The 71,412-nt window shown below is 48.3% G+C and overlaps 2 protein-coding genes across 2 annotated transcripts; both read left to right on the forward strand.

Annotated features, from left to right (window-relative positions):
- Positions 1-7,074: 7,074 nt before the first annotated feature.
- On the forward strand, positions 7,075-19,528 carry LOC308640482 (1-acylglycerol-3-phosphate O-acyltransferase PNPLA3-like; the record flags this gene model as incomplete). The annotated part of the gene is made up of 9 exons (XM_081312373.1): positions 7,075-7,261; positions 7,420-7,557; positions 10,102-10,334; positions 11,188-11,253; positions 14,230-14,441; positions 15,491-15,557; positions 16,356-16,416; positions 17,974-18,177; positions 19,229-19,528. 9 exons carry the CDS (start codon positions 7,075-7,077, stop codon positions 19,351-19,353), a joined length of 1,293 nt encoding a protein of 430 aa, XP_081168499.1. The 3' UTR covers positions 19,354-19,528.
- A 1,230-nt stretch (positions 19,529-20,758) lies between these two features.
- Positions 20,759-47,810, forward strand: LOC308640483 (beta-parvin-like; the record flags this gene model as incomplete). The annotated part of the gene is made up of 7 exons (XM_081312374.1): positions 20,759-21,086; positions 26,858-26,998; positions 31,990-32,043; positions 32,762-32,877; positions 35,107-35,165; positions 38,803-38,822; positions 47,674-47,810. Exons 1-7 carry the CDS (start codon positions 20,945-20,947, stop codon positions 47,808-47,810), a joined length of 669 nt encoding a protein of 222 aa, XP_081168500.1. The 5' UTR covers positions 20,759-20,944.
- Positions 47,811-71,412: the final 23,602 nt, after the last annotated feature.

Consider the following 71,412-nt stretch of genomic DNA (forward strand, 5'->3'; position numbering starts at 1 on the left):
TCAACTACAGTGACAAAAGACAATAACATGTACACAGGAGAAATTTTGCAAGTGTTTTTGAAGAACTGGAATATAAACAGAATGAAATAAAGCAAGTGTGCATATTTTTAGACCAAAAATAAAAATAGAGACATAAAATACTGCGTTATTTCACAGCCTTGAAGGTAAACAGAAGTCAAGGAATGTTGGCATTATACTGTTTACCAAAGTATTGTTGACTTCTGCATTTTTTTTGCAAAACACTAGAATTCATAACAGTTAGGAAACATGCTCACAAATCTACTGCTACTTTTATATCAAATGTAAAAATCTCTCAGTCAAACATCCACGTTTCTTCCCCAACTTGCACACTGTTTCTCATACATCTTAAACCACTTTCATCCCTTGGCTTCCGTAACAATTCATTTTCTCTGCACACTCCTTGGCTCTTTGATCTCCTACTTACTCTTTTGTATATATCCTGTCATTTAAACACCTAATCATCTATTTTTATTCTTTATCCTCATATCATTTTTTACATAACATGACATTTTAACATATCTGTTTCTTTGTATGAACATAGCTCAGCTTTCACTGTTTTATAAAATTTTGTTCTCACTAAATCAATGCTATAGAATTACATTAAGTTTCACTGTTCTCTTACTATATCACCACTCCTACAATAACAGGAAAAATACCTCATTTATGATTTTGAAATTGTATTCTTCAGTTCTGGCCCCATATCATAGAATTCACAATCTTCAGGTTTAACTATTTATACCAAAGCAATAAATATTGTTCCTTTCATAATACACTTTATATATAGCATACCTTTATAGGGAATAGTACTATTTATGAAGACATTGAGTTATTATCTCAGAATGTAAACATACAAAATGGCCATTGAATAAAATTGTTTTGTTACAGAAAGAGTTTTCTGAACCATGGGTACAATGGAGCTACTTGTTAGCAGGTTAGAAAGTATCTTTGTAGTGGAAATCACTGCGCATCTGGTTTCTCCCAGCACCCAGCTTCAAAACACATTGAAATAGAACACGTTGCTTTTTTTTTCCTTTGTGAAATCTTTAAATAAATTTGGAGAAGATATTATCTCATCATGCTTTCTTTTAGAATAATGTTTCAGGACTTCAATTACAAACAAGAACAACAGAAACTATTTCACAAACATGTTCTATTTTTATCCTCATTGGTATTAACAATCATGCAGCATTCATTTTTTAGAAGTGATTTTTTTTTGTGGAAAATAAAAGTATGTTTATGGTACAGTAAATGTACCTCAGATGCATAATGACACTTGACAGATTTTAGCCTCTAATGCATAAATCCTACTTCAACATCACTGATGTAATCTCTGAAAATCTAAGTATTAATTTGAGAGTATCATTTTGTTTACATCATCTGACAAGAGGATTCAGAGCGCATCTTATGTAAATTGCAATTATACCTAGAACACTTTTTAGAGCCATCTTCATATTACACTTTACATAATTTAATTGTATTCACTTGCTTTTTCTTTTGAATGGGAATGAAGGATACAGTCTAAACACAAGACACTAAAATTAAAATAACACTACTTGAATTCTAAATAGTAATATGATATTGTAAGAGCTATCGGGCAAAGGTATTTCTCCACTGAAGACTGAAAATGAGAATTTTTCCAAAAAATACATAATTAGAATTTTAAAGCACATAATTATCTGTCATTCTAAAATGTGTTTTATTTGAAATAACTTTAGATGTGCAAAGAAAGGTGAGAAAATATACATGATACCATATACTTTTCATCCAGTTTCTCCTAAATTTAACTTCTCATGTAATGATATTAATTATATATTCTTGGAATACAGGTGATATAAAATGATGCATTTAGTTGCCATATTTCCTTAGTTTCTTTCAAATTGCAATTCCTTGTCCCATATTATAATATATAATGTGTATATATTATATCAAATGTAAAAATCTCACATTATATAAATGTGAGTATATATTGTTATTAATTCTGTATAAAGTAGAATGCCCCTAGATTTGGGTTTGTCTGATGTTTCTATTACACTGGTCTATCAACTGTCGGGAAGAATACCGCAAAAGAGAAATGACTTTCTCATTATAACATTTATCATATCATGGGATTCAATGCCACGTGACCTTACTGGTTAACTGAGATGATTGAGTTAAGAGAGCATCTGCCAGTCTCTCATCTGTAAGGGTATTTACCTTTTTCTTTCCAGACTTTACTAGAAATGTGTCACCAAATGCAGCGCTCACTGAAAAGGGGAGGAATTAAACTCCTTCTTCTGGAGGATAAGTAGCAAAGAATTGTGGATGTTTAGTAAAGCACTGAATAATTAATAAGATTTTTAAGAAGATAGGTAAAATTATACAAATATACTGTTTTTCTTGATAGATTTACTACAAATTTGCATTTAATTTACCACTTTTAATTTACCTATTATGTTCCAGGAATATTAATATGTATCTGTAAATTATTATGTAAGATGTATATGATTTGGGGGCTGGGGATGTGGCTCAAGCAGTAGTGCACTTGCCTGGCATGCATGCGGCCCGGGTTCTATCCTCAGCACCACATACAAACAAAGATGTTGTGTCCGCCGAAAACTAAAAAATAATTATTAAAAAAACCTCTCTCTCTCTCTCTCTCTCTCTCTCTCTTTAAAAAAATATGTATGTGTTTAATGTTACATTCTTAAATTTATGACAAAATTTAATGTAAATAACATTAAAGGTGTATATGTACATATGTGTATATTTTTTTTAAATTCTTCTCTTAGTCCTATTGATTTATATTACCTCATTGCCATATGTCTTACTGAATTCTTATTTGTTAATCAAGGACAATATTTTATACATATATCTGTACAGTAAATGCTCTGAAAATGTTTGTGAGACTATACAAATGAATAAAATTGTGAAAAAAATCTCAAATGAATGAGGCTGGTCTTAAAAAAAATTATCAAATTAACATTCTGTGTATAAATATGAAATGTCAGTACTAGAATAGCTAGTTAGTTATTTTACAGTCAAAATAAAAAAAATTCATGTGTATTATATATACATATCTTCCTACCATATGTACCAATTTGTAAGCGCACATAGAAAAAATCTACCCAAAAGCAATCTTCTAAAGATTTCATTATATAGACTTAAAAAGATAACCATTTAAATATTTCCTACAACTCAAAATTTATTAAAAGAAACTATCCTGTTGTACAATTTTAGAAGTTGTATATTCATAAAAGTTAAAAGAGAGACTAGTGTGAAAAAGTTTTTGTATTATCATTATATTTGTGTTGAAAAAGTAACTCATATATTCCAAATACAAAATAGAAACTGAAAACAATTCTCACAGATTTGTACATCTGTGTTCCCTGTTTATTCCTTGGAAGCACCATTCAGGATGGCAAGAATGTGATATAAACCATCTCATTTACTGCAGCATTTAGGATCATCTGAAAAGCAGCCAATCACAGGGGAAAACTGCAAAGAACAAAGGTGAGCATTCAACAGTCTTTGAAATGTCTAGAGAAGGCCTCCACACACCTATGCGGCTTCCTGCTATACTGTTTTCAAATAGTACACATAACATTAGGAAGAACGAGAGAATAATCAGGGGAAGTAAAACCATATTGATTTACTTTTATATAGTCATGGATGAATTTAGTATATTTGATGTGTCAAAATTAGTAAAATCTATTTTTTTCAAAAGTATGCTTTTATGTTCCATTTTTATTAGTCAAGAGAAAAATTCCCAATATGAAAAGTAAAATAGCTGCTAGGTTTCTTTTGTGGAAGTAAAGTTATTGCAGTTTTTATTATTCATAGGCAACTTGTGGAAGTAAATTGGTTATCTAATGATTAAGTAGACTCATGGATTTTCAGTTTTTTCATCACTTATGAATGATTTAACATAAAAATATGATTCATTTAAATATTCAAAACTACTAAATATTGCAAATTTGTCTGTTTCAATAATAGTCTATTGAAAAAGACACTGTAGTACATTTGAATTTCTGAGATTAAGCATATGCAAAATAAATATTTTTTTTTCAGATTTCTAGAATACTTTTATCCAATGACTCAGGAGTTATAAAAGTGTGCAGTATGTGGGGCTATATTGTCAGTACTTCTAAATTTATCTAATTTCTCAATTTGTAAAATAATTATAGCATAATGCTGTGCATTAGGGATTTAATGGGTTAAAAATGTTCCAAAAATATAAATAACAGAATTCACAAAATATTTTAATAGAATCAAGATCATTCCCAAATAAGTAAATGTTTAAATTCCTTATTACCTAAATCTCAAAAATAATCAATTATGGAAATTCAAGAAAATCCATAAGTATTTTTCAAGTCACATTTGGTTGGGCATTCTAAGCAAAGAGTTTAATTTAAACCCTGAAATATTAATTAGCCAAAGTACATACATCTACTGTTTAATCGGTATATATGGAAAAAAATGCTCTCCCTATTTATTTATGAAAGTAATTTACTAGCATATAGGTCCATGAGAAAAAGTATTTTGATTATTTCACACCAACATTCTCTTAAAGGATTTTGAAACCATACATTCAAAGACACTCTGAGAATCCATACCAATGGGAGCTTCATTTCCAGATATCTTTGGTTTCCTACCATGTGGGATTCTCAAGTACCTCCTTGTTTTGTTACCATTTCTCCTTTATCAGAGTCAGAACAAAGAGGTTTGCACCAAGTTTCCTATTTCTTAGCTCCGCACTGGCTTTATCTAGACTTAAATCCAAAAGCACCTCCCTGCTCCAACATCATTTGCCACAACTTCATCATGAAATGGAAGAGAAAAGAAGGCACTTAGGGAAGAAAGATAAAGGCAGGCAGTGTTCTCATTCATTTCTAATCCCTTTATTCCTTCCTCTAAAATTCTACTCCTGAATAATATATAGGGACCACTAAGAACTCCATCTGTCTTTGAGCCTCTTTCTTATACTCTTAGCATGTGTCAGGCACCATGCTAATCAAATGGTGTGTGATGGTGGGCAAGGCAGCAGAGGTCATGTCCTCATTGACCAGAGCAGCTTCATGGTGGGGGGTAAGAAAAGCTTAAAAGCCACAGAGTTCTTTTATACTTATGCATATCCTCCTTAATAGTTTGAAAAGTAAGACTGTTATGTGTCCAAGTCAGATGGTAGCTGGCATGCACTTTAAAAATCTAAAATAAGCAACAGAATAAACTTGGTTAAAAGCACATTCAAGTATTTCTTTCCACTCAACATATCATTATGGTGACCCTCCCAGAACTGTCATTTTTACTGTGCATATAGCAATGAACAAGTCTGGAAAAAACTCTGCCCTCAAACAGCCTATACTCTGGTGAAAAGTGATAGATAATGTGAAAGTATGAGGTTAGCATTACCCTATCATCAAACCAGAGGAGAACATTATAAGAAAACTGCAGACCAGTATCTATAGATACAAATGTCCTTAATAAAATATTTGCACATCAAATACAACAGTGTATGAAAAGAATTATACTATACCCAAGTGGAATTTATCCCAGATATGCAACATCTGGGAAAATCAACTAGTGTAATCATTAAATCAAAAGGATAAAAGAGAGAAACCACGTGATCATATCCATAGATTCAGAAAAAGCATTTGACAACATAACACTCATTTATAGAAACTAAAAATAGAAGGGAACTTCTTCAACTTGAAAAAAATATATCTTTAAAAACCCAATAACTAGGGATGGAGTTGTGGCTCAGGGGTAGAGCACTTTCCTAGCATGTGTGAGGCACTAATTTATACATAATAAGGGAATTCTCACCTTTTCTTTGGTGGTAATAGGTCAAGAGATATAGATAAGTTTCCCTAGGGCCTGAATGGTGAGCTCATGATTGGAGATGTTTATAATTTAGGGAAACAAGATCTGGATCTTGATTGCAGAAGAGGCCAAGGTGTGGGATCATGAGAGAGAGAGAGAGAGAGAGAGAGAGAGAGAGAGAGAGAGAGAAATATAGACAGAGATACAGGGACCCAGGGCTAAGGGGTATGCTGCCAGGCACTGTTGCTGGGTACTCTGTCCAGCACATTGAACTTCACAATGACTCTTTTCTCCTCCAGGATACAGAGAACTTAAGCTCTCAGAGATTAAGCCATACCCACTAGGTCTATGGCAGAGCTCTGCCTTGCACCTTCTGTGGGGATGCATCAAGAAAGTGACCTCTACAAGGAACACACCTTCATCAGACATGTAATCTGCCAACACTTTGAACTTGGACTTGTCAGCCCACAGAATGGTGAGAAGTAAGTGATTGTGTATAAGCCACCTTGCTGGTGGTATTTTGTCACACCAGCCTGAATGGGGCACAGACAGGGCACCAGAAAGCATCTAGGCTTCAGCTTCCCAAACTCCGCCCCCCACCCTACACTGTCCTCTACTTACCCCCCTCAGCACCTGTCAATCACTATTTTTATTTATAAGTGATACTTTTGAAATGGAAACTTCATGTCATTTTCATTAAGTGAAAAATCCCTACCACTTGCCATGAGTCAAAGACAATCACACCAAAACGAACGAACCACCAACACAAACCCAAATCCAAACCCAACCAAAACCAAACCCGCAAGGAAACAAGCACACTAAATTCTATTCAGATGGTGGTGCCTACTTTAGGCTGGCTCTCCCTGCGATAAAGGCAAATGAGAAAGAGTCACAGGGATGTTAAGAACCCCAGTGGGCACCACCTGCGACTTTCTTCCGGACTCTGGAAAGGTGGTCCCCTCGGTGCAGAGCGCTGGACGCGTTGGAGTTCTGGACCACTCTGGAGTTGGGCGCGCCCCTGCTCCGCCCCCCGCCGGGCTGGAGAGCGAGGGGGCGTCCTGCCGGTCCATTGGGTCTGCCGCGGGCTCATTTGCATGGTCCGAGGGGGCGGGACTGGAGGGTGACGTCACGCAGGGAATGCCTAGGGGGCTGCACCCGCTCCGGGCTGGGAGCGCCGGCCGGTGGAGTGGAGTGGCCGTGGCCTCCTCCCGACTCGCACCCAGATCCTGCCCAGCACTGTGCCCCGCCGCCGCCATGTACGACCCCGAGTGTGGCTGGAGCCTGTCCTTCGGGGGCAGCGGCTTCTTGGGCTTGTATTACGTTGGGGTGACCCACTGCCTGAGCGAGCGCGCTCCGTATCTCCTCCACAACGCGCGCATGATCTTGGGCTCCTCGGCCGGGGCGCTGCATGCCGCCACCTTCCTGTCCGGGATCCCGCTGGGTGCGTCCCGGGCCGCCGGCACTCCGCGCTGGGAGGGAGCGTCTGCTAGGCTCGGATGCCGCGATCCCCCGGGGCCCTCGGAGGAGCCGGGAAGGGTCACTGGACACTGCGAGTGCATCTTGTAGGTCCCCTACCCAGACCGATTGCCTCCTTCGCAGCGTCCTTTGGAGTACTGCAGTGTCGCTGGAGCTTGAGGGAGCTGTCACTGGACCCGGGAAGGGGGAGCACCCCAGAGAGGCTTTTCGGGCCAGCGCGGAGGTTCCAAGAGACGTTTGCGCCTTCGCACCTGAGGCCCTGTATGGTGCCCGGGCTTGAAGGGAGCTCCCCGCCCCAGAACTGAAAGTGAAGTATTTCGGAGGAGAGGGAGGGACGTGGGGTGTGGGGTGAGGCTGGTCCCTGAGGTCTGAGTTGCCGAGGGGCTGATTGGCCCTGGATGTGACCAAGTACAGAGTTTGACTCCCAAGGTGGGCGTGGATTGGAGGGACTGGAGACATCCGGACCTCTGCCCAGCTCTCCCGGGCAACCTTTGGGTGGACTCCGAGGCAGACCAGCTGGTTTGGAGTCCTGATCACCCCAGGGGCAGAGGGTGGAATAGGAAAGTTGTGAACTCTCCCTCCTTCTCCAGTGTTTGGGACCCTTCCTAGAGGAGTTGGAATGGATTCTTGGATATTCCCCATCCCATCCTCTTTCCAACCCCCCACCCCACCCCAGCTCACTGTCACTGTCAATGAAATCCCAGACATTTGGATTTTGGCCTGCTGAAACATTTATCCACGTGGTTGCTGTGGGAAGGGAGGAGCTGGGTTTGTTTCTCCCCAGGCCAAACTGCTGGTCTTGGCATCCTTCCCAGGACCCACATGCCATCGCTCAGGGATTTTGAGCCAATAGGCAGGGTGTGGGGCAAGTGGAAGCATGGAACTGATGATACCCAAAAGTGCCCAGGAAAATAATGCCCCTTATCAGTTTATCTGGGCTCTTTAACAATTTACTCTTTGGGGAGTGACTTGGCTCATTGGGGAAGCCCTTGCTGGTAAGCAAAGCTGTGCCATTGGGCAGGATTAGTGAGCAGACCCTGTGCTGACCGGGATTTGGGGATTAGAGAGAGGCTGCCCTGGCTGTCCGCCTGCTGGCTGTCTCCCTTGTGAGGGAGAAGGGAGCAAAGGGCAGACAGTTTGGCCTCTAGGAGGATTAGACCGGCCACGTGACCATCTGCACACCCTGGGCTTTAGCAATGATAAGAGCCACCTCTTGTATTCTGGAGTGATCTCTGTGCCTCTGCTTGAACAGATGTTTGATTGGGACAAGGTTTGTTTGATTAATTGTTCATTGGCACTGGGGATTGAACCCAGGGATACTCTACCACTGAGCTTCATCCCTAGCCCTATCTATCTATCTATTTATTTATTTATTTATTTATTTTTATTTTGGGACAGGGTCTCCCTAAACTGTCCAGCCAGGCCTCCAACTTGTGATCATTCTGCCGTAACCTCCTGTGTAGCTAGAGTTACATGCATGTGCCACCATACCAGGCTTTGGACGAAGTTTAAATGCACTGACCCAGGGGGCCTGAATGATACTAACTCCTTTACAGAGGGGGTTCCTAACTAGGCAGAGGACAGCACAGCCTGGGGCTATGGCTGTCAGGGCACATGGAGGCGCAGGGACCATCAAGTTCTGCAAAGTGGATCTCAGGTTTTGTTAGGAGCTACTCCCTGGAGACTCTGGTTCCTGTTCTAATCCCCTGTCCTACAGGAGGAAGCTGCCGAGGAGCATTTCCCAGGCCTGTCGCTTGGCACAGGTCCTCAGAGCATCTGAGTGGAGGCTGGGTTTGGCAGGAAAGATAGACAGACTGCCAGCAGTGGCAAATTCACCACGCTGGCCAGGCTCAGAGCTCGTGGTCGGGAGAGGGTGTGGGTTGTGAGTCTGTGAGTTGAGGTCAGGGTTGGATCGAACAGGCTGCCTGTCCTTGGGCAACCCTGAATTTATGGCTGGCCAGGTCTGAGGCTGGACGAGATGGTCCATGTACAGAACAGAGGGGGCCAGACCAGATAGAGCATGACCGTGCTCTACATCTGCATTCGGTCTGGTATTTCTGGCATTAGAAACTTAAGGTTGAGACTAATTATTTATTAGTGGTCTCTTCTGAGTGGAACATCTTGCCGATCATATTTTACCTAATCTCTGTCTCTAAAAGTTGGATAGATTTTGTCCTACATGGGGAAGGTGGTGTGACATTTGGGCAGGTGGTAAAGCACCTTGCTGAGGTCACTCCATTACCAAGACCTGGAAGCGGGATTCTAACTTGTGTGCAAGGCTACATTCTTTCTCCTGCACCCTCCAAAGTGGAGACCATCGGCGTGGAGGCTGAGATGCTGCTGTGTTCTGGCTCGGGCTTTGTGGGCATTGCATTGGGGTGCTGTCAGACCCACAGGCTGCTGCAAGGGGGAGGCTTTTCCTGTGGCTGAAGCAGTAGAAATGCACCATAAACCCCGTGAACCGTTTCATGTTTCCTGGTGGCCATGTTGACTAAAGTCAAAGACTCAGAGAAATGTCACTGAGTCCACTAAGCTCAACATAGTATCATTTTACATCTAGTCAGTATAAATCATTATTAATGAGGTATTTCCTACTAAGCCTTTGAAATCCAGAGTATATTTTACGGGTCTTGATTTGGACCAACCACGTTCAAGGGCTGAGTGGCCACGTGGGGCTACCGTATGTGTAGGGTTGCAGCTTCTTTGTGAATGCTTTCTGAGTGGCAGACAGTCTTCTGGTCTTGACAAAAGGTCTCTATCTCCAGGGTGGTAATCTTTTTCTATGCATTTGTCTCCTGTCCCCAGACCGGGTCCTGCAGGTCATCATGGACCTCACCTGGAAGGCCAGGAGACAGAACCTTGGTGTCCTGCACCCGTCCTTCAACATGGGCAAGTACCTCCGAGATGGTCTGCAGGAGAACCTCCCAGACAACGTCCACCAGCTCATCTCAGGCAAAATCGGCATATCGCTCACCAGGGTGTCTGACAGGAGGAACGTGCTGGTGTCAGACTTCCAGTCCAAAGCTGAAGTGGTGGACATGAGTGCTTTGCTTATCTGGGTGTCCTCACGTGAGAAAGCCACACCCAGGGCTGACGTGGGCCCTGCACAGGGCGACATACATTCTGTGCACACTGGGTGATTTGGTCTGCCCTGGCCGCATGGCCACACTGTCTAGGGACCTCTCCTGGCTCAGTTCCAGAGCTCCGCTGGCTCTCTGCAGATTTTATAATGAGGCGGGCTTCTCAAGCCAAGCCCCCCAAGGTGGGAGTGGCTTCTTTGTCTCCACTCTCAGGGTCTAGCATAGACTAGATATTTGCCATGAGACATTTGCTGATGTCTTTCCTAAGAGTTCCTTGAGGGAATGGCAGGGCAGTACAAAGGCACCCCCTGGCATGTACAGTCAGCACCCTGGCAGGCAAGTTCCTCCCGTTTCACTTTGCTTCTGGAAGCTTTATCTAAACAACCCGCACCTGCCAGTTCCTTCATGTATCCATCCTTGTCCCCCACTCTCCCCTGACCAGTGTGGCCTCCATCTCACACTGCAGCCCCAGGGTCTCCTGGAAGCTTGTCAGAACTACAGAATCTCTGGCCCTACCTGTGACCTGCTGCAGAACTACCTGGGGGCACAGAGCTGTGGTCCCACCAGCTTCCTGGGGACTCTCATGTGCATCAGCATTTGTGAAGCACTGTTCTAGCTACCCAGTCCACTACTGTGTCCCACCAGTGATGACCCAGTGTGGCTGTCCGGGAGGTCAAGCCCCAGGACAATTGTGTTGGCCAATTGTTCATGCCCCGTGTAGTAAGGCACCTACTCTTGCAGAGAGCATTCAAGGTTGGCGCCATGTTTGGAGAAGGCTGGAGAGGCCGGGCTCTCACTCTTGTCTCTGCAGGCCCTGCTCTGTTCCTGCTTCATCCCCTTCTACTCTGGCCTGATCCCTCCTACCTTCCGAGGAGTGGTAAGTGTGTGGGGGCGGCAGAGAGGGCTGCAACCTGGAGACCTCCTTTGAAATGCTCACTGCTCCCACCTACAAGGTTCGAGGCCCAGGTGCCCCCGGACCACGTCCCCATGCGGGTCCCTGGGCCTCTCAGTCTTGCAGACAGAATCCTTAGCAGCACCAGCTTCCAGGCACTGGGCAGCAAAACCTCCTCAATGTGTAATTAATGACCTTGCTGTGGGTAAGGTACACTGCAGGCTCACTTAACCCGCTCGTGAGCAGCGCAGGTAGGTTCCCACTGGCCTAGTTAAGGCGTCAGAGGCTTAAGAATCTACTGCTCCTAGGGAAGAGCTTTGTTTTCCAGAGAAGGCAGAACTGTCGTGTTTTCTAGCAGCAGCAACAAAAATCTGTACGTCTGGTCTGACACCCGTCTCTGCTCTGTTGTGTTTGCTCTTTTGTGAAGCTCAGGAGAAAGTTGGGGCTGTGGAATGCTCCCTTTTAGGGTCATTTTTAAACTCATGAGGAAGTAGCAGAATGATAAGACCCTGCCAGCCCCTCAGGCAGAGTGAGCTGGAGGTGGTGGTGGATCAACCCTCCTGAGGCAGGAGGTGCATGGCCACTGTGTCAGGGCTCTGCTGTCCCCCACCACAGGGCTTGTCTCATTCACTGCAAGGCAACTCTTGTCCCCACAGGTCAGTACCCAGGACAGGTGTCCACAGGGTCAATTGGGGACCTGGCCATTGAGTGACCAAAGCACATTTTGGATTCTGATGTTGGCCCCTTGTCCTGTTAGTGGCTTCAATATGTATTTCATCTTCTCAGAACTAAGCAGAGGGCCCCTGGGGCACTGTGGTGGTGACCCCAGATTCCCCAGTGCCCATTTCTGGCTTTTCCTCCTGGTAGGAAAAGCAGCCCAGAGCCCCCTTGGGGCATGCTTCCAGGTGGTGCCCCAGAGCCCTGCTCATCCCCCCACTTCAGGAGTTCCGTGCCAGACACATGTCCATCCTGATTTACAGATGAGAAAACTGAGGCCCCGGCTACAGTGTGGTCACTCCAAGCTCTGTGTGGCAGACACCTGGAATCAAGTTCTCACTCTCCCTCAGCATAGCTGTGACACTTTGGACATATTTCTGAACCTCTCTGAGACTGACATTGCAAAACGGGGTTCTTCACGCGGCATCAGGGTAGATGGAGAAGAGCTTGAGGTCAATAGTGCAGGTCCAGCTTAGACCAGAGCCTGCCAGGGGCGTGGCCAAGGTGGGCTACTTTATCATCATTGTCATCGTTCTTCTGCCCCGGGCCAGAGGCCACACCTAGAGATTGTCCCATCATTAGATCAGCTGGACACAGTGACCACCCAGTCAGCATGCTCAGGGGAGTCCTGCCAGAAACAGGGACAGACTTTCCTGAGAGTCAGCCAGAGCATTGCCCTGGCAGAGCGCTAAGCACCTGGAGAGGTTCCACATAGCAGAGGAATGTCCTTGAAGGAAAGATGGTCGCCCCTCCACAGCCTTCACCAAAGGTTCACATGCTAGGTCCGTGCTCCTTCATGCCCACGAGGCTCCCGATGCCCGGTTCCATCTGCCACTAAGCTGTGCAGCTGCACTGGGTGTGGGGCTGCTCAGTAGTCCTGTGCTCAAGGATGGAAGGAAGGAGGGACAGAAGGAGGGAAGGAAAGAGGGAAGGAAGGAGGGAAGGAGGGAAGGAAGGAGAGAGGGAAGGAAGGAGAGAGGGAGGGAAGGAAGGAGAGAGGGAAGGAGGGAGGGAGGGAAGGAGAGAGGGAGGAAGGAGGGAAGGAGGGAAGGAAAGAGGGAAGGAAGGAAGGAGGGAAGGAGGGAAGGAAAGAAAGAGGGAAAGAAGGCCGGACAAACATATCTACAATTGTGAACAAGTTGCAGGCTCACATCGGGTCAGTTTTGGACTCGAGGTGACAGTCTGTTGCTGGCCAAGGTGTGGCCAGCACTTCCATGCTTCGCTGGACCTGTTTTGGGCTGAGCTCTGCTCCCAAGGCTGGCTGGAAAGTCCTCCCTCTGTGGGCCCTGGTGGCTCTGCTGTGGTGGCTGTGACTGGGGATCATCCCAGACACTGATGCAGCTGTTCAAATGGTTGGAAAACCTCCCTACCTGGCTTAGCTATGGGCAATAAGGGTTTATGTCACACTGTGTCCCCAGTGCACAGAGCATCTCTAGTTTATGTGGCCCCTTTGTATGTGTTCTTTGGAAACACCGGTGGGGATCCCTCCAGCCTTGGCCAGCACAACAGGGTCTGGACCCCACCCTCCGCCCGCCTCGTTGCCAGGTGCCATCATGCAGTACAAACACCCCCTTACGACAGTATATAGCAACCCCGAGAGCCAGTGTAGAGCCTGGCCTTCCTACAAGGAACACAGAGGCGCCCAGTGAGCAAGAGTGGCTCTCGAAGCCCGTCTCCTGCTCTGTCCACCTGCAGTGGCTCCCAGAATTCCCCGCCAGCATCCTGAAGACACAGTAAAGGTAGCTGGTCCACCATGCGGCCAGCGCAATGGTTTCATTAATGAGGTTCTTGGCATAAAAGTTAGCTAGCAGAGATCGAAATAAAACACACAGACTCAGTTACCTTATTTCTATGGCCAGGTCCCAGACGGCTCCCCTCTCTGGTTCCCACCTCTAGCCGCCCAGCAGGGCAGCAAGGATTACTCAGGGCTAGCAGGAGAGAGAGAGTGAACACGCCGGGGAGTAGCCTTTTATTGGGGAACAAGAAATTCAGGGGAGAATTCCATCCAATGAAGGTTGAGGGGGGACCGCACTCCAAGGTCAGGGTCAGTGATTGGGCCCCCGGGGTCAGTGGTCAGTCACACCCCCACACGGACGGGTTCTCTCATCAGGAGAGGGCCGGGAACGCTCCGACACAGCCAGAGCGCCTCAGACCCAAACCGGGAGTCGCCCAGTCTCGTGTGAGGATGGCTCCCCACAAGCTGGAGCTGCAGACGGCTTCAGTCCCTTTCTCCTTCCTTAAAAGCGTTACATAGATGGCGCATTCAGTGACAACCTACCCCTTGCGGATGTCAAGACCACCATCACTGTGTGCCCCTTCTACGGGGAGTTTGACATCTGCCCTAAAATCAAGTCTACAAACTTCCTTCACGTGCACGTCACCAACTTCAGCTTCCACCTCTGCCTGAGGAACTTCCACCTCCTGCCAGATCGATTTTCTTCCCCCCAGGCTTCAAGGTGAGTGGTGCTCGGGTGCTGGTCTTCTCTGTGATGGGGTGGCCAGCACCCTGGCAGAGCGAGAAGTGTGAAATAATCAGTAAGAAATAAGACAAAGCCAAAGACTGGATTTAAAAGTGGGCTCCTGATGGGTCTTTCAGCCCTGATGGGAACTGGAACTGAGCAAATTTAAAAGGCCCCATTCTTTATTTAAGGGGAAGTACATCAAAATCAGGGGTAAGGTTTCAGTGTGGGAGGGGTCTTGCTTAGGTGCCTGTTTCTCGGTGTGGCAGGGGCTCTTTGACCCTCAGGTTGTGAGCTCAGATGGCACCAGCATGATCTGGGCTCTCTCGAATGGGGGAGGTTTCACCAGTCGTTCCCAGAGAAGCAGCTTCTCTGTCTTAACGGCTTGAACAGACCCATAGTTCCTGTGTGGCCTGTGACATCTTTCCCCTGCTTTTTAAATTCAAACGATGGTCAGTTACTTGGGGTTCTTGGATCTTGGACCTAAGGATACGGCAACCTATTATCACGACACAAGAAAGAATTCGTAGCACACATATTATCCCAACAATAAACCAGGTAGAGTGTTTAACATATTTCCAGGGTTACAGCCGTTTAATTTATGAAGTATTGTTCAGCTAGAAACGCAGGGTCTGTGCGCCTGATCTTGCTTTTCTGCATACCCTGGGTGTGATCATGTGACTCCGTAGGTTCCAGCTATTATCATGGCTATGCCCAATGCCCCTCAGATGATTTTTAACCTTTCCCCAATCCCATTGGGAAGTGTGATATTTGGCTGTAGTAACACAGACACACTTAGAGTCAGCCTGGCATTTAAGCTTTTGTTCAAATTTGAGGGTAGAAAGCTGCTTACTGATATTTATGACAGTAGCTTTCAAAACACTGAATTTAGTCTCAATCTTTTCATCAATATTCACCTCATTGTATGGGCTTTGGAATTATTTTGAGCCAAATTATTAAGAAAATGAGCTTTAGCTTTAACATTTCTTAAAGTTACATGACATTTATCACCTTTTCTCCCTATTCTTACATTTCAGTAATTAAAGCATAAGGAGATTGAGCACAGGCATGCTGGCCGGAGCAGGGACCTTCCCTGTGCTTCCTGTCCATAAGGTTAGGGGAGCTGCTTCTCTGCTTTAGTGGCTCAACAAACCCATAATTTATACACGGCCTCCAACACTTCTCTGCCTCCCTGATGGGATTGTCTCTCGCTCAAGCAAACAAGAACAGCTCCAGGAAAAGCTGCTTGTCTCACGAGTTTGGTGATGGCCACCCTGACCAGGGGCATCCCCAGGCCACATGGACATCCACATGGACAGGGCCAAGTGCTCCAAGTAGTGGGGGCTGTGGCTCAGGCATTAGGATTTCTCTTCCTTCTTTTTGCAGCGCTGGGTGGAACCCAGGGCCTTGCTGACACGCAGCCCAGGATTTTTTTACTTTTTTTTACCACCCTGGTTCTGACTGAGTCCCCCCAGGTGAGCAGGTGTGCCCTCTCCTGGTGGAGGTCTTAGAATCCTTGCACATTCACACAGTAAGGAAGGGTGTAGGGTGTGTGCTCACCAGCACTCACCTGCACCCGGGCTCCACGGACAGGAGGCTGTGCAGCTCAATGGACTCTCATGTCCTGCTGTCCCAGTCACAGCTAGGACGGGCCCTGAAATTTGTTGGTGGAGGCTTGTCCTACAGCCAGCAGAGCCCAGAGACACAGCACCTGGCAGCGAGGTCTCTGTGGAGAGGTGACATTCAGGCCAAGGCAGCAGGAAGGGCTCTCTTGGGAGCACCAAGACCTGTATCTGGGTACAGGCTAAGCAGCTCAGCCTGGAAGGTTCTGGGGGGATGTTGGTTTGGCTTTGAGATGACGTTTGAATAAGCGGTGCTCAGCGCCCCCCACACTTGCTGGCTTCCTTGCAGATGATGAGAGAGATATGCCTTCGGGGGTATTTGGACGCCTGCAGGTTCTTGGAAGAGAATGGTACGTGTGGGCTTTGTGGCCATCTCAGCCTGTGGGTAGCAGGATGTTCACATGGTGATGGGATTGCCTGATGTCATGATGCCCAGAATGTGTCCTTGTTGTTAAGCCGCACGCGTCTGTATTAGGGTGGAACCGTTATTACACGGTTCAGAACTGTTTGTCTTTAATGCTAAGAGTCAGTTGAGGGTTGAGGCTTTGGATTATCCTTCAGCTGAGGCCAAGGAGACAATATGAGGACCTTGGTGTATTTATCTACGCAGAAGGTCAGTGCTGGGCTATGTGCTAGGGACACTGCTGTGAGCAAATGTGGCCTCTGCGGGGCTGGGGATGTGGCTCAAGCGGTAGCGCGCTCGCCTGGCATGCGTGCGGCCCGGGTTCGATCCTCAGCACCACGTACCAACAAAGATGTTGTGTCCGCCAAGAACTAAAAAATAAATATCAAAAATTCTCCCTCTCTCTCTCTCTCTTCTCTCTCTCTCTCTCTCTCTCTCTCTCTCTCTCTCTCTCTCCTCTCTTTAAAAAAAATGTGGCCTCTGCTGGGCTCAGGGAGAAGTGAGCAGATGGCCATGTGCTGTTGGGAGCCCTGCTCCAGGGTCACGCAGGAGGGATCTGCAAGTAGGACTGCCAGAGGCTGTGGCCCCCTGAGACCTCCTCTGAACAGGAGAGCTGGGTCTCAGAGGCTGCAGTGGGCCCGAGGCCTGCAGGATGGGCTGCCAGGGGCAGGCGAGGGAGAAGGACCTGGGAATGACCGACGGGAGAGTCAGGAAGGGGCAGATCCAGGATGAAGTCCTGGCTCAGCTTCCACTCTGGGGCAGGGGAGATGGGGTCTGCTTGCTGCTCGGGGCCCTTGGGAGGGCCCGGGTTGGCTGGAAGCCGGGAGCGTGTTCTAGGGCCCCAATTCCATGGTGCAGACTTCAGAGTGGGGCGTGGGCGTGATAGAGATGTCCCTGTGCGCACACCTTGACCAGTGGCACCTTGGGCCTTCTGACCTGACCGCAAGCCCAAAGACACTGACACTGCCTGTGACCTGCCCAGCCCAGCAGTTTAGTCCTCTAAGGGCAGAGGCCACTCGTTGGGGTCAGGGGCCAGGTCCAGGCCCAGGGAAGGGCATGCACAGGGGCATGATACTACCTTGCCTCCTGCTGTCTTTCCAAGCCAACCCTGGCTCTGCCATGCATTAGCTGTGTGACTTTGGACAAATCTCTTGACCTCTCTGCTTCTGATTCCTTGGCAGGAAGATGGAGTCAGGAAAGTGGTGGGCTGCCCTGGAGCCTGACGGGCAGGGTTTAGCTCAAAGCCTGACGGTGCAGGCTCCACCCATGGGATTGCGATTAGAAATGAGCTATAATCCTTGTCTTTCAACCTTAAGAATCCAGGTGTAAAGCGGGGGTTGGCAAGCCACCAAGGCAGGAGCCAGTCACATCTGTCCACACGAAAGCTCCTTCCTCCCTGGCACCTAGCTGATCCTGGGCCTGAGGTCCCCGCTGGCCCCCTGGTAGCGCTGTGCTGGGTAGTCCCTGCTGCCCACCTCCTCTCAGGCCTTCTCTGCTCTCCTAGGCATCTGTGACCGGCCCGAGCTATGCCCAAGTTTGTCCTCAGAGGAGGAGGAGCCAGAGGCCATCTTGCCCTGCTGGGAGGACCAGAGGCAGCAGCTGTCCCTGATCCTGGGGCTGGCGGAGGGGGAGGAGCTGATGGAGCGCCTCAGCACCCTGCCTTGGGATGAGTACATCCTGGACACCTTGTCACCCAGGCTGGCCGCAGGTGGGGGTTCGTCTGGGGGTGGTCGGAAGGTGAACCCGAGAGCAAAAGTGCTTCTCTCCCGCGTTGTGGGGGCCACAGGGCAGAGTGAGACCAGCACCCAGCTGCACGCAGAGCCTCCCTTCCTCCCACGGGGTCATGACCAGGAGGAAGATGGACCCCAGCTGAGCCCAGTCCTGGTTGCCGGGCCCTCGGCTCAGCTTCCTGAGTGTCCCCCGGCCCAGCTAGGCTGGTGTTGGTGGAGCCGGGGCCAGGTCCCTGGGACGGGGCACAGTCCTTCAGAATGCCTTTCGGGTCCCTGCTCCCTGCCTGTCCCCCGCCCCTGGTTCCTTCCTCCAGATCCTCTCCTGGTTTCCCTCAAGTTAGACCTCTGTGTCATCGGTGCTGAAGGGACAGTGTTGGGGTCTGAGGGTTTTGTCCCCTCGAATCACAGGTTGAAGTCCTCTCCCCTCCCCAGGTTGTGGCATGAGGGGTGAGGGCTTGGGGGTGAACAGGTAGTGAGCAGGGTCCTCATGAGCGGATGAGTGCTCCTATGAAGGAGGTGCCTTCTGGGCAGGAGGGCCCTGGCCACACACCCAGACACCAGGATTCTGCTGGAGCCCTGGACGTGGGCCTCCCGGCCTCCGAACTGTGAGCCGCCGTCCCACAGCAGTTGTGGTGGCAGCCTGAGCGGGCCGGTCAGGTGGAGGAGGCCACAGGCCAGCTTCTGAGGCTGCATTTGGGGCCACCCAGAGCAGATGCAGTTCCTGGGCTTCACGATACTGGTGCCCTCGGAGCCGGAGACCCAGCTGCCTTGGCAACTCCAGACCCCCCTGTTGATTCCATCTTGTGTCACCTGCCACGGGGATGCCTGCCCCCCACCACCTCCGCAAGGGCTGCCCTCCCCATTGATCTTCCGTGGCTCCTGCTCTGAAGGAGCCACCTGGTAGAGCCCGCCCCACGGCCAGCCTGACGCTCCTGGGCTCCAGGCTGAGGGCACTGCCCACCGAGCTCCGCCTGGGTGAGTGGCCACCTCTTCTCTTGGTGAAGCCAGATCTCTCCTTGTCTCCCCCAGGACTGGCGGGAGCCATGAGCCACAGGCTTGGCTACCAGAGCAGGCTGTTCAGCCTCCTGCCTGTGCGGGTCATGTCCTTCGTCATGCTGCCCGTGGAGTCGGCCGTCGCCCTCCTGCACAGGTGAGCTTCCCGGCTGCCTCTCGTCTCCTGTGAGGGTTAAATGAGGGGACAGGTGAAGGCCCCGGCCCAGCCCGGCTCACAGCCTGCATGCGGTGCCCAGAGTTGCCCTGCTGTCCCGGGGGCCGGGGCAAGTCACCACCAACTCACAGACCCCGAGACTCCCGCAGCTGGCTGCGGCCTCTCGTAGCATCAGGCTCAGCAGCTTGTGACCTCATGGGGAAACTGAGGCCTGGAGACGCTGGGTCACAGCTGAGGTCTCGGAGCTGGCTGGTGGACCTGGCGGGGCCTGGTATTGTATCTTGCCCTTAGGCCTGTTCATTTATTTAGTGGTGCTCAAGAAATGAACAGAGTGTGGCCAGCAGTCCTGCTGTTTGTTTGGGCCCCTCCTGTGCTCCGTTCCTGCCCCTCTCCACCAAATAAATAAACAAAACACAAGTTGGAAAGAGAAAAGGGAGGAGGAGGAGAGCAAGAGTCGTCAGGCAGGGCCCAGAGCGGGCCAGGGTCCCGGGTGCAGGTCTCGGTGCTGTGCTGCAGGAGTCGGTTCTGGGGCCCAGGCCCAGGTCGGCCTTGGACAGCCCCCGTGACGTTCCAGGCCTGTGGTCAGGGGCAGGAGGCGTCTGCTTCCCTGGTGCACACGGTGCGCCTGGGGGACGTATGGACAATCAAGGCCGTCCAGGCTGCGCAGTCCCGTCCTGGGAGCAGGGCTGCTGCGGGCAGGGCTGGCCGGGGAGCACGGCTCTGGGACCTGCCAATCAGCAGAAGCAGCCCCAAAGCACCACCCGGAGCCCAACTGGGGAGTTTGTTGAGAAAAGGCTGCCTGGAAAGAGGGAAGTTCACCTCCACAGGCAGATGGGAACATGGAGGCCTCAGCCGTGCTCTTCACAGCACCAAAGTGCAGCAGCAGTGACCCAAACACACAGCGACTGATGAGAGGGTCAACAGCACATGTGTGCAGTGGAACAGTCTGCAGCCATAAAGAAGGAACAGGGTGGACCCAGGCTGCAATGTGGGCAGAGCCGGACAACAGGAGGAAGAAGGAAGAGAAAGAAGCCCGTCCCAGAAGGCCAGGAGCAGGAGGCCACAGGACAGAAGACAGGTCCTGGTTGGGAGGGCCCGAGAGGGACAGACGGGGCTTCTGTTCAGGGCGGTGGCGAGGTTCTAAAGTGGACGGGGCTTTTGCACAACTCTGAGGTGGTACCACACCCACTGGATGGTGTGGCAGTGGATTGTCTCTCACCAAAGCTGTTTTATAAAGTGCTGCAGGAAGCAGGGGCTGCGAGCTGGCCAGAGGCCAGGCTGACCCTCCAGCCACAGCCTGGGGCTCCCCCAGCCCTGAGGGGGGGCCCCTTCCTGCCTGGGGGCCGGGGGTGGCAGTACCAGCACTCACTCCCGTGCCCCCGCCTCGGGTCACCTCACCTCCTGGCTCACGTCATGCCCCCCGCAGGAAGGAGGCCCTCCTCACCCGGCGCTGGGAGCTCCCTGGGCAGCCCCGGCCTCCAGGGCAGGTGTGTGGGCTGCGTGGGCTGAGCCCCTCCTGCCCTGGCCGTGGGCTGGGAGAGGCCTGTCTGGTGGCCATCGTGGTGTGGGCTGCGGGGATGGCCGTCCCTTCCTTGGCTCACGGCCTGCTCCCCCAGGTCCTGCTGGACTGGGTCAATGACGTGCTGGTGGAGGACAGGATCATCGTGAAGCAGCTGGAGGAGGACCTCTACGACGACCAGGTGCTGCAGAAGCTGCTGGGTGAGTGGCAGAGCCCGGGCTGGGCCACCGTCCTCACAGGGCCACCCTGGCCGATGTCCTGATCGGAAGGGGTCCAGGGACAGTGGCCTCACACTTGAGGGTGTGGTTCAGGAGGGAGGCAGGAGTGGAGGCCGCAGTCACCCAGCTCCTTCCTGGGTCACCGGGGACAGAGCGCCACCCTGAACAGCGCACGTGGCACTCAGCGTGGCCGGCGCCCGGTCTGCGGTCACTGGGAGGACTTAAAATGAGAAAGACCACGGAGAAGCTGGCCAGGGTGGCTGCTGCCTGGCTCCCTGGGGTCCCCTGGTCCTCGGGGTGACTGGAGCCTGGCACATCTGTGGGTGGGGCGGGAAGGGTCCTGCAGTTTGGTGACCACGTGGATGGGGCCACTTCAGTGGGAAGGGGGGGGTGACGTGCGCGGGGCCTGCTGGCCTCGGCGCCCTGGACCCCCGCCTGCTGACTGTGGCATGGCTTCCCATCCTCGGGACGCTCTGGGGTGTCTTCAGGGCCAACACCTGGGAGAGCCTGTTCATGTGCCTCTTCAGTGTCACCCTGAGACTCCAGGCCCCCGCGTTGGGTGGGGTCGGCAGACCCGCATCAGGGCCTCCTTCCTCCCAGCACCCGCCCTGTGCTGGACCCCAAGCCAGCCTCGTCCTCCCTGCAGACCCCACGGAGGCCCCTCCCTGGGGACGGGGGCGGGGCAGAGGCTGGGGCGGGGGCTGCAGGACTCTGCGGGGTGGTGGGGGCCACGGACTGGAGAGAGAGCAGCTGGGGGCGCAGACAAGATGGGCTGCCTGGAGGAGGCGCCCTGGGGCTGGAGTAGGAGGGGAGCCTCTGCCCAGGGAGGGAGGCCAGACACCCAGGGCGGCCTCTGCAGAGCGAGGGTGTGGGGAGGCCCAGTCCTTCACTCTGGGCGATGTAAATGGCCCTGCCACCGTCTCACCTGCTGAGGGAGAGCGCTGGGTCACATCACCTCCTGGACGGCCGGGGAGTGTGCGGAGCCGCACTGAGTGACCACGCCCTCCAGTCCTGATGCCCACGGGGATCTGAGAGATGGCTGAGACTGGCGCGGTGCTGCCGGGACTCGGAACTTGGTCTTGTCCCCCTGCTGGGGTCCCAAGGCCAGTCTTCTGAGTAGGCGTGTCCCCCTGGGCTGAGCCACTTCACCTGTTCTGCTGCGGTCCCACCCCTTGCCTTGTTTGGGATAGAATGTTCCAGGGAAGTGCCCTGGTGTGTCCCCTTCTCTGCTCTGCCTTTGGCTGTGGCTTCCTAGATGTCACTCGACCTGCTGATAGTGGACATCAGGAAGCTAGACTCAGCCCCTGAAACCTGACCCCTGGCCTCGTTTGAATGGCTTCTCCCCAGTCAAAGGGGTCAGCCTGTGCTGGCTCTTTTCACTGACCCCTAGGGTCAGAGCAGCCGTCACAGGACCCAAAGAAGAAGGTGCCTCTGTCTCTGTGGGTTGTTTCGTGCCACCCAGTCCCTGGGGTGACCCTGGTGTTGTGTCGTGAGGAATGTGACAGGAGGGGTCCCCTGTCCTCCGGACTGCACTTGGAGGGAAGCTGTTGTCACCGTGAGGTCACCCGCTCCTTTGTTCAGGGGCTGGCAGTGCCAGGGCGGGTCTAGGCAACCCAGGCTCCAGACACAGGGTGAGCCTAAGGGCCACCAGGTGTGTGTTCCAGCCGAGGGTGGACAGAGGACGAGGTGCATGTGGACGGTTCAACCTGAAGCCTAAGGAGCCGCTGTGAGGGGCAGGGAGCCCGGGGGAGAGCAGCCTGTGGGCGCGGGGGCAGTTGTGGCACTGGACAGCCAGGGACCCCGCCCAGGAGCCGACCTGCGCACAGGACAGGGAAGGACGTCCAGGCCAAGGCTCTGACACCAGGAAGTGCCTGTTGTGTAGACGGTCAGTGGTGGGGGGGACAGCCGTGCAGACGCGGTCGTGGGACGAGGCTGGGAGGACAGATGGGGCCAGAGGGCGTCCAGCCTGGGAAGCAGCGCTTCTCTCCCACATGACAGGAGGCCACTAGAGGCCCTGAGCAGGGTCCTGACATGGTCTCAGCTGGAGATTTAAAAGGCCACGTGGGCTTCTGGGTGCAGAGAGATGGGAAGGAGGGTCAGGAATTGGCGCAGGGACGTTGACCAGGCTGTCTTTGCAGGTCTGACCAGGGCAGGAGTGTGACAGGGACAGTGTTCTGGGGGTGACAGCTGCCCGGGGAGGAGCTCTGCATCCTGAAGTCCACTGCTGGGCAGGAGTCTGGAGTCCAGCCGCAGAGTCCATGTGCGCTCAGGGTCCTGGATTGGACGGCGTCACCTGGAAGAGGGGGCTCCAAATTCCTTATTTGACTGAACTTCAGGTGGCCAACGAGGGACGTCGGTTTGGCTGAGGCAGGATCCCGTCTTAGGATGATTCTGGGGTTCCAGGATGAATCTGAAGTGTCCCTCAGGCTGTTTCATAGTTATCGTGACTTTGTTGTGAAGGGTCAGTGGGTGGGTGCCAATGTCCCTCTGTCCAGTGGAGCTGACTTCCTCGGGTGCTGTGCACAGCCATTTCCAGCAGCTGGGTGCTGGTGCAGACTCGTTCCCAGCAGCCAGGTGCTGGTCACTCTTTTCACACTGGACATGTGAGCTGGTGGAGACTGTCAACTGAGGAGTCCAGAGCAGCACACTGACCTTATCTGTCACTGTCCTCAAGGTACAATGGGTGGTGAAGCAGACTGGGCTCTCAGCTTCCCTCAGAAGGACTAGTGACTGTGAAGACTTAGCTCCTTGTGGACTCTGGGCCTCGGGGATCTGGCTGCTGGGGGGATGTTTTATTGAAGCCGTCGCTCAAGTTGGCCTTTTCTCTCTACCTGGAACAGACACTTCCTAGTGTTTTCATGAGCAAACTTGAGCCGTGCTCTTCTGAAACTTTTTGTTTTTATAAATGTGGATTTACCTCTTTGTTTCTGCTCCACCTGTCTCATCTCAAAAAAAAAAAAAAATGTCCCCAGGCCTTGCAGAGTGGTGTGAGGTTCAGTGACCGGATCTCAGGATCACAGGACAGGCTTGAATTTGTGTCGCATCAGCCGCGGTGGGGTATGAACAATGCCATCCCCCGCCCGCGTCAGGGCCATCCTTTGGAGCAGGCGTCCTTGTCCTCTGGCTGTACTTCATGTCCTTTCGGTTCCCTCTTCAGTTGGCCCCGCGAATGCAGCAGTTCCTCGAGCTGCAGTGGCCGCGAGCCTTGCTGCGCGCCTTTGTCTTGTGCCCAGCGTGGGGGAGGCTCCCTTGGCTCCGCAGCCTTGTCACAGTGGCCAGGCTGCTGGTCCTCCTTGTTTGAGGGTCCCCAATAAGTACTCGAAAGGCCACTTGAAAGTCTCTTGTTTGTCCATGGGTCAGTGTCCCACGTTGAAGACAAGGACAACGTTCAGGGATATTCAGCTGTCGACAGAACACCCCAACGTCGTGCCAGGTGTGGGACCTGTTGTGACCCTGAGGAGACGTGTTGGTAGCCCGCGTGACTCTTGAGCGAGGCCCAGATTCCAGGAGAGATCTTGCTGCAGGCATTTCACTCCTTGGCTACAAAAGGCAAAATCTAAAACCAAATACGGGATTTTGGCCGAGTACCAAGGCCAAAGTTGCCACCTGTGCATCTGAGGAGTGGGCTGTGGTGGTCAGCAGGAGTGGTCAGGAAGAAGAGGAGCCAGCAAAGCAGCTGGGCAGGATCGGCCACAAGGAGTGTTGTACTGGGAGGGACCGAGGGTGCGTCCAGGAGGCGGGGTGAGGAGTCCGGGACAGAGAGGGCCTCTGAGCTTGGCCATGTGGAGATTGCCGCGGGTGAGGACCCCGTGGCCGGTCCCAGAGGAGCTGCCAGTCTCCATGGCAGGCGGGTTTCTGGGGCACATCTGTGCTACGTTGCTCTTTATGGGCAGAGGGTGCCATGCCGACGGCCGTGGGGGCTCCCGGGCCGGCTACTGCTTCTGCTAGCCCACCCCTGCCCACTTCCTCTGTGTTTGCAGCCCCCATTGCTGTCACCATTGCCTCCCAACTCCCTGAGGTCCAGCGGCTTTTCTCTGTCTCTTTCTGAGCTGGGAAAAGAGTCCAGGCCCCGGCGAAGCCTGGGCTGCTCCCGTCTCAACAGTGGGCAGGGTGATGTCTGGTGGCCCAGCAGCCACGTCCCTGGTTCCCTGCCACGTGGAGTGCCACCCAGGACCCAGCCCAGGCCACCCCAGGCACAGCCAGCCTCCCTGGTCTCCGTTACGGCTGGGTGTGTCCCCCTAAAACTCACACGCTAAAGCCCGTCCACCCCACAGGGTGAGACTGTTTGGAGAAGTCGATTGAGGCCTCGTGGTGGGGGCTGGGCCACGGTGACTGGTGTCCTTATAAGGAGAAGAGATTGGGACCCAGACACACAGCGGGGCCATGCGAGGACAGGGAGAAGGTGGAGTCAAGGAGCCGGAGGAGGCTCAGGAGAAACCAGCCCAGCCGCCCGGCCTCAGGCGGGCAGCCCCGGACACGAGGACCACTCTCGGCTGTCCCCCTCCTCTGAGGCCTTGTCACGCTGCCTGGGGATGGGTGCAGTTTCCTTCTCTGTCTCTCCACCTCCACTTCCACCCCAGGTGACGTGGCTGGCAGGGGACAGGAGGGGTGTACCGGGTCCCCGTCTGTCCTACTGGACTGGGCTCCTGGGCCCCGGATCTGCCCTGTGCTAGGTCCTGGGACACTCATGCACCCGGCTTGCTGGGTTTCCAGGGTGTTTCTGGGACACTGGATTCTTCAGCAGGGCTGATGGAATCAGGTGGAGGGACCCGTGTGCCAGGCGTCACCGTCCCCAGGCCGGCGTGGTGGGCTCTTGTTTCCCTTCCTTCTTGCCCTCGGCCCAGCTGGATGGTGCGCAGTTGGTGTGTCCAGGACCCCCTCGGTCACCTCCCACCCAGCCTGTCTCTGCACTCGGGACCCCTTGTCCCTGCCTGCTGAGCTCCAGGACTCTGCCTGTCACCTAGCAGGTGGGGTTTTAAACGCCCTCCTGGGACCGTCCCGGGACACTTTGGCCGTTTGGAGGAGGTCTGGCCCCGACGTCTGAGCCTGGAATCTACGAGTGGGGGGGAACCGGGTCCTCCGCACGCTGCCCTCACCAGGGCGGCTGGAGCGCCGGTGCCCGCGTCTGCTGTCCCCTGCCCTCACCTGCTGCTGTGCTCGCTCCTCAGGGAAATTGAAGGAACGCAGGCCGCGGCCGGGTCTCTGGCTCAGTAATTGAATCTTGAGCGCAGGTGACAGTCCCTGTACTCGCCAGGCCCCTCCCGGTTGCTACTCCCTCTAGGGAACAACATGGCGCCAGCCCCGTGAAGCTCTAGCAAACTTCTCTGTGTGTCAGAACGTCCACGGGGCCAGTGGGAGTGGCACGCAGGAGGGAGGTGGCCCCAGAGCCTTCCTGGCCCCGCTAAGCTCATGTCCCCAGGACGGGCTCCTCACCGAGCTGCCCACTCCTCCAGGTGCCCCTTGCCCTCAGTGGGGTCTTCCGTGACTCTTCCATTTTGTGTTCATGGATTGATCTGGGGAGGGGGGGCTCCACGTTTCACCCCTGCAGGGGGGCTCCACGTTTCACCGTCATGCTCTTCCTTCTGGTGTGGAACGACCTTGGACTTGGGGTTCTTACTTTCACATCTCAAAACTCCCCGTGTCTTGCAGTCACCTGCTCCACCTCGGGGGCCTCAGTCAGCAGGTGACCAGGCCACCCTGGCCCCTCCTGCCTCCTCTGACACGCAGCCTCCAGTCTCGTCCTTCTCTTGCAGAGAAGCTGGCGGACCGCAAGCTGAACGTGGCTGAGGTGACCCAGTCTGAGATCGGGCAAAAGCAGAAGCTGCAGACAGTTCTGGACGCCGTGTTGGACCTGCTGCGGCAGCACGGCTGGGCGCTGAGGTGGAGCGTGGACTGTGAGTGGCGCAGGGAGGGCGTGTCTTTTGGGGGTTTGGGAGGTACCAGAGATTGAACCCAGGGGCACTCGACCACTGAGCCACGTCCCCAGCCCTATTTTGTGTTTATTTAGAGACAGGGCCTCACTGAGTTGCTTAGTGCCTCCCTGTTGCCGAGGCTGGCTTTGAACTCACCATCCTCCTCTCTCAGCCTCCTGAGCTGCTAGGATTACAGGCGTGTGCCACCGCGCCTGGCAGGGAGGGCGTGTTTGGATGGAGCCTTTGCCTCTGCACATTCCCCCCCCCCAAGGCACCTGGCCCTGGAGGTCAGAGACCTGCTCACCCTCCTGCCCCACGGGAGGGCAGTGCAGAGGGGAGGGGCAGGAGGCCACAAAGCGGGCTGCTGGGCACACCCTGAGGGCGGAGAGCAGAGGAGTGGCCCCAGCTGGACGGGTCAGGGAGACTTCAGAGGCAGGGCCGTCCCCAGGGGCTCTTGTGGGGACTCGACTCCTGCCGCAGTCTTGGCTGGGCACAGAATCACGAGCCACCACACAGCTTTGTAGATTCAAACAGCAAATCTTTATTCCCGAACTCACACCGGCCTCCACACACGTTCTGGGGCAATCCCAGTTCTGCTGCCGCCCAATTCACCTACTACACGAGGCTTTTTTCCCAAAATCCTCTCTGAATCTCACGAGAACTCCAAGGGAGCTCAGGTAGCAGGAACGCCCTAATTCCAGCAGCAATAATCCTCGACATCGAACTTCCCTAAAATCCAAGGTCTTAAACTGGGAACGCCCTTAACCCAAGGACCGGGATACTTCCTCAAACCTGATCAGCTCTAAACCCGGATCCGCCTTGGTCTTTGAGCAAGGTCACCTTACATGCAATGTCAACAGCGAAATCATTAACATGGGGTACTCTAGCAAGGAAATTTTGATGCGTCATTTCTACTTGGTAATGGCCCTCAGCATCTCCCCCCTTCTGATTAATTAAACAACAAGCAATGTGGCTTAAGGACCATGCCTGGTAGGTTGTCCAATTCAACATATGGTTCTTACCTGTCATGGGAAAACTGACCTTTAGGCGTCAGCCTCCTGTCTTAGGTTGAATCCACTGCAATCAGATCAACCCGTCACTGACTACCGGTCCAGCATTCAGCCATGCTTGTGGATAGGCCTATGCACCAGTGGGGGGGTGAGGTTCTTGCCTCACCTCTGTTGGCCCCCAAATTTAGCCTTGGTGCCAGTGGGGGGGTGAGGTTCTTGCCTCACCTCTGTTGGCCCCCAAAATTCTAGACCATCACTAGTAGAAGGGAGGAGGATACAGAAATGCCACGACACCAAGCCAATTGACAGCTCCTTTGGAAAAATTGTGTCACTGGTGACACCATCAGCAAAGATATGCCAGCATTACCACAATTAACATGGGGTGCGCTGGCAAGGAAATTGCATCACTGGTGACACCATCAGCAAAGATATGCCAGCAGTACCACAATTCGCTGCATCAGACGATAGTTCACAATGCATGCAACTGATATATAGTCCAGGCAAGTTCTGCAGGCAGTTCAAATCGGAGGAGTCTATCAATTTGTCCATTTCTTCCCAAAGTAAATCGAGTCCTTGATTGAGCATTACTTGTTGAGTTATATTCATTGATGCATCAGTTCATACAGTTTACTGTGATAGCTATCGTAGAAGCTGTAGTTTGGTTTTATCTTAGTCTTCACCGGCACTGGGATGGAGATGGGAATTCTGGCAATGATGCTAAAGAGACATTATCCTGAACAGAATTATTAAATATAATGAAAAGGAAAGGTGAAAGTAAACAAACAGATCTGTTAACCTCCTAAAAAACAATCCTTAACAGCTGTTTACCTAATTTAAATTAGTAAGCAAACAGATCTGTTAACCAGCTTTAAAAACAATCATTAACAGCTGTTTACCTAAATTAAATTAAACCATTTAAATCACGTGAATAAAAAAAAAATTCGGATCCATTTTTTCATGAGCGTTCCTCACATATGAAATATGGACATACACACGTACTGACATACAACACAAAACAGTGCACACATAACATACAACACATAAGACAATAAAGGCCTTGTAGTTTTACCTAGGTGAAATCTCCATTGCAATGTTTAAAAACTCTACAGTCAAAAAATAAAACATAGTCAAAAAATAAAACTGATCAGAAAAACATTAACCTAGGTTTGTATGAGCTCAAAAAAATAAAATAGAACTTTACGATGTGGGAAAAATGCAATAATAAAATAGATATTGAAAAAAGCACCGTGGTTAATCACTGTCGCAGATGTAAGAATAGCCAAGCTGGAGCTCTGGATATCAGCTGTTATGGATTTGAGTCAAATCATCTTTTTCTTCTGTAGAAATTGCTTTAGTTAGTGTCTCTGGAATCCAAATTGGCTGCTGTTCTCCCTGTGGAAACAAACACAAACGGAACCCCGACTCCAGACAATAACTGGATCAGGACCTTTCCATTGTCCTGTTAGAATATCTTTCCAAAGTACCTTAGGCTTATGTACATTTTTCGGATACATATGTCTTTCCGAAGCACTAAGTCCTGATGAATCCAAATTTAGAAAGTTTAGAGTAAAAAGGGTTATTTTATCTTTGGGGGATATATACTCCTATAAGATCCTTTTAAATTTAAGTCATTCAAAAGCATTCTGCCTTAGTTCTTAGAATTACTTTAGTCCTTTTAATTTTTTGATGTGGTTTTAAACCATAGTTGTCTTAGCCTCTTGCATTTTCTATCTGAAATACCTTTCCTTGACATTTTCAACCATTTTCTATCTCATTTCTATCTTCTAGTTTTCTTCTAAGGTTTTTATATTTACCCTTAGTTGCTTTTTTCTCTCCTAGTTTTCTTTTGTTTCCTATTTTGTGGGTTTAAAATTCTTGTCTTTCTACATCTTTTTTTATCTTCCTATATCTTTTTTATCTTTCTACATCTTCTCTTTTTTTTTTCTTTACCTTTCTGTACTTCTGTTTTTAAAGTTTTCCACTTCAAATTTTTAATCTTCTTATCTAAATATCTTTTATCTTATTATCTTCCCATTTTCATGGTTTTTTTTTCCTCCATCATGAAGGCATCTTAACCTCCTTCAATTTGACCTTTTAAAGCCTTTTGCAACTTATTTAGACATTTTACAACTTTTTACGTTACCACACAAAGATTATCTCATCTCCCTCTTTTTGGTTTAATAAGTACATTTAAATAGTTTGATGAGTAAAGCAATCTTTTTTCCGCCATGAAGGTATCTCGACCACCTTCAATTTAACCTTTTAAAGCCTTCCAATTATCATCTATACTGTACTTTTAAATGTACTTTTTCACCACCTACAGCTTCACTCTTTTAAACGAGGCTTAGATTCTGTTTAAATCGCTTAATGTTAGTTTACATGGCTGCCCTTCAACCAAAGGCCTTTTTTTTACTCCATTAAGAAGCTTTGTCTCAATCTGCCATGTACAAATATCTTTCTCTTCTTTCTTCCTTTCTCAAGCTTTTAAATTAAGTCTAGTTTCCTCAAAATCTTTTTAAATGGCATTTTACAACTTTTTACTTTACCACAAAGAGATTATCTCATCTAGAAACATTTCTTTTTCCTTTAACCTTTTATATTAAAATATATTTCCACATCTTGAATATTTTTATCTCTTTTTAACCGTTAACCCTTTTTATAAATTCACATTCTGAAACAACCCTTATAAAATTTCTGATTTAGAAAAATTACTCCACTTTAATAAGATGAAATAATTTCATGTTTTTTAAGGTACTATAATATTGTAATTGAAACCCAACTGAAACTTCTTATACTTTTTGTATATAAATTACACATGATAGAATCTTAAGACTTAGTAACCTTGTTTCAGCAAAGACACAGACCAAAGCAATATTAAACTTTTTTCCATTTACCAATTTATGAAAACACACATAATGTTTAAATATATTACCTTATGGAACTTAGTAAGTAAAGAGTACTTGATTTCATATTTAGTGGTTGATATTTTAACACGTTAGCTTTGTAAATTAATCAGATGTCTGTAAAAACCAAGATCTTAGACAAGTATAGTAAACAGAACTAGGCATCTCTTTCTTGTTGAAGAAAAATCCTTCTACAGGATACCATGATGGTCCCATTGATATACTTAATAACTCGTCTTTAAAAAGCCATGGGCTACATTTTTGTATTGTATCAACATATGCCCTAACTGTTCTTGGTCTTACTGGGGTGCCTTCTTCCTCTAACAATTTCTCTTCCTCGGAGGCGAACAACTTCAAACCTTGAGTCAACCATTTTCCCCAGTTTGCCTGAGAAAGTTCTATGAACAGGCAACTTGAAATAAAAAAAAATAAATCACAACAAGAACACATTGGTTTTTGAAATGGTCACCCATTTTTTTTGCTGTCCTTCAGGAGTGAGCAAATTCACTTACCCCCAAGCTTCAGACATCCCGAGTACGGGCCACCAAATGCCGCAGTCTTGGCTGGGCACAGAATCACGAGCCACCACACAGCTTTGTAGATTCAAACAGCAAATCTTTATTCCCGAACTCACACCGGCCTCCACACACGTTCTGGGGCAATCCCAGTTCTGCTGCCGCCCAATTCACCTACTACACGAGGCTTTTTTCCCAAAATCCTCTCTGAATCTCACGAGAACTCCAAGGGAGCTCAGGTAGCAGGAACGCCCTAATTCCAGCAGCAATAATCCTCAACATCGAACTTCCCTAAAATCCAAGGTCTTAAACTGGGAACGCCCTTAACCCAAGGACCGGGATACTTCCTCAAACCTGATCAGCTCTAAACCCGGATCCGCCTTGGTCTTTGAGCAAGGTCACCTTACATGCAATGTCAACAGCGAAATCATTAACATGGGGTACTCTAGCAAGGAAATTTTGATGCGTCATTTCTACTTGGTAATGGCCCTCAGCAGACTCCAAACCCCCGGGACCTTCATTCTAAGAGAGCTGTTTTACCGAAGGCCCCCAAAGCAAGTCCCCAGGAACTTGGGCCAGCCTCAGGAAGGTGCCACAGGGTGAGCTGGCTGTAGGAGGGTGTGACGTCACAGTGTCCCCAGCCCAGGCACTCAGCGAGAGGGGAGAGCTGACCAACAGAAGCTGGACCACTCTGGTCCATTGCCCCCACCCCCTGCAGGGCAGTCGGGGTGCAGAGCTCTCCCTGCTGGCCCCGTGGCCCTGGGGCCTGGGGAGCTGGGCCCAGGCTGCGGAGAGGGCTCCTGCCCTGGCCTCTTGGCTGAGAACTTGGAGAGACCCAGCCTCGAGGGTGCAGGGGCCATGGGTGGGGATGGGCAGAGGTGGCAGCTGCCCAGCCTCGGCCTGCACTCTGGGGCTGGAGAGAGTGGGCGGCCACAGAGACTGACCTGGGCCAGGCGGGAGTCGGCATCCAGCATCCCAGAGACTCTGTCCTGGACAGCCCACCCCGATGGGACAGCCACTGGCCTCGAGGGAGAAGTCACTGGGAGCCAAAGATGATGGCGTCATTACTGTGGTGGCACGTGGCCGTGACTCGTCCTCCTCCCGGTTCACTGCTTTAAAAGCCAGGCTGCTTTAGAAAGTGGTCGTACGGTCACCCAGGGCAGAGGAAGGAAAGAACTAGAAAGGAGAGAGGAGCTCACGCTGGAGGCCCGGCGCGGTGCTGTCCACGGCCTGTCCTGTCCTTGCCTCTGAGGTCCGTGGGGACACCGCCCTGTGGACGGCCGGATTCCCTGAGCCTCTCTCTCCTCCCTGCCACAGCGATCCACGGGAAGAACCTGGTGGCCATCCTGCACCTCCTCATCGCCCTGGCCACCCACTTCCGGGCCCCCATCCGCCTCCCGGAGCACGTGTACGTGCAGGTGGTGGTCGTCCGGGTGAGTAGCCAGCGGGTGCGTCCTGCGTGGGGAAGGCAACGTGACGTCCCCTTCCGCAGCCTTCCATCTGCAGATTTTCCCTCTCAAGCGCCTACCTCTGGGTCTGGCCCTGGCTCCGAGGTGGACGGCGGGGGGCGGACAATGGCGCTGATTGGAGCAGAGGCAGCGGCTGCAGGGTGTTGAGGTTTAATTTTCCAGATTTTTGAAAAGAACATTCATTTCTCTCCAAAGCCAACTCGTTGGAATTCAATCCCTTGAATGTGCTTATTACTGGAGGAGGCTGGGCCGGCGGGAGGAAATAGATCCCCAAATTAAAGGCTCCGAGCATTTGCGGTGGAGCACGTCCCACATCCCCATTATCTCTTTTTTGGGATTCATTTCTCTTGATTCACTCGGAGAAGGACTGGGACCCCCGGGCCTGCCTTGCCCCCGCTACTTCCCCCGGCACTGGGTGCGGGGCCCCGGGGTGCGGGCACAGTTTTGTTGGTGAATGTACTGAGCAGCTCGCAGGCACCAGGCGCTCGCTGGGCTGCTGGGGTCTCGAGATGAGGAGACCCCCTCGGGCCTGAAGGAGCAGCTGCCTCTGCTCCTGGGAACCTGGGGGTCTCAGGGCTCTACGTCCCTGGAGACGTCCGGCCATGCGTTCTGATTTTTGGACTCACCAGTTCTGTGGCGCCTGCGGTCCACGAGAACCTGGCTGAGACGCTGTTTTCTGAAGCCATCTGACCGCCCCGTCACCCCGGGTGCTGGCTTGGCCTGGCTGGAAGGCCCCTCTCTGGCACTAAGCAAAGGTCACCTGCCTGCTCTGCCCGCTTCCTGCCTAAGGAGGATGTCTGTGGCCAGCACGGTGACGTGGGCCCCAGGAGGCCATCCTGTGGTCCCTATCTTGGATGCCTAGTCGCAGGCAGCCGGCCGGGAAAGGCTTCCCAAGGACACGGGGAGCCTGGTTTCCGAGCCCACCTAAGTCAGAGTCGGCCGGGCTGGCGCAGGCTCAGCGTCCGGGTGTCCCCTTTCAGGCTTGCGCTGGGTCCAAGGCAATCTTGGGTTTGCGGAATGTTTGACCCCAGCAAGTATTCGAGGTGCCTCCCACACTGACCGGGGTTCACAGGGCCACACCCAGCATGGAGGAAAGGGAGGGGGGGCTCCGAGCTGGCCGCACCGTTGCTCAGAGGCTGGCCTCCCGGCCTCGTTCGAGCCGCCCTGCCTGCCCTGCCATCCCCTGGTCTGTCCCCGCACGTCTGGACTTGCTCGGGCGTCCGGTTCGCTAGTCCAGGCGGGGCCATGCAAGGCCCGTGGGATTTCAAGGATGGAATAAACAGAGGCCAGGGCCACGTCCACCTCCTACCACAGGGCCTGGGCTGTACCACAGGGTCACTGACCTGCAGTGACTTCCCACCAGAGTCCACTACCTTTACACTCTTCGGCTTTAAGTCTCCAATACCTTGGCCTGGGCCCAGCACCCAGTAGGCACCTAGTGCGTGTTTGGTGTGTGAACAAGTGAACAGGACGTCTCTGGCCTCGCCGGGAAAACTCTTCTGAGACTCAGTCAGCCTGAGGCCCCGAGCAGGCTGCTGGCCAGGGCCAGCCGTTCCTCATTAACAGGGGCCAGCCCCAGAGGCTCAGGAGGCCACGCTCGGGAAGGAGGGAGACTCAGATCTCGGGTGGGCTCATGGGGGCCACCGCCTCAGGAAGCGATCCCCCATCCTGCGAGGGGTCCGGCAGGGGCCTGCGGTGGTGGTGGCATTGAGTGGCCACCAGGGTCCCCCCAGAGCGCCTGCAGCTGTCACCCCACAGCACACCTCCATGACCTGTGTACCCGCCCAGCCCCGAGGAGCGGCCGGTGCCGTGGGGTAGCCCCCCGACTGCTGAGTCAGAGCAGCTGTAAGAGGGGAGGAGGGCAGGCGGACGGGAGAGCCAGAAGTCTGAGGTCAGGGGTCAGCAGGGAGCTGTTTCACTGGGTGTTTCCGGCTGTCACTCCCCATCCTTCAGACACCCTCCGCCCCTCCTTGGGGCACACTGAGTCCCTCTGGGGACTCTGAGCCGGGCGCTTCCTCCAAGACCCCCTCTGAGGCCCGCTGTCAGGCCACACGGGGGACAGTTGCCGTAGGTTCTCCCCGGCGGCCACCTGAAGAGCCTCTGAGCCGTGGGGAGGGAGCTCCTGCCCGGGGACCCTGTGCGTGGCGAGTCCTCTCACCTCCTCTCTCTGCTTCGCTTCCCGGGGACGAGCAGAAGCGGGAAGGCCTGCTGCACTCCAGCCACGTGTCGGAGGAGCTGACCTCGACCACAGAGTAAGTGGACCGTCGGGCCCTCCAGGCCCTGCGCCCGAGCGAGCCCAGGCTGCAGCTCAGCCAGGGACACCCGGGTCTGAGGGCTGTCCCTGTGTCCCTTGCCCTCCGGGAGCCTTTACGTGTAGGCCATCCTGGCCTCCCCTGCCAAACACACTCCAGCTTCGCCCTCGGAGTCCATTCTCCTTCCTGTAGAAGGGCTTTAGGGATGTTGGGTGGAGGCCGAAGGTGCAGGAAGGCCCTGGAGACCGGCCCTGCCGGGTACCTATCTGCAGCTCCCTCAGAGGGACGCCACGGGTCCAGTCCCCGCTTGCCTTGGACAAGTGAGGCTCTCTGGGAAGGCCAGAGGGCCACTTCTCAACTGTCTGAAAGGCTTCAAACCCCTCGGAAGTAGCAGATCCAATAGTCGGTTCTGTGGTGGCCGTCAGGACGCCCGCCGAGGACCTCAGAGTTCTCTGCCTCCGCACTAACCTGCTGCAGGTGAGGCAGGAGGTTCAAAGAATCCGTCGTCAGCAGACCCACCAGCTCCGTGCACAGGGAGGGACACTGGGCTGTGGGTTCATGGACAGCCTTTCAAAGCTGGGAGAGGGGAAACCAGTCCCTCGCTCGCAGCCCGTGAGCTGTTGGGGAAGCTGTGTCGAGGTGGCTGCGTGTGTGTGGTCTGCCATGCGGCCCCTGGGTGCTCTAAGCCCTCGAGAGGGAATGAGGAGAGTTGGGGGGGACTGGTGCTGTGCCCGGCATCGTGGTCCCTGGGCAGCCGGGCGTCCAGCAGTGAGAAGCTGCTTGGGAGGAACTGGGATTGGGGTGGCGTCCGGCCGCCGACTGTCACCTGGACCCACCTTGGAGCCTGTTCATTTGCTGGCAGTATGTGGTCAGCGGCTTGGGCTGGGCTCAGCCGGGCGGTTCTTTGGCCAGTCTTGCCAGGGCTGCTGTGTGACTGTGGACATCCAAGGGCCACCATGGGGCTGGGCAGGCCTAAGTGAGTCCAGTAGAGTATTCCCCAGGTCCCCTCAGCACTCAGAGCATGTGACAGGTCTCCCTGGGCCAGGGGTGGAGACAGACCCCACCCTCCAATCAGGAGGGGTCCAGCCCATTGCTGCAGGCAGACGTGCAGCCCTGGACCACGCCACGGCCACCTTTCCCCACCCCCTACCTCCGAGGATAAAAGGACCGGAGAGGGGGGGGGGTCGTGAGCCCTGCAGCCAGCCTGGGTGAAGCCCGACAGGTGCAGAGGGGAGTAGGGTGGGAAGGTGGCCTTGACATCCACCAGCCAGGATCAGCACATGGGGGCCTGATGCCCGCCAGCCCCGGCTGGGCACAGAGAGGCTGTTGGACTTGGCTCCTCTCCTGAGGGCTGTGGGCCAGGGTGCAGGCAGAGAGCCTGTCAGCAGAACGCAGGATCCTGCCCGGGGCAGGTGGCGAGGTAGGTGGAGGGGGCAGGTGGAGAGGCAGGTGGAGGGGGCAGGTGGAGAGGCAGGTGGAGGGGGCAGGTGGCAGGGGCAGGTGGCGGGGGCAGGTGGTGGGGGCAGGTGGAGAGGCAGGTGGCGGGGGCAGATGGAGGGGCAGGTGGAGGGGGCAGGTGGAGAGGCAGGTGGAGAGGCAGGTGGAGGGGCAGGTAGAGAGGTGGCAGGGGCAGGTGGAGGTGGCAAGTGGAGGGGGCAGGTGGAGAGGCAGGTGGCGGGGGCAGGTGGAGAGGCAGGTGGAGGGGGCAGGTGGTGGGGCAGGTGGAGAGGCAGGTGGAGGGGGCAGGTGGTGGGGGTAGGTGGAGAGGCAGGTGGAGGGGGCAGGTGGCGGGGGCAGGTGGAGAGGCAGGTGGAGGGGCAGGTGGAGAGGCAGGTGGAGGGGCAGGTAGAGAGGTGGCAGGGGCAGGTGGTGGGGGCAGGTGGAGGTGGCAAGTGGAGGGGGAAGGTGGTGGGGCAGGTGGAGAGGCAGGTGGAGGGGGCAGGTGGAGGGGGCAGGTGGTGGGGGCAGGTGGTGGGGGCAGGTGGAGAGGCAGGTGGAGGGGGCAGGTGGAGAGGCAGGTGGAGAGGCAGGTGGAGGGGGCAGGTGGAGGGGCAGGTGGAGGGACGCGTCCCCGAGGGAGTCTTTGGGGGGATTTGCACACAGGCCGGCTGAGAGCCAGGGAGCCAGCCCGGGTTTCCCGGGTCTTGGGCTCTTCCGGGAGGGCAGTGCAGGGAGTGGAGGCTGTGGTCCCTTCCCGGGCCACGCCAGCCCCGTCCCACCAGCCTTCTCCTCACCTGCCCACTCTGGGTTGCTCCCTCCGCCCCTCGTCTCCCATGGCCACCGAGGATCTGGGGATCATCCTGCTGTGCTGCCTGTCCTCTGGTACCTCCCCACCGGGCCCTTGTGCGTCCTCCTGCGACGAGGCATGCTGAAGGCATCATGGCCACCACATCCCGTCTCTGTCCCTTCTGGTCTCTCTTAGCGGCAGCCCTGAGGTCACCCTCTCCAGAAACCTCCCCTGGGAGGCTCAGGTGTCTGTCTCACCTTTGGAGTCCCAGGCCGGGCCCTCCGTGTTGTCCCTGCGGTGTTTAGTTCTGTGTCTCCCTGGCCTGCACATAGTAGGTGCTTACATCAGCGTCTGTTAAACAAGACAGAACCCGAGCACCCGTGCTACAGGGATCTGGGGAGGAAACAGAGCTCAACTGCGGCCCCTCGGGAAGGTCGCGTGGGGCAGGGCTGTGCCCCGGGCACTGGCGCCTTCCAGAGAAACTAGTCGTCCTTGTCCTTCACGGGCTGGCCTCCTCACGGCATGCCCTCAGTGACATAGGGCTTGGGGCCATTGCAGCCCTGGACCCGAGGTCTGTGGCCCAGGCTGCTGGGAGACCTGCAGGACTGGGTCCCTCCTGTGACTCGTATGCAGCCCCTACAGAGGGCGACTCAGGTGGCTGGCGTGCCCACCGAGGGGGTGACCTGCTGCCAGTCTTGTGCAGTGTCAGCCCCTGCACCAGCCCCCTGCATGTGTCCACAGATGGACAGAAGGGAGCCAGGTGGGATTCGGGTCCCATCAGGGACACTTGAACTGGTCAGCCCTGCCCTGTCATGTTGCTTACTGAGCCGCTGATGACCGTCTGACAGCTCTCTCCCCCTCCCCTCTCTGTCTCCCTCTCTGTCTCTGTCTCTCGGTCTCTCTCTCTCTCTGTTCCTCTCTCTCTCTCTCTCTCTCTCTCCCCCTCTCTGTCCCCCTCTCTCTGTCCCTCTCTCCCTCTCTGTCCCCCTCCCTCTCTGTCCCCCTCTCTCTCTCTCTCTGTCCCCCTCTCTCTCTGTCTCTCTCTCTGTCTCTCTCTCTCTCCCTCTCTGTCCCTCTCTCCCTCTCTGTCCCCCTCCCTCTCTGTCCCCCTCTCTCTCCCTCTATGTCCCCCTCTCTCTCTGTCCCTCTCTGTCCCTCTCTCCCTCTCTGTCCCCCTCTCTCTGTCCCCCTCTCTCTCCCTCTATGTCCCCCTCTCTCTCTGTCCCTCTCTCCCTCTCTGTCCCCCTCCCTCTCTGTCCCTCTCTCCCTCTCTGTCCCCCTCCCTCTCTATCCCCCTCTCTCTCTGTCCCCTTCTCTCTCTGTCCCCCTCTCTCCCTGTCCCCCTCTCTCCCTGTCCCCTCTCTCCCTGTCCCCTCTCTCCTTGTCCCCCTCTCCCTCTTCTTGTTGCAGGCAGATGATGGGCCGGTTTGGTGAGTACCGGGGTGCCCTGGGGCTCATGGGTCACACGGGGAGTGGAGCCAGGGCCCAGGGCCGTGGGGCCCCAGGGCAGGAGGGGCAGGGTGGAGGAGGGAGGGGACTGCCTGTGTGACCGCGGGTGACTGGGTGCCTCTGGGAGGGAGGGAGGGGCCTTTGTGGAGTGGGCTCCTCACAGTCTCTGGTTTAACAGCCCTCCCTGGGGTCAGGCCACCGAGGCTCTCATTCCAGCTGGTGACCTTTCGCTGCCCCTTCATCTGTGTCCCTCCCCAGCAATGGGGAGAAAAGGGACAGAGGACCGAGTGACATGAGTGAGGGCCCTGCTCCCCTGCAGCTGGTTTTCCTGCAAGTTTTCAGGGGTGTCCCAAAGAGGGTCCTGACCACTTGCCCACCCCCCACTGAAGCCTGGGACCCCATCACCAATGAGGGGTGGCAGCACAGGGACCAGCCACGTGTGTTGGTGTCTGTACCCCCGAAGGTGGGCAGCCCAGCTGGCCTCCTGGACAGAGCCACCTGTGGGGGACTTTTCAAACCAGGAGCACTGGCCCCCAGGGCCTGTTCTCCAGCGGGTGGGGAGGGGCCGGCACCGTCAGGAGGAGAAGGCCCCGCCCGGCTGGCCCTGGTGCGGTCACTGGGGTCCTGGGTAGGATGCCCCTGAAGCCCAGCCCCGAGGCTGTTCTGGGGATGAGCCAGCGCCACGTCCTATGACTTCCCCAAGGCCTGGGATTCCAGAGGAGGCAGCACACTGTCCCCTGGGCTTCCTCGGGAGACCTCAGGCTGTGCCAGGACTCACCGCCACACGGGATTGTATTCTACCCTTTTTCATGTCGTTCTTATTAAGAAACAAATAAAGGAGGAGGGGGGAAGGCTGGTCACCAAGGGAGAGGCTGCAGGAGGGCAGCCCAGGGCTGGCGTGGGGCGCCCGAGAGTACCCGCCGGGCACCCTGCCCCTTCCTGCTCAGAGCAGCTCAGAACCTGGGGTGACACCGACAGAGGGGCCCAGGCCCTCGCGTCCTCTGCGGCCCGTAGACTCGGCTGTGGGAGGTCACGGAGCATCAGCTTGGTGGGGGCCCGGGAGTGGGCGGGCATGGGGCCCGGCCTGGCCTCTGAGGGGAGGCTGAGGCCACCAGAGGCCCGAGGGCTGTGCTCGCTCAGCTCTGAGCGCCACCCGGGGCTATTAGTGGGTGACAGGAGACTCGTCCTGCCCCCGGCCTGGGCTCCTGCTGACGCAGACAGCAAGCTCCTGGTCCCCCGGGCCTCAGGGGGGGCGGGCTGGGGAGCAGGGGTGGCCGAGGTGCACCTCCCGTGGCCCCCTTCAGCCCCGCTGCCCGGGTCTGACCACACACACTGCGTCCTCCAACGCCGTGGCCTCCCCACTTGCCCCTCGCAGCTGCCCCTCGCAGCTGCCGGGTTCTTTGCACTATCCATTTCTGGGGGGTCCTTAGCCTTCCTAATACATTCCTGCCTACCCGAGTGCCACAGTCTTGGCTGGGCACAGAATCACGAGCCACCACACAGCTTTGTCGATTCAAACAGCAATTCTTTATTCTCGAACTCACACTGGCCTCCACACACGTTCTGGGGCAATCCCAGTTCTCCTGCCACCCCAAAATCACCTACTCCACGAGGCTCCTTTTCCCAAAATGCTCTCTGAATCTCACGAGAGCTCAACGGGAGTTCAGGCAGCAGGAACGCCCTAATCCCGGCAGCAATAATCCTCAACAATAGAACTTCCCTAAAACCCAAGGTCTTAAACTGGGAACGCCTTAAACCCAAGGACTGGGATACTTCCTCAAACTGCAGGATACACCCTAATCCTGGATCCACCCTCGTCCTTGGGCAGGGTCACCTAACATGCAATGTCAACAGCGAAATTAACATGGGGTACGCTGGCAAGGAAATTTCCTACTTGGTAATGGCCCTCAGCATCTCCCCCCTTCTGATAAATTAAACAACAAGCAATGTGGCTTAAGGACCGTGCCTGGTAGGTTGTCCAATTCAACATATGGTTCTTACCCGTCATGGGAAAACTGACCTTTAGGCATCAGCCTCCTGTCTTAGGTTGATACCACTGCAATTGGATCATACCCGTCACTGACTACCGGTCCAGCATTCAGCCATGCTTGTGGAAAGGCCTATGCACCAGTGGGGGGGTGAGGTTCTTGCCTCACCTCTGTTGGCCCCCAAATTTAGCCTTGGTGCCAGTGGGGGGGTGAGGTTCTTGCCTCACCTCTGTTGGCCCCCAAATTTTAGACCATCACTAGTAGAAGGGAGGAGGATACAGAAATGCCACGACACCAAGCCAATTGATGGCTCTTTTGGAAAAATTGCGTCACTGGTGACACCATCAGCAAAGATATGCCAGCATTACCACAATTAACATGGGGTGCGTTGGCAAGGAAATTGCATCACTGGTGACACCATCAGCAAAGATATGCCAGCAGTACCATAATTCGCTGCATCAGACGATATTTCACAATGCATGCAACTGATATATAGTCCAGGCAAGTTCTGCAAGCAGTTCAAATCGGAGGAGTCTATCAATATGTCCATTTCCTCCCAAAGTAAATCAAGTCCTTGATTGAGTATTACTTGTTGAGTTATATTCATTGATGCATCAGTTCATACAGTTTACTGTGATAGCTATCGTAGAAGCTGTAGTTTGGTTTTATCTTAGTCTTCAACGGCACTGGGATGGAGATGGGAATTCTGGCAATGATGCTAAAGAGACATTATCCTGAACAGAATTGTTAAATATAATGAAAAGGAAAGGTGAAAGTAAACTAACAGATCTGTTAACCTCCTTTAAAAACAATCCTTAACAGCTGTTTACCTAATTTAAATTAGTAAGCAAACAGATCTGTTAACCACCTTTAAAAACAATCATTAACAGCTGTTTACCTAATTTAAATTAAACCATTTAAATCACGTGAATAAAAAAAAATTTGGATCCATTCTTTCATGAGCGCTCCTCATATATAAAATATGGACATACACACATACAGACATACAACACAAAACAGAAATGTGCACACAACATACAACACATAAGACAATAGTAAATAAAGGCCTTGTAGTTTTACCTAGGTGAAATCTCCATTGCAATGTTTAAAAACTCTACAGTCAAAAAATAAAACACAGTCAAAAAATAAAACTGATCAGAAAAACATTAACCTAGGTTTGTATGAGCTCAAAAAATAAAATAGAACTTTACGATGTGGGAAAAATGCAATAATAAAATAGATATTGAAAAAAGCACCATGGTTAATCACTGTCGCAGATGTAAGAATAGCCAAACTGGAGCTCTGGATATCAGCTGTTATGGATTTGAGTCAAATCATCTTCTTTTTCTGTAGAAATTGCTTTAGTTAATCTCTCTGGAATCCAAATCGGCTGCTGTTCTTCCTGCGGAAAAACACAGACGGAACCCCGATTCCAGACAATAACTGGATCAGGACCTTTCCATTGTCCTGTTAGAACATCTTTCCAAAGTACCTTAGGCTTATGTACATTTTTCGGATACATATGTCTTTTCGCAGCACTAAGTCCTGATGAATCCAAATTTAAAAAGTTTAGAGTAAAAAGGGTTATTTTATCTTTGGGGGATATATACCCCTATAAGATCCTTTTAAATTTAAGTCATTCAAAAGCATTCTGCCTTAGTTTTTAGAATTACTTTAGTCCTTTTAATTTTTTGATGTGGTTTTAAACCATAGTTGTCTTAGCCTCTTGCATTTTCTTTCTGAAATACCTTTACTTGACATTTTCAACCATTTTCTATCTTATTTCTATCTTCTAGTTTTCTTCTAAGGTTTTTATATTTACCCTTAGTTGCTTTTTTCTCTCCTAATTTTCTTTTGTTTCCTATTTTGTGGGTTTAAAATTCTTGTCTTTCTACATCTTTTTTATCTTCCTATATCTTTTTTATCTTTCTACATCTTCTCTTTTTTTTACCTTTCTGTACTTCTGTTTTTAAAATTTTTCACTTCAAATTTTTAATCTTCTTATCTAAATATCTTTTATCTTATTATCTTCCCATTTTCATGGGTTTTTTTTTCTCCATCATGAAGGCATCTTAACCACCTTCAATTTAACCTTTTAAAGCCTTTTGCAACTTATTTAGACATTTTACAACTTTTTACTTTACCACAAAGATTATCTCATCTCCCTCTTTTTGGTTTAATAAGTACATTTTAATAGTTTGATGAGTAAAGCAATCTTTTTTCCGCCATGAAGGTATCTCGACCACCTTCAATTTAACCTTTTAAAGCCTTCAATTATCATCTATACTGTACTTTTAAATGTACTTTTTCACCACCTACAGCTTTACTCTTTTAAATGAGGCTTAGATTCTGTTTAAATCGCTTAATGTTAGTTTACATGGCTGCCCTTCAACCAAAGGCTTTTTTTTTACTCCATTAAGAAGCTTTGTCTCAATCTGCCATGTACAAATATCTTTCTCTTCTTTCTTCCTTTCTCAAGCTTTTAAATTAAGTCTAGTTTCCTCAAAATCTTTTTAAATGTCATTTTACAACTTTTTACTTTACCACACAGAGATTATCTCATCTAGAAACATTTCTTTTTCCTTTAACCTTTTATATTAAAATATATTTCCACATCTTGAATCTTTTTATCTCTTTTTTAACCATTAACCCTTTATATAAATCAACTGAAACTTCTTATACTCTTTGTATATAAACTACACCTGATAGAATCTTAAGACTTAGTAACCTTGTTTCAGCAAAGACACAGACCAAAGCAATATTAAACTTTTTTCCATTTACCGATTTATGAAAACACACATAATGTTTAAATATATTACCTTATGGAACTTAATAAGTAGAGAGTACTTGATTTCATATTTAGTGGTTGATATTTTAACACGTTAGCTTTGTAAATTAATCAGATGTCTGTAAAAACCAAGATCTTCGACAAGTATAGTAAACAGAACTAGGCATCTCTTTCTTGTTGAAGAAAGATCCTTCTACAGGATACCATGATGGTCCCATTGATATACTTAATAACTCGTCTTTAAAAAGCCATGGGCTACATTTTTGTATTGTATCAACATATGTCCTAGCTGTTCTTGGTCTCACTGGGGTGCCTCCTTCCTCTAACAATTTCTCTTCCTCAGAGGCGAACAACTTCAAACCTCGAGTCAACCATTTTCCCCAGTTTGCCTGAGAAAGTTCTAGGAACAGGCAACTTGAAATACAAACAAAATAAATCAAAACAAGAACACATTGTTTTTTGAAATCGTCACCCATTTTTTTTTGCTCTCCTTCAGGAGCGAGCAAATTCACTTACCCCCAAGCTTCAGACATCCCGAGTACGGGCCACCAAATGCCACAGTCTTGGCTGGGCACAGAATCACGAGCCACCACACAGCTTTGTCGATTCAAACAGCAATTCTTTATTCTCGAACTCACACTGGCCTCCACACACGTTCTGGGGCAATCCCAGTTCTGCTGCCACCCCAAAATCACCTACTCCACGAGGCTCCTTTTCCCAAAATGCTCTCTGAATCTCACGAGAGCTCAACGGGAGTTCAGGCAGCAGGAACGCCCTAATCCTGGCAGCAATAATCCTCAACAATAGAACTTCCCTAAAACCCAAGGTCTTAAACTGGGAACGCCTTAAACCCAAGGACTGGGATACTTCCTCAAACTGCAGGATACACCCTAATCCTGGATCCACCCTCGTCCTTGGGCAGGGTCACCTAACATGCAATGTCAACAGCGAAATTAACATGGGGTACGCTGGCAAGGAAATTTCCTACTTGGTAATGGCCCTCAGCATCCGAGGGTCTCTCTGAGCACCCTTTGCACACCTCCCCTCTGGCCTCCAGGCCCTGCTCCCGTGTGGAGGCTCCACCTGAGGCCCCAGGCCTCCTGCCCCCTCAGGATTGCTCCACGCTCCTCCCGTCAGCTCCTGGCTCCGATGTCACTTACCCAGTGACTGCAGGTGCTCCCACCCGCCTCACCTATTGGCCGAGGGCTCTGCACAGGGAGTGTGTAGCTCTTGCCCGTGTCCATGTCTACACCCGCCGGGCTCCTCGTGCCTGGCAGACCAGGTGGACCTGTGGGCTCCTGCCCCTCCTCCCTGCTCAGGGCTCCTTGAACTGCAAGTGTCCTGTGGGCTGGACAGCCCAGGGCGGCACCCCAGCCCCCACCGAGTGCCTGAGTGCCCGCAGCAGCTCCTAGACACTCTGGGAGCTCCCAGGGCACCAGGTGGCCCCTGGTGACACTGCTGCTGGGCTTTGCCAGGAGCCCGCTCCTGCCTCTCTGTCCCCAGGGTCCTGCAGAGGTGGGGAGCAGGCTTTTCTCTGGGTGGAAGCGCTCTCCAGGGAGCCGAGGTTGTAGTCTGGTCTCCATGGCGATACCTGGCTGTGCCTCTTCTCGCTGGCAGCCGCCCCCGCCCCAGCACTGGGCCCTTCCCAGGCTGCGTGAGGACAGGGACACCGTGTGCTCCCTTCACCTCTCCTCCTCCTTACAGCCTGACCTCGCCCCTCCTGGCCTCCCGGTTCCGGCCAGCAGAGCTGGTTCTGAAACTGTAGCCTGACGCCACGGCACTGCCCAGTGCCCGCTGCTCCCACGGCGCCCGGCTGCCCCCGCCAGCTTGCTCACGCCCACCCCCCACTCTTGGCCTGACTCTGGGCTTCCTCGCCCTCTGTTCCACGTGCTGTTCCTCCGCCTGGAGCGCCGTCCTCCCTCCTCCTCTTGTCCAGAAAGCCCCCTCAAACTGCAGGACTCCTTCGTCCTCAGGGAGCACCAAGGGACAGAGGCCAGCCCTGACCTCCTGGACTGGGCTTTCCTGCACTCCCGCCTCCTCTTCCTGGACTGCAGTGGGCAGGGACCGTGCCCACTGCTTTCAGAGCAGGAAGTGCGCTTGGGGAGGAGGCCGTTCACCTCGAAGCCTGTGGACCTTGTGCCGCTGGGATCAGAGCCCGGACCCACCTTTATCCCCTCAGGCACACAGATGTGTGCTGGGTCCTGTGGCTAGTCCTCACTGTCCCCCTTCAGAGCCCTCCAGCCCCTGGTGCAGGTGAGCGGCAGCCGGCATGGGCGTCCCCTCCTGCCCGGCGGCCTCCCGTGTGGCCTGACTCCACCAGCCCAGCAGTGGCCTGGCTAAATATACCAGCTGACGTCAAGCGCTCTGCTCCCGGGGCCTCCGTCAGCAGTGTCTAAAGCTGGGTCTTGCCTGGTGACGTTGAGCCCTTTTTGTGCCCTTGACAGATTGTCTCATTGGGGACAACCTGATTTGATGGCGGTAAAGTCGTTCACATCTGCTGCGGTGGAGGCTGAGGCTGGGAGGCCGGCCGGGAGGGCCGTCCAGGCTCTGGGCGGAGGAGGCTTCTGCCCCCCCACCCCAGGCGCATGTGCAGGCTCCTGGGCCCCAGGAGCTCTGGGCTGGGCAGGCCAGCTGCAGCGTCCACCACCTCCTGTCCCTGGCCCTGGGGTGTCCAGCTCCTTCCCTTAGGGCCTGGAGGAGGGAGGAGGCAGCTGCTCCCTCCAGCAGTGGCCTGGCGGCTCCTCCCTCCTTCACTGTCCTGTGACAGGTTGGGGGTGACACAGATGCTGGCCTGGCCACCCCCGGGAGGGCAGGGAGGCCCCCATGCAGGGTTCAGGCCTCTGCTGTCCTCGTCTTGAGCACCGCCTGCCCCAGAGATCCCGAGGCAGAAGCCGGAGGCCCCAGGTCCCTTCCATGCGCTCTCCTGCTGGTCCCTTCTGCCAGCGGCCGTTCCCGCAGCTCTGTGCTCCTGTCCACCTGCCCCCCTCAGGGGTCAGCCAGCCAGCCCCGTGCCCTCCCACGTGCTCAGCCGTCAGGGGGCCACCCAGGTGGGGGTCAGAGCAGCGAGGGGCCCTCCTGGGAGGAGGAGGGTGGACGGGCACTGCAGGGGGCGTGAGCCACCCATCCCGTCCCTGAAGTTGTCCCTGTGGACGCAGACTCCCCGGGATGCTGTCGGGAGCTGCAGTGTCTCAGTTCCTTTGCTCTCTGCACGCTGGGGCCCACCCTTCCCCGAGCAGGAGCCAGCCAGTGCAGGGGACAGGCATCCACGGTCCCAGGCGTGGGGAGTGGATGGTCCAGCACAGAAGTGCCTCTCAGTGAAAGGACAGCTGGTGGAGGCTGGGAGCCCCTCAGAGGTGCCTAGGGGTGCAAGGCAGTGAGGCAGCCATAGGGCAGGTGCAAAGGCCCCGGGGCAGGCTGTGCCTGTAGCTCGTTGCAGGAGCAGTCAGAGGCCGGTGGGTGGAATGAAGTCAGGGGCCTGAGTGTGGAGGGTGCCTGATCCACCCCTGGGCCCACTGGAGGGAGAAGGGCCTCTACTCTAAGCATGGTGAGGAGCTGGGCTCAGTGGTTTGGGCGGGAGGATAAGGAAGGATTCAGTAGCGCTTTAAAGGGGAGGATGGGGAAAAGCCAGAGGCCCGCTGGGCAGGAGGCTGCAGGGCCCCAGGGTGCGGGCAGCCTGTGTGTGGGCCCAGCTGCTTTGGGGAGGCAGAGGTGACTGGATCTGCAGACGCCGTTCACAGGTAGACATAGGACGTGGAGAGGGAGAGTTGGGGACGGCTTGAGTGACAGGAGTGGCCGGGCAGCTGACCCAGTGCCATCCTGTGGCCCGTGGAGAGCTTCCCGCCCTGTTGAACAGCACTTCGGAGGCCTCCTGTGTGCGCGGTGCCGGGGCTCCCGGCTTGCCCAGCCTCCTTGAGGGCGCCCCCTTCAGTTCTGGCAGGAATTAGACTCTGGGCGGGCGGGAGCGTCAGGCAGAGCGTCCCGGGGAGGGGACCGGCCATCAGGGCATGAGTGGCCTCCATCAGCCCCTCTCCCGTCCCCTCCTGGCCTGTCTTGCAGAGCGAGACGCCTTCGACACGCTCTTCGATCACGCACCGGACAAGCTCAACTTGGTGAAGAAGGTGAGCCGGTCCCCCCACCTCCCTGACCTCTGTCTCGACACCTGCTGGGCAGAAAATAAAGTCAAAATGTGCTAGAGATGTAGTTCAGTATTATAGCACCCCTGAGTTCAATCCCCAACATAAATACATATGCCTGCATATATTTATATAAACAAATTTTGATAAATTAAATAAATAATTATGTGAACAGTGTAAACAACCACCACACTCTATACAAATCATAAACAAAACAGGGATAATATTTACATATGTAAGTAAAAGCATATATGACTTTATTAAAAATGAGAACATGGTTTACATGTGTTTTAATTTCAACTTATATTATCCTCAAGTAAAAAGTCAGAAAACTTTTATTTCAGTTCAAACATATAGATATAAAAATTAAAAAAAAATATTCATTGATCTGAGAAAGCCTACTGAACAATACTGAAACTACACTGTTATATATTTTGGAAATTATGATTTAAGTGAAACTTAAAAAGAGATATGATTTAGAGAAAATATAACCCACAAAATTCTGAATAACTCTATTACTTTAGAAATCCTTCTTTTTGAAGTTTTTGTAGTAATAGATGGACAGAATTCTGTTATTTACTTTGCTTTTTTATAAGTGATACTAAAGACCAAACCCAGTGCCTAACCTGTTTGTGTTGTGGGGGAACCTCAGACTCTGAGCTACAGCCTCAGCCTTATAAATCCTTCTTCAAACCACATTTATCAGCTATACTTATATTGTCATGAAGAGCAGATATTTTGAATCATTGCTATTCATTACAAGGCACAAAAAATTTTCATGGAGAATCCATATGTATTCATAAAAAGCTGTGATGAAAAACCTTTGAGTGAATATTTAAATTATATTAAAGTAGCAAAAATGGTGGAATGTGATGGACATCATTATCCAAAGTACATGTTTGAAGACAAGAGATATGAAAAATTGTGGTATGTAGAATTATAATGTAAAAAAAGAGAGTACATATATAAAGACATAAATTGGCATAAACATACTTTATACACAAAAATTATTAAGGAACATTACCTGTTTCCTATTTCTCTGCCCCCTATTATCTCAGTCCCATGAAGGCAAGGATTCTTGCATTTTGCTCACTGCTTGGTCTTTAGTTTCTTCAAAAATGTCTGACACATAGAAGATACTCGATTAATAATCATTGTGTTCAATAAATGACAACATTATATGAGAAGCTCCATAAGGAGGAAGAAGACAGCTTTATAGCCTCAGATTTCCCCACCTGCTTTTCCTTGGCAGAAAGAGAGAATTCCCACTTTATGACCAATGCAGAGCACCTGGCACAGCCCTGCAAAGCCCTGACTCTCCCCAGGGTCCTGCCAGGCCCAATGGGTGAGGAACATGGGGGCCTCCCATGTACTCCATGGAGCACATCCTGGCCCTAAGTCATCCACTTGCAGGTGATTTGGAAGGCACAGTGCTTGGAGCCCATTTCACAGCTGAGGAGACTGAGGCCCAGAACAAAGATAAAAAGAGCAAGGTCAGCCAGCAGGTCAGTGGGGAAGCTCAGCTTGGAGTCCAGGGCTCCTGCTCTCCTGATGGGCTCACGCTGTGAATCAGGGAAGGAAATCCACAAAGGATACCTTCAGGAACCCCCAACCTCTGGTGCCCATGTCAAGCCCACCACCTTGGCACACCTGGTGTTCGTTAACCACTGGGATTACCATCCTTTTCTTCCCCATATCACTGCTGTCCCTTCCTGAAGAGGAAGCACAGGCCCAAGCAGCTGTGCTTAGGGGCCTGTCACCTCTACTTGGGCCCCAGCCTCAGCCCACTCATCCTCAGATTGAAACTCTCTCAATTCCCTCTTGTTCCCTTTATATCTCTCTCCTCAGTTTTATGGGGGGCTGTGGCAAGAAAGAATTGGGGGCGGATGCCGCAGCACAGAGACTGTCCTTTCTCAGTTCTCTCTTCCCCGGGAAATGAGGGGCTTCAGCTGCCCGGTGATACAGGTGGGGGGAGCTGGCCTCTGGCTGCTGGGACGGCTGCACATCTGGGGGCAGGGGCCAGGGAGGGAGCTGAGATGCATCACCTGTGTGTGCTGGAGAGGCAACTGGGCATGTGGGCATGTGCCTGCCCCACTGGAATTAGGGGATCTAGGGACAGGCAGAGCCCCAGAGTGGGGGCAGGCTGTGGCAGTGCCTTGGAGACAAAGCCCAGCCCCCCTGAAAAAGAAGAAAGAGCTATTTTCTAAGTCAGGAGCCTGCCCTTCTCCACAACACCCCCTTCTAGCCACACCGCAGAGCCACACACTAGCCACCCCTCCCAGCCATCCAGAAGCCACCTCCAGCTGGGCCTCCCTCTCTCTATCCCTCTCCCCAGCTGGCAGGGGCACTCCATGATGCAGCCCAGGTCCTTGTCCATGAGAACTTGCATGCGCGTGTGCATAAACACACATACACACACACACACACACACACACACACAGACACACACATTTTATTTTTCTCAATATCTCCCCTCCACTACACACCTCCAAGTCTATCCCTGGCAACTCTTGGAGCTCTGCTACTTAGTTATTGTGTGGAGCCTCTCTTTTCCTCATCTGGAAAATGGAGCCAACCATTCCAAACAAGAATGTTTGACTTTGTTTTTTTTTTGTTGTTGTTGTTGTTGTTTTTTTGTTTTTTTTTTTTTTTTGTTTTTTTGTTTTTTTTTTTGCGGGGGAGCAGTAATAGGGATTGAACTCAGGGGCACTCGACCCCTGAGCCACATCACCAGCCCTATTTTGTATTTTATTTAGAGACAGGGTCTCACTGAGTGGCTTAGTATCCTGCTAAGTTGCTGAGGCTGGCTTTAAACTCCTGATCCTCCTGCCTCATCCTCCCAAGCTACTGGCATGCAACACCAACTGGCCACTGTTTGGAGTTTTTGAAATCATTCATAGGTAATCCTTGGCCCTCAGCTCATGTTCATGGCCAAAGGCAGGGGGAACAGAAAAAACTAGGGGTTTGGAGTTCAAATAGGGGTTCTGTAGCTGACTAGCTGAGAGACCTGAAAGAGGTGACTTACTAGATCCCTGAGCCTCAGTTTCCTCATCCGAAAAGCAGGAATGATAGGACCCACTGTACAAAGCAACTCAGAGACCCTGCGGGGAGAAGCCAGCCCTGTGCAAGCTGTGAAGTGTGCTGCCAGAAGGTGAGAGCCATCCTGATGTTCCCCTCCTCCCAGACTTCCCAGCCTGAGGCCCTCCACAGGAATGCACCTCCCCAGTTCCCCAGGTGCCAGGAGAGCTAGGAGGTGGCTAGGGGCAAAGAGCCAGGTGGTCTGAGTGGGGCCTAAAGGTGGTCTTCAGGGGACAGTGGACAGAGCCCCTCCTTCCCACACCTCCTGCCCCCCTCCAAAGATGCCATTCTGCAGCCATCCGAGTCCCTTGCTCTCCAGGAGGCCACCTCCTCTCTGACATCATCTGTAGTCAATTCCCCCAAGGGCCATCCCCAATTTTCATTTCCTCTCACTGATCCTCACACACAGTCCCTCTGCACACCCGGAACAGCCTCTGTCCTGAGCTGGCTCCGCTCACCAGATTTGTGTTGCAGCTCACAAACCCAGGCGCTCAGCTGGGACAGGCTTGCAGAGTGCATCATGTCCAGTCCCCTTCCTCCTCTGGGGCCTCATGGTGGGGATGGGAGTGGGAAGAGGAGCCAGGGCCCCACCCACCCATTCAGCACCTTTGTGTTGATTAGAAAAGGACACCCTCTGTAGGCAGAGGCCCTCTGGAGCAGCCTGCACAGGGTTGGTAAGCAGAAGGCAGGTGGGATTTCGGCCCCCACTCGCCCTTGGCCACGAACCTTGTGCAGTTTGCAACCTGGACCGCTCTCCACAGTGGCCCTGGCTGAGCCTAGGGAGGCATGCTCAGAAAACCGGGACTGGATGCCACTTGGAGTCCCTACAACAGAAATAATCCAAGAAGGTTATAGTAAGTCCTGGAACAGCTCAGGAGGTGAAAAGTCACCAAAGGAAGTTGATCTTCAAGCTGCATTTGAAGCAAATGTGAAGATGGAAAGGGCCTTCCATCTCTGGAATTCCTGTAGTTAGAGAGTGGGGTCCCGGGTTGGGAACAGATCGGAGCAATGGGCAGAGATAAGGTTCACAATGAAGACCAAAGGAAGACCTGGGGCCAGGCTCGGTGACGCATGCCTATGGTACTAGCAGCTCCAGAGGCTGAGGCAGGAGGATTGTGAGTTCAAAACCAACCTCAGCATTTAGCAAGGCCCTAAGCAACTCAGTGAAACTCTGTCTCTCAATAAAATACAAAAAGGGCCCCGGGGTGTGGCTCAGGGTTTAAGTGCCCCTGGGTTCAATCTCTAGTACAAACAAAAACAAAAAAGAAAACCAAGGAAGACTTGGGAGTCTGCAGTGTTGAACTTGAGGTTACATCAGGTGGTCAGGGCCCACGATGGATAAAGGGATAGGGAAGTCGGGTGCGAAACAGCTGATGGTCCTGTCTTAGGTCCTGTCACTGCCCGAGGTGGTAGAGAACTGGGTCTGTGTTCAAGTGCAGCCTCGCCCATGTGCCTGGTCTGGCCTGTGCCTCCTTCTGGCCCCAGGATCCCAAAGTTGTAAAGAATCACTAGAACAGCAAAACACATTCCGGCTTTCCCAAGGCTTGAAGGGAACCCGTTTCCATCCTCTGTCATCTACACCTGACTGATCGTTCAAGCCTAGTTCAAATATCACCTCTTCTGCGAGGCCTTCCCTGATGCCAAGCCCTGACATCTTCTCAGCTCCCATGACTTCTTGGACTCCAAGTGTCACCACACAGACATGGTTTCTCTCAGTTTCTTGGACACCCCCACCAAACTAAGAGCCTCTGAGCCTGGCTCTAGAGGACCAGGCAACAGGTTTGGTGGACGAGAGAAGCCAAGTGGACACATGCTCACACCTGGGTCTCGGAAGGACAGTCCACTGCACAACTGGGTCAAGGAGTAAAGGTTCACGGATATCCTCACAGCCAGGCCCCAGGCCATGATTGGCATCAGGGCCAGGGCTTGTCAGTGGGGGCAGGGAGGCAGGCTGGGAGGACTGGCCTATAGAGGGGGATTCCTGCCCATCCTAGCCCCTCCTCCTGCCTGTTCCCCTTCCCATAAGTCTCGTGTTAAGCTCTGGGTAAGCTCCAGGAAGCCAAGGCAGAGGATATCCAAGTGACATCTGACCCGTTCCTCTGATGGGCATCCTGCCCATGTTCTGTCTTGCTCCACATGCCAGAACAGTCCCTGGAGGGCTCTGCCTGATCTTCTAGGGATCCCAGGCCCTGTTCTGTATATCCACCGGCCATTCCTCCCACCCACTCGGACTGGACCCAGCATGGCCAAGCCAGGAGAAGGGAAGCCAGGGAGCCTGACTTCTGGGATTCTGGCCTCAGCTTCACCCTTAACCTATGGGGTTCCTGTAGTCGAGTGTGTGATCCTGGCTGACCCTCCGACTGTCCTCACTGAGGACTGAAAGGCTCCCTGAAGGTGAGAGGCTCCAGAGAAGGCCAGAAGAGGACTGATTGGGTGCCGAAGCCTGGCCCGGGCCCCAGGCTGAGGAAGCATGATCCTGCTGGGCTATTGCAGACCCAGTATCTCAGCTCAGCTCCTGCTTCCTGTGCAGGCCCCCAATTAGCCTGGTGCTTTGTTCTCAAGTGCGTTGGTCAGATCGCTTGGCCTGTACCTCTGGAAGAGGGAGAGGAGGGAGGGAGGGAGGGAGGGAGGGGGAGGAAGGGAAGGAGGGGGAGGGGGAGGGCAGTATTAGGGGGGAGAGCAGGGGGGAGGGGGGAGAGCAGGGGTTAGGGTGGGGGCGGGGATGGGGAGCCGGAGGAACTCGATGCTAATTAAGTCTCATTAAAAAAAGAAGACGACAATGAGGAATAAGGAGAAGAAAGAAAACCCCATTGGAGGCGGAGGGAGAGGCTTGCTGAGGAAGCAGAATAGCGGAGGGAGGGAGGGAGGGAGAGAGAGAGAGAGAGAGAGAGAGAGAAGCGCACAGGCACATGCATGCCCACAAAAAGACATGCGCACACACACCCCTCTCCCTTCTGGCAGGCTGTGCCCTGCTTCCCGCCCTTGGCCCTGCTCTGCAGCAGCCTGGCACCGTCCAGCTTAGGCCCAGAAGCCTGGGCTGCCTTCTGGTGCCCAGGGCTGTGGCACTCAGGACCCAGCACACTCAGACTCCAGTCCTGGCTCAGCGCCTCCCAAGCTCTGGGATTTGGGCTAATCTCCTCCCGGGACCTCAAATATATAAACCTCATATACATAAACTATATATATACCCAGCCATTGTCTTAGAACTTCCTTTGGCTGTTCTCTGTTCTTAGAACTCCTGTTTCCTGCATCCCGTGTTTTCTTTTTTGGATTATCCTTTAATTAAAAAAAAAATAGTTACACATGGACACAATATCTTTATTTTGTTTATTCCTTTTTATGTGGTGCTAAGGATCAAAGCCACTGACTCACGTGTGCAAGGCAAGTGCTCTGCACTGAACCAGCCCCATCCCTTCATTTTAGTAATATTGTTAGTCTCTTGAGAAAAGATATTTGGGACATAAGATTTGGAAATCTATATGAAAATGATTAGTTGATGGAATTTCAGGTTGAATATAATCTAAATATATTGCTTGATATTTTTTGGCAGTTTCAATATTATTCTGATTCTTGACTTTATATTTGTCTTATTTTTCCTCTTTTAGAAGCTTTTTATCTCTGATCTAACATTTCAGGATGATATACATTTAAAAATTTTCACTTATTCTGTTATATAGTTGTATATTTGTTTCTTTCAGTTCTTTTTTTAAGATTTATTTTCTTTTTAGTTATATATGACAGTAAAATGTATTTTGACTTATTATACATATATGAAATATAACTTTCCATTCTTATGGTTGTATAGAGTATGTCCAATTCATTTTATTCTATTCCCCTCCCTTCCTTTCATTCCCATTTGCCTAATCAAATGAACTTCTGTTGTTTCCCTTGCCCCTTATTGTGTGATAGCACCCATAGAGCAGAGAACATTCAGCCTTTGGTTTTTAGGGATTGGCTCATTTCACTTAGCATGATAGTCTTCAGTTCCATCCACGTACCGACAAATGCCATGATTTTATACTTCTTTATGGTTGAGTAATTGTATATTTATACCACAATTTCTTTATCCATTCATCTGTTAAAGGCACGTAGGTGGGTTCCAGAGCATAGCTATTGTGAAATGAGCTGTTGTAACCGCTGATGTGGCCACATCACTCTAGCATGCTGATTTTACGTTATTTGGGTATATGCCAAGGAGTGGGATTACTGGGTCAAATGGTGGTTCTATTCCAAGTTTTCGGAGAAATCTCCATGCGCCAATTTGCAGTCCTACCAGCAATATATTAGTATACCTTTCTCCCCACATCCCTGCCAATATTTGTTATTACTTGTATTCTTGATAATTTCCATCCTGGCTGTCCTTCAGTTCCATGAATTCTTTTAAACATTATTTCTTTGATATTCCCCTCTTTGATTTTCCCTGGTCTCCCCTTCTGGAATGATTATAATTGGATATTAGGCTTATTTATTTATTTTCATATTTGCCATCTGTTTTCCATTTTCTTTGCCTTTTGTTCTATTTTTCAGGAGAATCCTTCATTTTATCTTGATTTGTTTTTTTTCTCCTGTTTTGATTGTCATCATTTTGATTTCAGTGTTTTGATCTTTAAACATTTCCTTTTGTTTGGTGTATGTGATATTATCTCTAATTTCAGCAATGAAGATAACAATAGACTTTTTTTTAAGAGCTGTATGAAAATTAAGAGCAATCATACCAGTACATCACTTAGAAAAGTCCCTGGTACACAGAAAGCACTCAGTCATGTTAGCTTTTTTTTCTTTAAAGGTATCAGAGATCTTTTGAAGTTTTGTTCTGTGTCTGTATTTTCTGTTGTGGGTGTTTTGTCATCGTTGTTTTTGTCTTTCTTATTGGATGGAACCTTTTATCAAGTGTCTAAGGGGTTCAATAAGTGAACAGTTTTTTAAAACCATGACACTAAGAAGGTTACCCAAAGCTCTCTAGTTGTGGTTTTGGTGGATTGCCCTGGAGTCTTCCCTAAAGGATGTTCACGCCTTCACTCTTGGACAGTGTGATTTACATGAATTCCCTATTCTGCGGGAATGTCAGTCATGTTTAAGTGCCCCCTCTTTGGATTTATTCAGTTTTCCAGAAAAAATATTATCCAATTACTTTCCTTGGGAGAAGGAGTTTAGATAATAGGTATTATTGGAACCTATGTGGATAGTAGGTTATAGGTCTCACCCCAAAAAACATTTTATTTATTTATTTCTTGGTGAGGTGCCTCATTCTTGTCCCATACCATACCTGACTCTGTTAAGTTGGAGCATGTTCCTTTCAGTTTCTTCAGAGACCAAATTCTGATGTCTCGTAGAGACATTGCAAGGAGAGGCAGGTTCCTTGGAGATCAGACTACTTTACATACTTTCATATAAAATTTTTAAGTCTTGTAAATACATGATTCATCTATGCATTTCATATTTCTAACTTCTAAGCTTTTAAGGCACTTTGGAGAAAATATACTAGCTTCTTTTAGGAACTCCCTTGGATTTCTGAGCTGCTGAGTTAGTGACCTTTTTAAAAATTTTTCAGGGGCTGGAGATGTGGCTCAATTGGTAGCGTGCTCACCTAGAGTGTGTGAGGCACTTGGTTTGGTTCTCAGCACCACATAAATGTGAAATAAAGATACAGTGTCCATCTAAAAACTAAAGAAATAAATATTTAATTTTTTTTCTTTTGTATTTCTGGGAATTGAAACCCAGGGGAGTTCTCCCACTGAGATACATGCCCAGCCTTTTTTACATTTTATTTTGAGACGTGTCTCACAACACTTGAACTTGCAACTCTATTTTAGCCTTTCTGGTAAACTGAGCCTCCAAGCCCAGTTTAATGACTTTTTCTGAATCTGTTTTCTACCTTCCAAAAATAGGTAGTTATCACTTGACATTTGTCTTTTTTAATATTCTCTCTTGATGTTGTGGGTTTTTTAAAAAAAATTTAAATGTTTATTTTTGGTAAGTTTTTGGGAAGGGGCTGTTCTAGCATGTTTTAAAATCTAGTATGTATTTGCTTTCATCACTGTTAATTTTCCTTTTATTTTTTACTTCCTAGGATTCTTTGGATTTCCTATTTTTGTAATAGTTTTCTCATAAATCTATCAAGTTCTGTGAGTTATCCCAAAAGGCTTTTAAAAAATAAATAAAAATAAATAAATAAAGATATTGTGTCTATCTACAACTTAAAAAAAAGATTCTATCTTACCTCAGTCAGAATGGCTAGCATCAAGAATATAAAAAATAGCTGGACACTGTAGCATATGCCTGTAATCTCAGTGTCTTGAGAGGCTGTAGCAAAATCTATACATTAACTTCAATGGTGCTATCTTTGTTAAATTTTACAAATCAAGAGCGTTAGTGATCCCTTCCTTTATTTCTCTGAAGCTATTTAAGTTTAAATTAAGCAAAAGTATATAAAATAAAAATTTTAGTTCCTAGGCTGGAGATGGAGCTCAATGGTAGAGCACTTACATGCCTAGCATGTGTGAGTCCTTGGGTTCAGTCCTGATACCATCAAAAGTAATAATAATAAAAATAATACTTAAGTTTCTGAGTCTGACTAGTCACAATTTAAATACTCAGTAGCCATCTGTGGCTAGTGGCTGTCATAGCGTGCCACATAAATCGAGCATATTCCCATTATTATAGAAAGTTGAATTGGCAGTACTATTCTAGAATTTTAATATTTTCTTTAAATATATCTTTTGTTCTTGATGAAATTAAAATCAGTGTATTCATTTGTTATTCATCACTACTATAAAGTATATTAAGTGTCTAATGATAATAAATGGCATTATATGAAAAGGATATTGTAGAGAAATGTGGACAGGCCACATGTGCGATGAAGAGTTGTCGTTGCCTCCAGGTTGGTCTTTTGCTTTGTGAGGTTGAAAACTTTTATTTTATTATTTTGTCTTAACCATTTCAGATTCTGAGGGAATTGAGTCTTATTAACTAAGCTTATAAGAAATTAAATGCTAGTTTTAATATTTGTGGGGCTTTTGCCCTTTTTGTGACTAGAATAATTATAACCTATATCCAAGTACTACTGTAGAGAACCTGGGAAGTCAAATTAATAAAAAATCTGATACTAGAGTGAAGAGAGAGCCAATAAAATGGAAGAAAACATTTGCCAGTTCCTTCAACAGAGGATTAATATCCATATAAAAAACTCAAAATATATAAAGAACTCAAAAAACTTAGCACCTAAAAAACAAATAGCCCAATCAATGGATCAGCAAATGAACAGACACTTGTCAAAGAGGTACAGATGTCCAATAATTACATGGAAAAATGTGCATCTATATCTGTCAGGGAAATGCAAATCAAAACTACATTAAGGTTTCATCTTGCGGGAGCTGGGGTTGTGGCTCAGTGGTAGAGCGCTCACCTAGCATGCATTAGGCATTGGGTTTGATTCTCAGCACCACATAAGAATAAAATAAAAGTATTGTGTTCACCTACAACTAAAAAATATATATATTTAAACAACAACAAGAAGAAGATTCCATCTCCAGACTGGAGTTGTGGTCCAGTGGTAGAACACTTGCCTAGCATATATGAGGCACTTCAATGTTCAGCACCACATAAAAATAAATAAATAAAGATATTGTGTCTATCTACAACTAAAAAAAAAAGATTCCATCTTACCCCAGTCAGCATGGCTAGCATCAAGAATATAAAAAATAGCTGGACACTGTAGCATATGCCTGTAATCTCAGTGACTTGAGAGGCTGATGCAGAAGGATCACAAATTTGAGGCCAGCCTCAGCAACTTACTGAGTCCTTGTCTCAAAATAAATAAAAAGGATAGGGGATGTAGCTCAATGGTAAAGTGCCCCTGTGTCCAATCCCCAGTACAAACACAAAAACAAACAAAAAATAAATGCTGGTATGGACCTGTGAGAAGAGGAACTCTTATACACTGTTGACGGGAGTGTAAACTAGTACAGCCACTGTGGTAATCAGTGGGGAGTTTCCTCAAAACCTAAAAATAGAAATATCATATGATCTAACTGTACTATTCCTGGGTATATACCTGAAGGATACCTGCATACCTATGTTTATTGCAGCACATATCATATTAACTGTTATGTGCTATCAGCCTAAGTGCCTGTTGATGAATGAATAAAGAAAATGGAAATCATATACACAATGGAGTATTATTCAACTATAGAGAAAAATGAAATCGTGATCTGTAGGCAAATGGATAGAACTGGAGAAAAACATGGTATAAGAAATAAGCTAGACTCAGACAAATATCACATGTATTGTCATGTGTGATCTAGAGGGAAAAAGATACAGTAGAAGGGAGACTATTAAGAAAAAGGGCATCATCGGGGGAAGGATTGAAGGGAGAGTGGGTGAGAAGGGCAATTATGAATATACAAGTGTGAATATACCACAATGAAACTTGTTATTCTGTATAATTAATATGCACTGATAAGAATTTGGTTTTGGATTGGGCCTGTGCAGTGACCCCAAACCTCATGTCTTCCAGTTTAATTGCATCTCCTTTGCTTGAATTGTATTAAATATATATTGAAAATTCTTGTAATTTGTGTCAATCTTTATATTCTCCATGCAGAATCCCACCCTTGTATTCTACATCAGTGCTTTGAAAAATAGGTTGTTATACAATTTAGGCCTCAAAATACATGGCTATCATACCTGAACTTGAGTTTTCCAAGTTTCTGTTACTGAGGTACTTAACAGACTGCATTTAGCATAGAGAACTATAATAACTATTGAGCTACCTTATGTTGCTTTCATTGTTATTGTTGGAAGGTGACCATCTAAACTGTAGATAAGAGGAACAGTGCTGGTTATATGAACTGGTTTTATGTCCTGCTATTTTGCTAAATTATTGTATTTAAATTTTTCTAATTTCCTGAGTATTCTAAGTATACATTCTATTTCTAAAAATTAATACATTCCCCTTTTGTTAAATTATTATTTTCCTATTCAATAGTTCAAACATACTGTTGTATAATCATTTTTATTAGTATGTTAATGGAGTTTGGTTTATCTTTAGGTCTCCTACCTTAAGTTAATTGATACCAGTTCTGAGCATCTAAAGTCCCCCAAATGGCAATCCCCAAAGGTTAAATTTCTGAATTTTGAAATACTGAAAGTTGAAATTCCCAAAACCACAGTTCCCATTGTGGATACACAGGGGTAGGGGGGTATTTATATGAGAATAGTAGAAATTTGATGATAGGTAGGAAAGGGATTGGTGCTTTTTCAGTTGTATATGAGATAGCTGCATAATGATATAGAATGAATATTGGAAACCCAGTGAAACATTATTTTGGGTGTGTCTGTGAGGGTATTTCCAGTGGAGATTAGTAAGAGATTCTTGAGTGGACTAGAATCAGAAGATCCAGAAGCATAGCACACTGGATGGGACAATTTAATAGGGACTTCCTTTCATGTATAAATGAATTGTAGAAGAATTTTTTTAAACAGAGCAGTACTAGTTAGAAAATGAGCATGAATGGATTTTTTGAGGAACACCATATGCCCTAAAAGAAAAAAGAAGCTAATTATTATGATGTAAGACTTCAAAATATAATTAAAGATTGCCAGATCTTATAGACTCCTCTTGCAGTTGCCAATTCTCTATTCTTGCGATACATTTTTTTTTCACATGTCAGATTTTCTTTATAGTTTTTTTTAATTGAAATGCATTTTTAAATAATTTGCTATGGTGGGTATTTCATCTAGTATCATTTCTAATAGGGAGGTATAAATTGTGTAAAGAATTTTTTGAGTTCTAATTTGTTGTATGCATTTTCACAACATTGACTCTATGGGAGCATGGAATGTGTAAAAATGTAAAAAATTCCTCGGTAAATGAAGAGGTGTTCTTTTTTGTACATCTGTGTTTATGAAAGATTAACTCTGTCAGTATCTCCACTGTTTAGGTCATGACCTCTTGTGGGTTTTGATTGATTTAATCAAGAAACTTAGATTATTCATCTTTGTATTTCATACAACCATTCTTCTAACTCTGGGTACACAGAATTACCAGTTATAATGATATGCATTTGTACATTTACCCTGTTAACCTATTGAGTAGTTTGTATGCTCATAATTAATTATCTGTGCAGTTGTTTCTAGTATATTTGATTGTTCTTGCAAAAAATATATATTATTGCCTATTATAATTTGTAAAATGAAGTAATCTGACTAATAAGGAAATGAAAGTGTAACAAGGTTAAATAATTTATCATTATTAAATGGCAAAGGAAGATTAAAAGTGACTAGATGTTGAGTTGACTTTTTTGGAATTTGATTTCTACTTTGTATCACTATTGTGAAGAACAGAAAAGATTTATGTTCATAATATAGGTATATGAAATTGCTTTGTAAGAGTGCAGAAGATAGATGTTATCATTGCCTCTTGTTAGTATATTTCAGTATAATTTATGTTAGGTATTTGGTCTGTGAAAATGGCAAAAGTGACTTTGGAAAAAAATCACAGTAGAATGTGTTATTTGTATTTTAAAAAGTAAACTCACATACTTAAAATAATAAAGTTTATAGTATTGGTTTTATTTTAGGAATTAAAGCTTTCTTCAAATGTTTAATGTTTCTTGCAAAAACAAATACAGTTTATATCTAATAGAAGGGCAAAGATATCTGGAATTATATTTGAGTTGGCAGACATTTATCTAGTTTAATGAACTTGATAAGGAAGAGAGAGGGCTGGGTGTGTGGCTCAGTAGTAGAGCACTTGCCTAGCATGTTAAAGTTCTGGGTTCAATCCCTGAAATCTTCTCTTCAAATCTAGCAGAAGTACTTTCTGAAGAGATAAGAGATAAAGGATGATTACATGAAAAATCATAAAAAAGTTTCAATCAGAATCCATGAAACAGTGACAGGATGGACAATATTTTAAATATCAAGTAATTGTATGTTCTAAAATATTAAACACAGTATTAATGTAGTAGTTTTAATAACTTTTAAATTTGAAAGCACTGGGAAAAAGATTATAGGCCACTTTATGAAAATAAATACAAATAGCAAATAACAGGTGAGCTCAAGCCTTCTTATCCATTAAATACATGGCAAGGATTTAAACTAGGTTTAATTGGCTATACCTGCACTGCCTCTCAAAAGGTTTCTCAGGGCTGAGAGAGCAGCTCAGTTGCACATGATTTCGGGATTTTTTTTTTTTTTTTAAAGGGAGAGAGAGAGAGAGAGAATTTTTTAATATTTATTTTCAGTTTTTCAGTGGATACAACTTCTTTATTTTATTTTTATGTGGTGCTGAGGATCAAACCCAGCACCCCGTGCATGCCAGGCAAGCACGTTATCGCTTGAGCCACATCCCCAGTCCAATTCCGGGATTCTTACAATCAGCTTTCCTTAATTTCTTAAACTTTTGATCATACCAGATATGATCTTTTGAGAGAAAAATTAATCTTTATAATTCAAAATAACTTCAGGTTTGGTGAAATACTCATGGCCATGCTCATAGCATTCAGATTCATGATCACAGCCTCTTTGCTTTTCGTTGACCTGTTATTTCCATTTTTTCTTCTTACTTTTCTTTGTAGAACTATCTATTGGTAATGAGATTGTTTTAAAGTATGCTGTTTTTATTCCTCTTGTTACTGACAAGAGTGAATATTTCATAACCATTTCTCTCTCTCTCTCTCTCTCTCTCTCTCTCTCTCTCTCTCTGGTCAGTCTGTAAGTTTCTTTCTCTCTCTCTCTCTCTCTCTCTGGTCAGTCTGTAAGTTTCTTTCTTTCTCTCTCTCTCTCTCTCTCTCTGGTCAGTCTGTAAGTTTCTTTCTTTCTTTCTTTCTCTCTCTCTCTCTCTCTCTCTCTCTCTCTCTCTCTCTCTCTCTCACATACACACACACACACCCACTAATTTTTTTTGTTTTTGTCTTCAACTTTTTCTGAGTCCTAATGTCTTTTTTTAAAATTTAGTGCTGATTTTCAAAATCAGTGCCTCACACATGCTAGGCAAGCACTCTACCACATAGCTACAACCCCAGCCCAGTCCAACTGTCTTGATCCGAGAATTTTAGTATGTTGGCCTGGAAAATTCTGCCATCGTAAGTCATATTCTAAGCCTTGTATACAACAACATAGATTATTTCAGAAGGATAATTTTAAGACATTCTTTTTTATTGGGGGGAGGCAGCTATGGTGGATACCAGGGATTGAACCCAGGGCCACTGGGCTACTGAGCCACATCCCTAGCCCTATTTTGAATTTTTATTCAGAGACAGGGTCTCACTGAGTTGCTTAGTGTCTCACTGTTGCTGAGGCTAGCTTTGAACTCAGGATCTTACTGAATTTTAAGACATTCTTTTAGAAAATTTGCTTATAAAATGTGATACGTAATGTATTGCAAAAATAAAGAAAAAAGCCTGTGATCAGAATCAGAAGGCTAATTATGTATTTAATAACATCAAAGAAAAACAAATATGAGATAATTTATGCACTTATCATATTTTTTCCTATAATTTAGAAGATGACAACCCATGCTTATCTGAATCACCACCTTCCATCTTTCTTAAATACAGCATTGATAGTTATTTTTTTTATTTTCTGGGTTTCATCATCATAATGAAAGATTGTTTATTAGTCACTCCCACATATATAGTTAAGTCCTATACAGTATACTGCAAAATGTATAGATGCACACACACATATACACACATACACACATATGATATCAATTAATTTAAAGGATGGTATCTGTATTTATATAATTATTTAAAGATGGGATTTTACTGCATTGCCCTGGCTGGACTAGAACTCCTGGGCTGAAAGAGTTTTTCTGCCTCAGTCCTCTTAGTAGCTGGGAATGATACATCCTGCAACTGGCATGTGGGATGATTGCTAATTACTAGTTCAGTCTCTTAATACTTGTTAACATTTCATACAATATAGTTTGTGTTCCATAAACATGAATTTCTCCCTTAATCTCATCTAATTTTCTGACCTTTATCATTAGATAAAAGACTTTAATTTATTGCCTTGACTGGAGGAAAATAAGAAACCCAAACAGAATTAATCCTAATGTTTAGATTTTTATAGTTATTTTATTAATATATATTATTAAAGCAATTATATCTTTATACACCAAGGATAGCATTTTTTTATTGTGAAAGGGGGCAACTGGTTGCTTATATTCTTCAGAGAAAATAGAAACAAAGATTTTGTCTATATATAAAACAAAAAAATGACTTAAATGTCTTCATTCAAGGGGTTAGGCATTATAGTTTTTTTAAAGAAATTGTTTTCAGTCTGATTTTTTTATCATTTTTCTTTTTCCTGGATATTTAATATTTATGGTTTTCATGTTCTAAATTTTTTTTCTTATTTTATATTAGTAGAAGAAGCTGTAATTCACATTTTATGGTCACTTATATAGTAGACGAAAGAACTAAGAATTTAAAAAATTTTCAAATCTTTAAAGGTGGGAAAAATGCTTTCTAGCTTATAGTACTCATTTTTTAATATTTTATACACTCTTGTCTTAGTCTCTTCATTTAGTGCAATGAAAATTTTATCTTTTAAATCAAATAACATTGAATATTTACAACATTGCAAGATAGTATGTTTGGGGACAGAATAGTGTATTTGTTTATGAATCTACTGAGCATAACAGCTATATAATCTAGTACATAAAGTGCAAGAATTCTGCTTTTGTATCCTCAATATAAGCCAAGTTGGAAGCACTTAGTAGGAATTTAATGAATTCTTATTGAATGTATAAATGAAGATTTATGCCCGTAGGGGATTTATAATCTGATTGGAGATGAAATGAACCATAAACACTTGGAAAATTAAATGAAAGCAAGAAAATAATTACATAAGAATCCTGGCTTAATGAGATTAATTATATAAAGTGTTTAACAGAGTGCCTAATACATAGTAAATACTTTGAAGTGCTTATTTTCTTCTCTTTTGACTAAACACTAAAAGTTCCATAAAATGATATTTACATGTAGAGATTTGTTTTGTTTTTAAATAATAAATGCTCTTGAATTTCAGAGAGATTACTATGAGCTGAGTGGGCCCAAATTTGAAAATTGGTAGAATATGAAAAGAAAAGGTGTTTGGGGAGGTTAGCAGGAAAAGGGAAAGGCAAACAGCAAGGCATGGACCTGGAAAAGTTCAGTCCTATCTGAAGATTCATTGCTTCAGTTGAAGCACAGAGTGTGTGAGTAGGGATTATGAAAGGTGAAGCTAGGAAGAGTAGTTTGGGACAGATTGTGGATATCCTTATTCTGCTGGGAAGAGGCTTGGTGCAACAGTCTGGCTGGGCACAAATAACCAAGCCGCCACAAAGCCTTGTAAATTCAAACAGCCACTCTTTATTCCCCAACTGTCACCGGCACTGCACACACCACATGGGAACCCACTCCCTCCACTGGGCTCCGTCTAATCTCCTGGAACCCCACCCCCCAGAACTCATGGGAACTCCAAAGTAGCAGGCGCCTGAGGCAGCAAGAGCCGCCCCATTGCCCAACAGTAAAGGTTAAATATACAATTCAATCAATCCAGCATCACAGCAATTATATACAGCTTAACTCAAATCATCATCTCAATGGTTCACTGGCATCACCTTTCATCCATTCCCTCTGGCAAATGCCAGGTGTCATTCTGACTGGGACGTGTCTCTCAACAGGCTGGAATTTATATGACATCTGATATTTTTGGTTTGTACATAGAGAATGAATGCTTTAAATATAGAAAAGTAGGCCCCTTGAAGAATGCTACTTTAAGGATTAATGTACATATCAAAGGAATTTTATTGGTTTAAAATGTGTTTAGAACCCCTTTGGAGCCATAAACAACATCATACATTATAGAAGACTTGCCATTTGCATGGCATGCTTTCTGAGACCATTTCAAATCCTCAGATTTTAACATTGTAAGATTTTTGTTCAAATCTTTACTTGCTCTGAATGTATTTCTATTGAGTCTTATGTTTCTTGTATATACTACTATTCTACATGTTAATATTCTTTTCAACTTTAGTGAATGTTTTATTTTACTTTATGAATTATTTTTGCTCAGGTTGGAGTATTTGGCGAATCAGTTCAATGATTGTTTTTTTTTTTTTTTTAATCTGAAACATTTGGTGGACTTGTTCACATTCATAGCTACAAGTTATTACCAAATTTGATAATCTGTTCCTTTTCAGGTAAAGAGCTATCATTTTCTTAGACTTTACATTTTCCCTTCTTCCAATATTGTTATTAACAGTTTGGCTTTCTTTGGTGGTGATGAGGAAAACATTCTTTACGAAGAAACTTTGTGGGCTGGAGTTGTGGCCCACTGGTAGAGTGCTTGCCTAGCATGTGCAAGCACTGGGTTTGGTCCTCAGCACCACATAAAGATAAATAAATAAAATAAAGATAATGTGTCTAACTACAACTAAAAAAAATATTTAACAAAAGAAACTCAGGGTTTTAAAAAATAACATTTTTTTATTAGTTGCTCAAGACAATACAATGATCTTGACATATCATACATTTGATTCAAATAGGGTATGAATTCTCATTTTTCCACGTGTACAAATTGCAGGAGTACATTGGTTATACATCCATGTGTATACATACAGCAATCCTAGTGTCAGTTGTATTCTGCTGCCTTCCCTATCCACCCCCTCCCCGCTCCTCCCCTCCCATCACCTCTCTCTACCCATTCTACTGTGACACTTATTTCTCTTTTTTTCTTCCCTTCCCCCTCACACCTTTGTATATGTATTTTGTGTAATCATGAGGGTCTCCTTCCATCTTCCGTGCAATTTCCCTTCTCCCTCCCATTCCCTCCCACCTCTTTTCCTTGTTTCATGGTAATCATCTTCTCATGCTCTTCCTCCCTACACTGTTTTTAGTCACCTCCCTTATATCAGAGAAGACATTTGGCATTTGTTTTTTAGGGATTGTCTAACTTTGCTTAGCATAATCTGCTCTAATGCCATCCATTTTCCTGCAAATGCCATGATTTTGTTATTTTTTAGTGCTGAGTAATATTCCATTATGTATAAATGCCACATTTTTTAATCCATTCATCTGTTGAAGGGCATCAAGGTTGGTTCCACAATCTAGCTATTGTGAATTGTGCCGCTATGAACATTGATGTAGCTGTGTCCCTGTAGTACGCTCTTAGGTACACTTGTACATTGCTGGTGGGACTGCAAATTGGTGCAGTCAATTTGGAGGGCAGTATGGAGATTCCTTGGAAAGCTGGGAATGGAACCACCATTTGACCCAGCTATTCCCCTTCTCGAACTATACCAAAAAAATAACACTTTTTAGTAATTGCCTTTGAACTCTGAGATGTAAATTAAAAACATTAGGCTAAACTCAAGTATTTTTAGTCTTTGAATTAGGCTTTAGCCTCTCCATTGCCTTCACAAAGTATCTTCTGCATGGGTAACCATGAGTGTCATAGTCTGATATACTGAATATGTTTGTAGAATTCTTCCCTTGATCAATATCTTCTTTTCTCACACTTCTTTGTGTGCCTGTATCTGTGTGTGTGTAGATATGTATACCATATGCATCTGGTTTCGTGTTTTTTTCAGTGACCTTTCTAGCCCCTTGAGCAAACATCAGGAACATTTGTAAATATTTAATATTTAAGAGAGTAAAATGTGCTATGGTAACTGATTGGTTGGGAACCCAAGTGAACCTTTATGAGATTGAAGAAACCTACTGCTGGGTGGTTACTTATATACTGAAATAAGGCAATGATATGGATATAATTAATTTAGTGGTTTGGGTAGTTGAGGGTTTTCTGTATGGAAAAACCAGTATTTGTTATCAGACATTTGGAGATGGCTTTGTGAAAGAATGCACCACTCTTTCCTATAGCATTTCAGAGGTAATATGTCATCTAAAAACTTCCTAATCTTTTTTGAAAAGGAATGATAGAGGGCTGGGGATGTGGCTCAAGCGGTAGCGTGCTCGCCTGGCATGCGTGCGGCCCGGGTTCAATCCTCAGCACCACATACCAACAAAGATGTTGTGTCCGCCGAGAACTAAAAAATAAATATTAAAAATTCTCTCTCTCTCTCTCTCTCTCTCTCTCTCTCTCTCTCTCTCTCCCCTCTCTCACTGTCTCTTAAAAAAAAAGAAAGAAAAGGAATGATAGACAAGTAAATGTAAATAGTACAGGAATTTTTTTATGCTAGTTACAGAATAAATACCAGGTCAAAAGTTTTTGAAAAGAGCAACAATTCTATATTTGTCTCCAAAATTAAATAGATGTCCCATTGTATTTTATTTGTGTTTGTTTTTATATTCACTGCTTTTGACTGTAACTGTTTCTATTGTAAGTACATCTATCACATGTTATTTGTACTCATGGTGTATATGACATGTTACATCTACTGGACTGTGAATACTGTTTTATTTCTATTGTTAGTCTTTTAATCCAGTAACTGTGCCTAGTACAGATTAGGTGCTCGATTAATATTGTGAGTTGAATGAATATGAATATTTGACTCTCATTTGAATTATCATTTATTAGAAGACTGTACTATCTTATCTTAGCTTTTCTTGTGGACTGGTCATGTACCCTAACTAGACTGGAAATGTGTTATGAGTAGGAACTTGATTTTGTCTTTCCTAAATTCTTATTTATAACACTTTGGGCTGTAGTGGATAATAGGTATTCTCAAACATGTGATTGAACTGAAATATGTTGGTAGTTTTTATTTCCTTATCAGGAGATTCCTAAAAACACAGCCATTAATAAGAAATTTGGAAGAGATTCAAAATGACAGTATATATACTTGTCTGTCAGCTTGTGGGCTTATGTAAGAATCCATACTTTCATGGAGTAAAGAGTTGTGGTTCTGGGTCCTTGCTTTTGAGTGGCCTAGTTGCTATATTTTGGCCTTCTACCTGTATCACAGATGATGTAAGTCAGTGGCTCTTCAAATGTGGTCTCAGATTAGAACATCACATAGGTACTTGCTAAAAATGCAGATTCTTCTGCCCCCTCCAGATCTACTAAATCAGAAACTGTGAGGGTGGAGCCCAATCTGTGTTTTAATTAGTCTTCTAGGTAATTTTGAAGGTGAATTTTGATGTTGCCATGTGATGTAACTATCTTTAAGAGAGGGGGCTAAAGGCAATGCTTATGTGCTAGAGAAAACCCAACTAGCAGCCTAGATTAATGTGAATAAGAAGAGTTTCTCAGCAAATCATAGGGGTGAGTTAGCACGTGTGAAGCCTTAGAACAGTGCCAAACCTGTGGCAAATACTTACTTCAAAACTACAATTTTATTTCTTATGAGGTCGATTGCAGTTGCCCGTCATGCATTTGGTGTATAAGCCCATGACAATGATATGACTTTAATTCTTCATGTGGTTTCCTGCCAGGCTATGAATCCCTCAAAGGCATTGGTTGAATAAATACCTTTTCCCAAAGCAATTGATATTGTAAAGGTAAAATTTCTAAGCTGTTTCTAAGCTGCAAAAGTCTGAGTTAAAGTGTAAAAGACTGGGCATTGTAAAGTCTCTAAATGGCGAGGCCTGGGCTAAAAAGTAAAAGACAAGGCATTGTTACAACTCCTCTGCTACCCCCGGAACCTGTAATCTCTGTAGCTGTTAGGACAATACCTGAACTGCCCAGTAAATATTTCTTCTGGTCCCCTGGTTGTTCAATAGCTAAGGGCTCTGAGTAGCACGGCACGTAAGCATCTAGGCTCCAAAACCAATCAGTTTAAATGTGTACCCCGCTTAGGAATGACCAATAACCCCTGCCCAGACTGTTCCCACCAATGAATGGACTAATCATGTATCAGAGTTGTTGTTCAATTTTCCCGAGCCTCATGATGATTTGTTCTGATGCATGCAAAGCCCCCTGCCCTCTCCAAAAAGTGTACTTAAGCTCTGCTTGACCTCTGCTCTGGGCTCTGGGCTGCTCTCCCTTCTTGAGTGAGCATGGAGCCCCAGCATGCTGGAATGGATCCCTAATAAATCCCCCTTGCCATTGCATGAAGCTAGTCTCATGTGGTCTCTTTCTCCGACGCTTCGACGGACCCTTACAATATCATGCTTTCAGCCGTATTTCCTGTTTACTATATTTATATACTGTAATCTAAGGGGAGCTCTTCTTTTAGTATTTTGACTAGAAAACAACATTGTTCTTTGGAAATTCTTCCTTGAGGCTGAAACATCCTTGGACACAAGAAGATTTCTTTAAACCCACACAGGCCCTTGAGGTGGCTGCCGGGAAAGTTATCTTATGAAGGTGCTGTTCAAAAGAATTAAAAAGCCCAAGAAAACAAGAAATATCTGGACCTTGTCATTTTGGCCAGAAATTTTTAGCAGAGCCTTATTGCAAAACTTTGACACTTGCAGGCATGGTGGCACACACCTACCTGTAATCCCAGTGACTTGGGAGGCTGAGGAAGGAGGATCACTAAGTTCCAGGACAGCTCTGGCAACTAAGTGATTTAAGCTAAGTGATTTAAACTTTGGAAACTAAGTGATTTAAAAATAAAAAGGGCTAGGGATGTGACTTAGTGGTAAAAGATTCCTGGGTTCAGTCTCCAATACCCCAAGCAAACATTGAACCTTAGCAAAAAACAAACAAACAACAAAAAAGGTTTTTTTTCCAAAGACCCTAATTCCTGAGAAAAATCAAGTCTAGTGGAGTTTTAGACATCACATATACCCAGACACTGAGTGAGCCCTTTTTAGGATTCTTTTGAATGTCTCCCCATTATACATGTATCTCACATCTTGACAGATATGTTCTTGGCAGAACATGGAAGTAAAAAGGAAAGTTGAACCAGATTTCTCCCAGCTTATTGTAATGCAAAAACATCAATAATAACATCTAGCTCTCAGCCTTCTGTGGTGGAGCATGCCTATAATAACCAGCAGCTCCGGAGGCTGAGGCAGGAAGATCTTGAGTTCAAAGCCAGCCTCAACAAAATCAAGGCACTAAGCAATTCAGTGACTCTGCTGTAAATAAAATACAAAATAGGCTGGGGATATTGCTCAATGGTTGAGTGTCCCTGGGTTTAATCCCTGGTACAAATAAATAATTAAATAAGAAACCTAGCTATCATTGAAAAATCCAGGACAAATGCTAAACTAGATGGATCCCTTAGGACAAGAGGCATGGAAACTTGTAGGAAATGACTGTAACACTGATCGCTCTGAGGTAGTGCAGTGGTTCTCAATCCTAGCAACCTCTAAGCATCACTGGGGAGCTCTTAAAACATGCCAATACTTGTTTTGGATTCCAGTTCTTCCCAGAGACTCAGATTTCACTGGTATTAAGATGGAACCTGAGAATCAGGATTTGGGGAGCACCACTTTCAAGCAAGATCTACTTGTTCCTTAAGGGCCAGTGTTCCAAAAGCAGCATGATGCAGGCATTCAGTGATTCAGACAATAGGAATAACAGGGACCCTACCATGTTCTCCATAACAGTGGGTATGTTGTTACCTTGGGCTGGAAGAGTGGAGGGTGGCCCACATCACAGAACTCCCACCCCATGACACATGACACAGTGAGAAAGAGTGCACGTGATCATTTAATTAAGCAACTCCTACACTGTCATG

Source organism: Spermophilus citellus (genome assembly GCF_964194105.1).
Source record: "Spermophilus citellus genome assembly, contig: SCAFFOLD_562, whole genome shotgun sequence".
NCBI lineage: Eukaryota > Metazoa > Chordata > Mammalia > Rodentia > Sciuridae > Spermophilus > Spermophilus citellus.